Below are 60,948 nucleotides of genomic sequence, written 5' to 3'. Positions count from 1 at the left end.
GATTCTAACTCCCTGGCTTCTAAGTCCTAGCTCTGCCTGTGACCCACCAAGTCACTTAGGCAACTCACTTATCCTTTCTGAGCCTCAGTGTCCTCATCTGAGACAGTGCACACAGAGCAGTAAAGTGTTTTCCCCTCCCAGAAAGTCAGCATCACTCCTGGTGATCAAAAAACAACCTTTCTCATGATGTCCATCACAGATCAAGGTCATTGCTGTGCTCCCAGCAGATCAGAGATCCCTTTCTTCAGATGGGCCTAGGAAGGCATGAGCCAGGTCACCTTTATGATTCATTTAGCCAGTGGCTTGGAACACTCATGTCCTGATGTGTTGGGCTCTGGGGCAGAAGGTAGACAATTAGGGATGGACCAACACAGTCCCCTCCCTCGGTCCCTCCATCAGTTGGAAGGTGTCTGGTCTGACAGAACACAGTGCAGAAAAGAGTTGAGGGGTGGCCACAGGATGTAGCAGGAGCCTAGAGGTGGAATCCTTAACCTGGGGAACGGGGTTCTGGAGAAGACGGCTGAGCTGAGTTTTGGTAGCAGAAGCAGACAGACTGGGTGGACATCCTAGGCAGAAGGAATGAAAGTGGCTGCTTTGGAGGTATCACAAAGGAGAATGATGTGGCCAGCTTGGAGTGTGAGGAGCATTTTGGAAGTTGAGACCAGAGAGGCAGCCAGAAGTCAGACTGGGAAGGGATGCAGCTGCCATACTGAAGAGTTTGGACTTTACCCTGAAGAGTGTGAGACATGGAAGGATTTTAACTGGGGAGAAAGATGATGCAATTTTTGTTGGAGAAAGATCATACTGGGCAACATCCTGGCTTTCGTAGGAAAGAGCTTTTCTCCTCTGAAAAACAGGGCTAGTGGGCTCGATTGTGAAATAGGGGCTGGAGAGATGGTCTTTGGTAGCTCCCTGTCCCCCCCTAGAACTCACGCTCAGAAAGGGCATCCTTTTTCCATGTGACAGTCCCTGATAAACCAGGTCCCTGGACCACAGTGGGCTCAGCCTTCTGCTTGGTGCTGTGGGATTTAAAAGAGTGCCAGGCATTCCCTGCCCAGAAGGCACTTCCAGTGAAATCGGGAAAACCAGGCACACTTGATACCAAAATAACAAGGCCTGACTGGGTGTGATTAAATGAACTGGATAGATAAGTTAACTAAAGATGGGGGTGGGGCAGGCACTGCAGACCTCTGGGCCAGGGTGGTTAGAAAAAGCTTCCTAGAGAAAGCAGGACTCAAACCAGGCCTTGGATGCAACTTAAGCCCTGGATTCCCCCATCATGATCATTTTGGAGGGCCCTTTGGACCCACTCCTGAGCTGGAGTCACAGCTGCAGTTTTTAAGTTTATTAATTTTAAAAATTATTTATTTATTTGGCTGCACCAGGTTTTAGTTGCTGCACGCAAACTCTTAGTTGTGGCACAAGGGATCTAGTTCCCTGACCAGGGATTGAACCCAGGCCCCCTGCATTGAAAGCACCAAGTCTTAGCCCCTGAACCACCAGAGAAGTCTCTCTGCAGTTTTACTTTAGTTTGTGTGGTTGTTCAATTTGCAACCATTTCCCCCCACCCACCCCAAGACCCTGTGTTCTATGAAGACAGAACAGGTTGGGTTTTCCTCACTTTTTTATCATTTGGGCCAGCACACTATTGTTTTTTGTTCTTGTTTAACAAGTCATGTCCGATTCTTTTTCAACTCCATGGACTATTGCCCGCCAGACTCCTCTGTCCATGGGATTTCCCAGGCAAGAATACTGGAGTGGGTTGCCATTTCCTACTCCAGGGGATCTTTCCCAACTCAGGGATCCAACCCATGTCCCCTGCATTGCAGGGGGCTTCTTTACTACTGAGCCACAGGGAAGTCCAAGCCCTCAATTAATATTTGTTGGATTAATTAATGTATGACCGGATAAATGAGTGAATAGTGAGAAGTGACAAGTGCTTCAGGATGTGGAAACGCAGACAAGGGGCAGAGGCAGGAGCACATGGTATGGTGACCACTCATGTGCATAAAGCACTTTATTCCTCACAAAATGAGCTCACACGCTACTGTCTCGTTTGATCCCTACCATCAGTTGTTTTCTTTGACTCTGTGCAGTAAACAGGGCTGCTATAATTCTTGTTTTACGATGAGAAGAACAGAAGTTCAATGATTTGTCCAGTGTTTCACTGCTGCTAAGGATGAGCTTGGACTTGAACCTGTTGTTTTCATGCAAAGTCTAGTGCAGTAACTAAATTGCCTTCTTCCTTTGCCTTTCCCAAGGGGGAACATATGGTAAGACATATGGTAGAACATATGTTTGGAGGAGTGATCAGGGGCCAGGTCATAGAAAGCCTTGAGTTTCAGGCTCATCTTCAGAGTTTGGACTTTATCTCCCAGCTGGGAAGTCTTTTTTTTTCTTTTAAGCTATTTAATAAAGAATAAATATTAATGATATTTGTGAGGAATAGTATAAGGTTAATTGCATATTAATATTTATTTAAAATAAATATACGGAAAGTAAGTTTAATTTTAAGAACTGAGTCAAAGACCTAGGAGTCAAAGGAGTCATCTCTACTGGACTCGGAGGGCACCAAACAACTTAAAGTAGCTCTGTGGTCTGGGCGTCATGTTAGATGCTAAGGACAAGGGGTGACTGAGATGCAGGTCATTATCAGGATGAAGTAAGATTGTGTACGCAGTCCAAGCCAGCTGAAAGTAACTGCCATCCAAAATAACAGAGCGTATGTGTTTGAGCTGAAAAACTCCTGGATGACATCACCTCAAAACTGCAAAGACAGAGCTTCAGTTCAGAGGAAGTTCCTGGGTTGAAGCCCCTGAAGCTGCCCTTCAGCCTCCAGGATCACCCCAGAGCAGAGATGCAGCTGCTGTTGGCAGATTGGACCACAAAGATGGCTAATTAGAGCCCCCACTTGTACATCGCTAGCTCATAATACTGTAAGGCAGAATCCGGAGGGGAAAAGGATTATCTTGAAGGGATTGCCTAACAATACGCCCCTCGGAATAGCCTGATACCCTGGGGGAGGCGAAGGCATCTTATTTCTATCACTGCCGTGGTCAGTCATTGTTACTGATGGGGATGGGGGTGGGGGGCATCTGGGTATCCTTCTGACGTGACAGAAGTAGGCAAGAGATTGAGAACCACATAGTGAGGTTATCTGAAAGTTGTATAGTCCAGGAAGAGGACTGGGCCATTAGCTCTATAGAATAGGAATTAGAATTGTTTTAATATGACCCTGTGGAATAGAAGAGATGTTACCTAAGGAAAAACGGCCAAGATTGAATTTCAGAGACATCATGAAGCTGTCTGGAAAGACAGTGCATTCACCGACACTGGACTTGTCCAAGTAAAGTAAGCAGAGATGATGTGGAGGAGATTCAAACACTGAACAGGTGTTTGGACCAAATGGCCCCTTAGATCATGAGATGCAATCCTATTCATTGGGTGATGTCAGTCAGTGCTTCTGACCTCAAGAAGAAAGGTTTCAGGGACTGGAGTGATCAGAGAAAGATGTTGGGTTACTTCCTCCTTCAATCTATTGGATCCCTCGTATGCTGGACCCTGGGCCAGGCGCTGAGCACACTAGCGGTGAAGACAAGCTTCCTGCCTTGCCGCTGAAAGCAGAGGGACAGTTTAGGAAGAGGGAGGCGGAGGCAGGGTCTGAGTTAAGGACCACCTACTCATTTGAAAAGACCCTGATGCTGGGGGGAAATTGAAGGCGGGAGAAGGGGATGACAAAGAATGAGATGGTTGGATGGCATCACCGACTCAATAGACATGAGTTTGAGTAGGCTTTGGGAATTGGTGATGGACAGGGAAGCCTGGCGTGCTGCAATCCATCGGGTCACAGAGTCGGACACGACTGAGCGACTGAACTGAACTGAACTATATGTGGAGCACCCTTAGGTGCTTTTATGTATTTTCAATTCTTTCAACAAGCAGCACAGTAGCCAATATTTGCATTTCGAAAGAGCAGAGAGGCTAAGTGACTTGGCTAGGGTTGTAAGCATAGAATGAGCTCCATAGCCAATATTCATGGTAAACGGATTAACCTTTATATGTCAGCTTCTACAACTACCGAGCCTGCATACCACAGCTAGAGAATCTATGCTATGTGCCACAACAAAGGATAACACGTGCCAAAACTAAGACCCTACACAGCCAAGTAAATAAATATATCTTTTTTAAAATGTCAGTTTCTGGGAATTCCCTAGCAGTCTGTTAGAGGAAGCACACTGACTGAAACAGCCCACCCTGGCCAGGTACCATAGTAACCATTTGCGTGAGTTGTTTTACGATAGACAGTCCAGGTAAGGAACACGGAACTAATAAGCCATCATCAACTAGAAGAGTTCGGGAAAGGTCCAAAGGAGACACCACATGTCTGACCACCTCCTGGAATCCTTCTCACTGGCATCCATCTTGGCTGAACAAGGTGTCCACCACCAGGAAGGACTTCTGAGTCAGAATGATTGGCTAAAGACAGCACAATCCCATCACCATGAAACCAGAGACTGCAAGCCACGTGGCAGAGCAGTTCTCCTGGGTTCCTTTACTCTGCTGCTCTCCGGCTGGGAGCCCTTTCCCAATAAAATCTCTTGCTTTGTCACCACGTGTCTCCTCGGACAATTCATTTCCAAGTGTTAGATAAGAGCCCAGTTTCAGGCCCTGGAAGGGGTTCCCCTTCCTGCAACAAGTCCAGTGGTTAGGATTCTGCAGTTTCACTGATGAGGGTGGAGTTTAATCACTGGTCGGGGAACTAAGATCCCACAAGCTGCCCAGCCAGGCCAAAATAATTAAAAAATGGGGATGGTAATGGTATCTACCTCAAGGACTGTGAAGATTCAATGAGAATGCTTACAGAGTGCTGTTAAGACTTGGCAGTAGCCACTACCATGGCTATTGTTAACCATTGCCAGAGGCTGCACAGCTAGTGGTGGCCAATCCTGAACTTGAAGCTAGGCCCCGCCCGCCCCGGGTTTCTTCCAGCTTGGGAATGTTTTAGCGCCCAGAGCAGAATAATCCTGCGATCCCCACCTGCCCAGCACGCTAGGGAGGGGCGCCTTCCGGGTCCCGCCCCCAGTCGCCGGCCCCGCCCACCTTCAGCTGGCCGGACGTCCGGTCCACGTGCGCGCGCTCCCGAGGCCCCGCCTGTCTTCAGAGAGCCACCCAGTAAGCGCCTCTGAGATTGGGCGAGCGGCGGCGGCCAAGCCGGGTCAGAGTCCCAGGGTACGTAGCGCGCCGCATGGGCAAATGGGAGCGGCCGGACCCGGGTTAGGGGGCTGGCCGGTTTGCGGCCCCTGGGGCCGCTTTGTCTACTCTGGCGTTCAGGCTCCCGCGCTTGAAGGGCTTCGTCCAGCCTGGAGGCATTGTGTCCAGGCGCCGTATTCTCGGCGCAGTAGCGGTGCTGGGCTGGCGTAGAATACGCGCCTTTCTTTTGAGCCTCGGTTACAGTTTATTGAGCACATACTATGTAGCAGCTCTTGGTCAAACGCTTTTACCTCCGTGGCTCATTGCCTTGACAACAACCCTACTAAGTAAGGTGATGTTTTAGAGCTGTGGAGACAGGTTTACAACTAGAAAGCAGTGGAAATAGTGAATTTAAACCAAGGTTTAGGCCAAAGCCGCTTCCCTCGTAGCTCACTCGGTAAAGAATCTGCCTGCAGAGTTCAGGAGACCCGGGTTCGATCCCTGGAATGGGAAGCTCCCCTGGAGAAGGAAATGGCAACCCACTCCAGGGTTCTTGCTTGGAGAATTCCATGGACAGAGGAGTCTGGCAGCTACAGTCAATGGAGCCGCAAGAGTCGACCCGACTTAGAGACTAAATAACCACCCCCTGCACTTCAGACTTTTGTGGTCAGATCTGTTTGATTTTTGAATCCAGCCTCTGCCATTTCCAGTTGTGTGACTGTGGGTACCGCTCCGACTCTTGTTTGCTCACGTGAAACATTGATGGCGTGGAGTTCCCAACTCTTGCGTTGATGAAAAGGGCAGCCTACTTCTCTCCCCTCTCCCCGCTCCCCAAATGGAGGCGTTGGCGCCTCTGGCGCTGAGTTTGTTTACGAAATTTGCAAAAAATTTTCTGTCTCTTAGTTATGGGGAAATTTTCACCCGAATGAACCTTGAAATTGAGTCCTAGTTTTAAAGTTGAGGAAATGGAAAGCTTTGAAATGTGTTTTCTTTGGGGCCGGGAGTGCAGATTTGCCTAAGTAAATCAGATGGATTTGGCAGGGTGCAGACAAGCCTGGGGACACGGTAACATAATAGAGATAGGAAGTGGACAGGCCGGTTGGGGTAGTTTTCCCTTACGAGGGCCCTAAATTCCCCCCAAATCCTCTTCTGTCTCTTGAGCAAGGTCTGAATCTGTCCTTATGGGAAGCGTGTTCAAAGGGCTCAGAACCTCACTTGGTTCCTGTGCCTTTACGACTGAAGGCAGGCCAGCAGTAGCCATTTAGCTCAGCTTCCTTTCGAAAACTACCCACTCTTCACATTTTTTAGGTTGCTTAAATTTTTCTCTGAAAGTTTCAATAGTTGCAAAGACCGTGATTTCTGGTTAATTGTAAATATTGACATCTTAAAAATGAAACTGTCAAGGCACTTAAGTCTGCAAAGGAATCTAAATGCCATAGTGATTTGATGTTCCCTCATCCTTGCAAAAGATTACATGAACCAGCTTTTATTGAACAGTTGAAATTTTACATGTTACTTTTTCCTCCTTAAACTCCTATTTCCACTTAATTTCCTCCGCAGAATTTCTTTTTCTAGTCAAATCAGTTTTATACTTGAAAGTCTTTGGTTTGTTGTTCTGCTCTGCAACAAAAATACTTACAAAAACTAAAACATTTTTGAAAATTGTGTTGTCATACTGTTAAACATTTTCTTTTAGACTGAGTTCCAAAATTGTAAAGTACAAAACTGACCAAAACAACTAGTTTTAATCATTGTTAAACCTAACTCTTATTTGAAATGCTTCTCTTAATAAGCTGAGTGGAACGTTTTCTTTTAATTCATGTATGTATCCCTGTATATTTGCTAGAATTGATCTCATGTGACCTCAGCCTGCAGTGGCTTTGGAGTGGGGCTTGGGTTCCCAAGCAGAGGTTGAGGCTGGGTCGCGGCAGTGAAAGCACTGGATCCTAGCCACTAGACCAGTGGTAAGTGACAAGGGCCCTGGCCCTTCAGCTCTGCAGAAAAGAATTTCCACAAAGATGGAAAGTAGTGAAGCAAGTAAAGTATTTATTAGGAGGAAAGAGTACAGTACGTGTGGCTAGACACACGGGGCAGACTCAAAGGGAGGGTCCCTGAGTTGTTGAGTCTCGCCTTCGTGGTAGTTTGAATTACTTTTATGGGGTATTTCTTCCCTATTTCCTTTGGCCAGTCATTATGATTTGCCTGGTTCACGGTCCATATTCGTTATATCTTAAGATCCTTCCATGTGGGCGTACGCATCTTTTAGCCAAGATGGATCCTACCGAAAAAGCATCTGGGTAGATCATCCCTTGACATGATTCCCCTTTGGCCTCCTAGGAACCTTTTCGGCCCACGTGTGTTCAGGGAGGTCTCCTGACTTCAGGAATGAGAAATATGTGGTCTCTGCAGGGTCCAGCCTCCTCCCTTAATTGTCCTGCTATTAACATTAACGTCTTGGAGTTTTTTGGTCAATAGAGAATGAATCTCCATTTTTTTTTTTTACCCTGGGGGGTGGGGGTAGGGGCATCTGCCTCCTGCCTCAGAATGAGCAACTAACCCTAACCCTGCTTACCCATGAGCTGGACATTTAGCTGTGTGCATCATGTATTCAGGGGCTTCCCTGGTGGCTCGGATGGTAAAAAATACCCAAAACGCGGGAGACCAGAGTTCGATCCCTGGGTCGAGAAAATCCTGTGGAGAAGGGAATGGCTACCCACGTCAGTATTCTTGCCTGGAGAATTCCGTGGCCAGAGGAGCCTGGAGGGCTACAGTCTGTACGGTTGCAAACTGAACGACTAACACTTTGTGTATTCAGTAGATGCTTTTTGAGGCCCTTCTACTTATTGGGCCCTGTTTTAAGCACCTTAAATACAATAGTGCTCGGATTCTAGGGGGAGAGGCACATTACATCAAATAATCACGTAGACATATTTGAGGGGTGATAATAATAAGCACAGTGAAGAAAAGTGGAACATGAGGGAAACAGAGGGATGCTACTTTATATATTCAGGACAGTCTAATTGGGTAGCAGTGGGACAGAGAAGGGGAAAGGGGTCCTGCATGTGGAAGGAACAGCCAGCATGTCCACAGGCCCGAAGTGGGAGGTGCCCAACACAGTCAAGGGGTAGCAAGAGGCCAAGATGACTGGAGAGTCTCATTTGATGGGAGGAGTGGGAGGAGGTGCCCAGAGAGGCTGGAGCTGAGTCTCTCCGGAGACACACAGGAACTCTGAGACGGAGAGGTGATGTGATCTGACTTAGGATCACACTAGCTGCTGTGTGACCAGCAGACTGTCAGGGCGCAAAGGCGGCAGCAGATCACTCACTGCAGTGACCTGGGAGCCAGACTCGGGGCTGGGGGGAACCAGGCGTGTCTGGGAGGTAGAGCTGGCAGGGGGCAGGTGGGTTGGATGAAGATTGTGAGAAAGGAACCGGAAGGATGCTCAGGGTTTGGGGTTGAGCAGCAGAAAGGACAGAGGTGCCCTTCAGGGAAAGGAGTAGACCGCCACCACAGACGTGTCACACGTGGAGTTAGGAAAGATGAGGCGATGGTGGCATATGTACCTCGTTCAGCCCTGATGAAACCCCTGTGCGTAGTTATTATTGACTGGGCCATGCAGCATTCAGAATCCTAGCTCCCCCTCAGGGATTGAACCCAGGTCCCCTGCATTGGGAGCTTGGAGTCTTAACCGCTGGACTACCAGGAAAGTCCCAAGTAGTCATTATTAATCCCATTTTATATGTAAGGACACAGAAGCCCACAACGCTGGAGAATATTGCCCAAGGCCACGTGGCTGCCATCCCAGCCGAGGCCCTTGACTTCACAGCCCCTGGGGTTTGGCCTTCCCTGTGATCATTTTTCTGTGTGGCACTAGCATAGTTGTCCAGTCCAAACACCCTCCCTGCTGGGGCTGCTGCTGCTAAGTCACTTCAGTCGTATCCGACTCTGTGTGACCCCACAGACGGCAGCCCACCAGGCTCTGCCGTCCTGGGATTCTTCAGGCAAGAACCCTGGAGTGGGTTGCCATTTCCTTCTCCAATGCATGAAAGTGAAAAATGAAAGGGAAGTCGCTCAGCCGTGTGCGACTCTTAGCGACCCCATGGACTGCAGCCTACCCAGCTCCTCCATCTATGGGATTTTCCAGGCAAGAGTACTGGAGTGGGGTGCCATTGCCTTCTCCAACAACCTCCCTGTCCACCCATAAAACCTCCCTGGAGCAGTGGTGTGTGCCTGGAGGGGGCTGTAGAAGAAAGACCTGCCTTCCCTTGGTGGTGGCAGGGCAGAGGGAGAGGCAGGCTGAGCGCCACACCTGCTCTGGGGACTCCCTCCAGCTCCTGGCAACCCGGAGGAGGAGGTGCTGGTTTAATATAGGTCCAGCGGATGAGGAGAACTTGGACTCAGGTTTAAACAGCAGCCTCTCACCAATAATGAAAGATCAGGAGGGGGAAAGCGTAGATAAAAATAGCACTTACTAGTTAACTGGAAAACAATATATTTTTGCAACCTCTGGTTCCACAAGAAAATAATTGGGTCCCAAGGTAGGGAACAACTCGTTTTCATGAATGATTATATTGATCATTGGAGCAAAGTGGATACACCCGCTTTGGAAAGTAATTCAAAGGAAAGACTCGTGGCCGGTCAGGCCGGCCCAGGGTGAAATCCTGAGAGGCTGCAGAGGAGGAAGGAGGCTGGAAGTTAATGAGGGAGCAGTCTCCTGGCCCCAGCCGGCAGGTGTGGGGCTGTTGCTTGGGAGACGCAGAACAAGAGAACTCGCTCCCAACCAAGCCCTGAGCTCTCCTGAGGGAGCAGAGAGTGTCCATTCACATATCAGTCCCTTACTCTGCTTGAAGCCGCCGGGGGTTCTGTTTGTCTCCACTTTTCTCCAGGAGGGATTTACTAGCAGAGAGCAGTGTGTTCTCATGGATAGAGGAGCATGCTGGGAGCCTCCCCTGTGCCGATGAAGGGAGAATGTGACCCCAAGTATTTCCGGTCCCCTTCCCTGCTCATGGAGTCGTTCTGTTATTCATTCTACGATGATCAGCAAACACTATCCAAATGAAAAGGGAGCTTTGGTTGAGAGCTCCGTGGGTGCTAAGTACTGTTCTAAGCACTTTACATATATTAATTCATTTACTTTTCATGGCAACCAAGAGTAGGGCTCCTTAGCTCCATTTTACAGATGAGGGTTAAATAACTCAAAGGAAGGTTAAATAAGGTGACCAATATCACTCACCTGGTGAGTGACAGACCCTGGACTAGATGCTAGGGACAAAAGGTCCAAGCGCTGGACACAGCTTGTGGCCTTGTGGAGCTTATTTTATCTAATCATCATCATGCAAACAGAAGTACAAAGCCGGGTGGGCACAAGGGAAGAAGAGAAAAGGAAGTGGTGAGAGGTGTGAGGGGCCCAGTGTGGATTAAGAGGGGCACGAGGCTGTACTGAGAGAGGTGACCTGCTCCCTGCTGCTGTCAGGTCCTGACTCAGAGTGACCACTCTGGTCCCTCAGTTAAAGCAAGGACCCCCGTCCTTCCTGATCCCCTCCCCCACTTAGCACTGCTTCACATATTGTGACCTTTCTGTTTCTATACCTCCCCAACTACCTCCTTCAGTGGAGTGTGAGCTCCGTGGGGGCAGGCGCCCTTGTTCTGAACAGTGCCTGGTGCCTGATTGGCTGAAGGGATGACTCGAGGAGTCAGCCAGGAGGTGAGGGTGGCGGACAGGGGAACCGCAGACGTGGAGGCTCCGAGGTAGGAAAGAGCCTGCGTGTTCAGGGACAGGCAGCAGGCACACGTGACGAGCACAGGTGCGGACGAGGAGTGACGGAGGGGATGGGAGCGGGGGTAGACAGTGAGAGGTATCACAGGACCCAGAGACCTCCGAAGTCGAGGAGGAGGAGAAATACATCGAAGATTTTAGACGGGAATGACAGGAGCAGATGTTCACGTTAAGCCACGAGCCTGGCTGCCTTGAGAGAAGTGAGGCAGGGACTGGGGGGAGGGGTTGCCAGGTCACAGGCTCCTGCAGGGGTCTAGGGTGCGGTGGCTTAGGTTAGCAGGGTGGGCATGGTGGACTGAGAATTCCCCAGATGGCACGGGGCCGTCTGGAGGCCCGTGAAGCAGTCCACTCATTGTTCCCTAAGAAACCCTGCCAGGGGAGATTCCAAGGGAGATCAACCTTCCCCAAATGTATTTTCTTTGTCATCTCCAGACCATGGGGGCCCAAGAGGTTAAAACCAAGGAGCCCAGCAGTAATGGAGCACAACAGAATTCTGTCGTCACCTCACAGGGCTGAAGACCTCCCCCAATCCCAGTCCTTACCCTTTCTTTACTCCCTGCTGCCTCCCATTGATGTGGAGACAGAGGGACAAGAAAAGACTGGATGTGGCTCCCCTCACCCCCTCCGGGATCCCAGGCCCGGAATCAGTTCTGGAATCCAGCTCCCACTCACTGGCTTCTCTTTGTCGCTGTGGGCCCTGGTGTTGTCCTTCCTTCTCCAGCTCAGCCAACGCTCTGAACAGCTTTGGGTGCTGAGGAGGGAGACGGCCGGCCACCAGTGGGCCTGTCATTCCTTGGTCACCCTGGGAAGTTCGCTGGACCACAGGAGGGGAGGAAGGACACACCAGCGTGACTCACAGCCTACCCCGGGGCTGCTGCTGTTCCTGCTGGAAGTCCAGCCCCATGTTTACAGGTGTGGAGACAGAGGAGCAGACGGGGCCAGGTGTTTGGAGCTCCGCTGTTTCTCTCTTCGGAGCACTTCCCACCTTGGGCCAGGCTGCCGAGGAGGCTTCCCAAAATCACAGCTAGTTTTCTGGCAGAGTGCAGAGGCTGGGACCAGGCCTCTCAACTCCAGTCCACGGCCTTCCATTTTTACCGGGGTTCTGGTGTCTGATTGGCTGGGACGCGGGTTTGCGCCCTAGATTCAGAGAGAGGGGCCTAGGGTGGACGCTGGGTTTCTTCTACACTTTTTCTAAAGTTTCACAGGGGATTCAGATCACAGCCAGCTTTAGGATGGCAGTGCCGTGAGGGGAACTGGAGCGGATTCTACAGAGTGATGAATTTTGAGCCACACCAGGAAGAGGATGTCAGAGGTGGTCACCGCTCCTGTAGGTGCCTGGGGCAGAGCTACGGGGGAGGTCTGGGTGGGACCAGGGGCCTGACTTCCAGGCAGCTTGGAACCTAAACCTTTCCTCCTTGCTGAGCCTTGAGGGTCCGGGTGGCCCCTGGGGGCAGAACGGCACTCCCCAGCCCCAAGGTGGGTACCATGTGACAGCTTTCTGTCACCTGTCAGTGTTCTCTTCTTGGCTGGTTTCATTTGTTACTGTCTGTCTCACCAAGCTTTCCTGAGGGGCAAGACCTGGGTTTCACTTTGGTTGCTGCAAAGCCCAGAGGGGCTCAGTCAGCGGTTTGTGAGGGAGCAAGCTATGGAGGGGCTTATGGGACTGGAACAGCTGGTATTTGTCTTTAAGCCAGGGGCTCACAGCCTCCCAGGGCATGCACGCCTCCATCCCCTCGCCCCTCCCAGCGGAGGCCAAGCCACTGTGAGTCTGTTTCTACAGATTGTCAGCCAGGGCCCCAAGAAGGGGGGATCCTCACTAGGTTACCCCAGGAGCCAGGGGCAGACACTGAGCCTGCGCCCTGGTGGTCATGCCTTAGACTCGGCCCCCTGTTCTGCAGAGGGAAACCAGTGTGATCATTAAGAAATCATTTTTCTTCGGCCCCTGTAGACAGACACACCCTCCTTATTTCGTCTGAATCTAAACGTAAGTTAATTTCCCATTCTCTGAGTACATGAAGGCAGAGGTCTGGACACAGAGTTAGGAGCCCTGATTTCCATCCAGGCTCTGCTTTTAGTTGTGATCCTGGGCAAGTCCCCTCTTCTCTGGTTCTCAGTCTATACCATCATAAACAAATAGCCCGTCCCAAGCCCTGGGACACAGCAGAACTCCCTGGGTGCCTCCACCCCTCTCCCCTGAGACCTGGTGCAGTAGGTCTCCAGAAGGGTCCTGTCCTGTGTGCAGGCAGGAGGTGAGGTCTGCTCAGCCACGTGGTCTTCCAGGCTCCCTTACCCAACTCAGAAAACTCGGTTGACCAGGTGGCAGCGGCTTGCTCTCACTGATGAGGTGTCAGGCCCCTGCGGAGAAGCAGGCCCCGTCCTTTCCTTCAGCTGAGGCCAGTTCTCCGGCCCCACTCTGTGCCTCCAGGTGTGTCTTCAGCAGAAGAGCAGACCCAGGGCTTTAGGGACAATAGGAGACCATTGGGATGAAGAATGCTGCTGTTGGGTGTTCCATTTCAAAGCATCAGCTGAGTGGACCAAAAACAAATTCTTTCACAGCTGAACCCTTAACTCCTCTTTTGTAAGCTGTGGGGAAACCTACCTGAGGGCAACTCCAGTCTCAGAGATTGAGGAGCAGTCTTTGTAAACGGTTTAATAATTTAGTCAGAACTACGTTTGGATGGTGACTGGTGGATATTTTCCTGTCTCCATCCCAGGCTTCCCTGAATGAGAATGAGCCCGGGCAGATTTCAACTTCTAGGTTGGTGTCACCCCGAGCCACCCAGCCAGCCTGCCCACGTCCAAGCGGCTGCCTCCCCATCACTGCTGTGTCCTCAGGAGAGGCAGGCTCATTTCAGTATTGTTGTTCAGTAGCTCAGTCGTGTCTGACTCTTTGTGACCCCCTGGACTGCAGCATGCCAGGTCTCCCTGTCCCTCACCATCCTGGAGTTTGCCCAAGTTCATGTCTGTTGAATCAGTGATGCCATCCAACCATCTCATCCTCTGCCGCCCTCTTCTCCTTTTGCCCTCAGTCTTTCCCAGCATCAGGGTCTGTTCCAGTGAGTTAGCTGTTCGTGTCGGGTGGCCAAAGTATTGGAGCTTCAACTTCAGCATCAGTCCTTCCAATGAGTATTTTAGGGTTGATTTCCTTTAGGATTGACTGGTTTGATCTCCTTGCTGTCCAAGGGACTCACAAGAGTCTTCTCTAGCACCACAGTTTGAAAGCATCAGTTCTTTGGCACTCAGCCTTCTTTATGGTCCAACTCTCACATTTGTACATGACTACTGGAATATAAGCTCAAGCAAAGTGTAATCAGGACAGTAAGTCTGCTGTTTAACCAAAAAAAAAAAAGTCCTGTGACAGATTTCAAGGTCCTGGAAATGCTTCCTTTGACACTTCTGAAGTAAGGATGAGAGAGACCTGGCCTTTGATCTAATTTCTCCCAGCTTGGGAACAAAGTCCAGGACATGGTAACCATGTTTACTGAAAATGCAACATAGCTTAAAATCTATGGTGAGAGTCTGCAGTTGCAGGAATGGAGACCTTATTTCATGAAAGTCTTTTTTCCTTTCCGTGCCTTGCCACAAGAGCATAACCCCCAGCGTCCACCCTGCACCAGCACCCTCACCTCCATTCCTGGTTATTTACCATGTGAGTGGTAGTGCGCTAAGGGCTACAGATGCATTTTCTCAGTCAGTCTGCAGAGTTTCTGCACAACGGCCTTAGGAGGCAGGTTCTGTCGTCCCCATTTTACCCCATTTTATGGATGAGAAAACTGAGGTTCCCAGAGGCAAGTGACTTGCCCTGGATTGCATGGCATGTAAGTGGAGGAGCTGAATTTGAAGGGATACATGCTTCTAGCCTCTGGGCTGTATTGCAACTTCTCCGTCTGAGAGCCGCAAGTCGCGACGCCAGGTTTAAGGCTGTCTCCCTGCCAAGCCTGTCATCCTTTCCTCATTATTCTTGGCATGCTCCATCCTTCTCCAAACTTTGGGCTAAGTGGCCACCCAGCCTGCCTGTGGCTGGGCTCCTCACCTTGGTCACTTCTTCGATGAGGAGTTGGGATTATTCCTCTCAGTCCCGACCAGCTGCCCAGGCTGTCCCAGTTCTAGCGCTAGGGCACACGGGCAGGCCGTTTCCTCTTGTGAGCCTCTTGTCCAGACGAGGAAGCGGAGGCTGGGGTTCACCCCAGAGGGACAGCTGTCCCCTTCCTGTGGGAAGTTTGCCCTCAGTGGGGTATCGCCACCTCCAGAAAGCTCTGTCTGCTTAACAGCACTTGACCTTGCTCTTCCTGCTCAGCGTTTTGATGGCTAAATTTACATAGTGTTAGTTTGCCTTCTTTGTGAATGTTTTTAAAATACCGGAGGCCTCCCGGTAAAGAGTTTTCTGTCTCAGGTGGATCCAGAGCCCCTGAAGCTCAAGCCGTGGCACTGCCTGGCCAGGCTGTGTCTGCCTTGCTTTGCCTGCCTTTGCTTCACCTTCCCCCAGCCTCTTGGCCCCACACTGACCAGGCCTGCTCTGTCCCATGGGCAGGTCCTTCCGGCGTTCCTGTGGAGGACCCTCACCACTGGGGAGCTTGGCCCCTGTGACTCCAGACTCCTGGTTCTTGGTCTCACCGACCTCCCTCCTTCCTGGGAAGATGTTCCTGGTGGGCCTGACAGGGGGCATCGCTTCAGGCAAGAGCTCAGTGATCCAGGTGTTCCAGCAGCTGGGTTGTGCGGTGATCGATGTGGACATCATTGCCCGGCACAGTGAGTTGTGGGCACAGCTGTACCTTGCAGCTCCTCTCTGCTTCCTTCCTTCCATCAGGCCTCACCTTTTCACAGGCCTTTCCCATCAGCCTGGCCTCCTGCTCCCAGCCCCTGTGGCCCCCCCTCTTCTGCTCACTCTTCCCTCCCCCTCCCCTCACCCCATGACCAACACGAGGGATTCTGTGTACTCTGGTCCCCTCCCTAACTGCTTTCCCTCCTCTGATTTTTAAAACATTACTTATTTATTTCTGGCTACACTTGGTCTTCATTGCTGCACAGGCTTTTCTCTAGTTGCAGTGAAAGAAGGCTGCTTTCTGGTTGCGGTGCACAGGCTTCTGAGTGTGGTGCTTCTCTTGTTGTGGGGCACAGACTCTAGACACACGGGCTCAGTAGTTACGGCATGTGGGCTTAGTGGCTCCCTCAGCACATGGGATCTTCCCGAACCAAGGATCGAACCCACGTCCCCTGCATTGGCAGGTGGATCTCAACCACTGGACCATCAAGGAAGTCTCCCTCATTTTGTTTTTGCTCCAGCTGAAAGAAGCACCCCTGGGTTGCCCCATCATTTTGCCTGTAGCCCCTGGGAGTGTCCTTGTTGGCCTGGAGGCTCCAGAGAATGACCCAGGTTCCTCTTCCTGCCCCAGTTGTCCAGCCGGGATACCCGGCCCACCGGCGCATTGTGGAGGCCTTTGGCACCGAGGTCCTGCTGGAGAACGGGGACATCGATCGCAAGGTCCTGGGCGACCTGATCTTTAACCAGCCCGACCGGCGGCACCTGCTCAACAGTATCACCCATCCTGAGATCTGCAAGGAAATGATGAAAGAGACCTTCAAGTACTTCCTTCGGGGTAAGTCCTGGACCTGGGACCAGGCAGGGCAGAGCCGGTTCCTCCAGGCTCAAACCCTTCTGTGCAGAGATTGTCCATGGAGGGAGGAACCAGTTTTCATGCAGGCTGTCAAATTCACTCTGCTCATTGGCATCCCCTGTGTAGCCGGGTACCAGCCCCAGAAAGATGAAGTGATGTTCCTCAACTCTTAAGGGAGTGGACAGTTTAACGAGAAGAGGTGCTTGAGGCTTTTGAGCCCTGAACTCCAGGAAGCTGATTTTTCTCATAGGGGTGGGAGTAATAATGATGTTGTTGTCGTGGTTTAGTTGCTAAGTCTTGTGTGACTCTTGTGACCCCATGGACTGTAGCCCACGAGGCTCCTCTGTCCATGGAAACCTGTAGGCAAGAATGCTGGAGCAGGTTGCCATTTCCTTCTCCAGGGGATCTTCCTGACAAAGGGATCAAACCAGCATCTCCTACACTGCAGGTGGATTCTTTCCCGAGGAGCCACCAGGGAAGCTTCAGGGAATATAATACTTGACGAATAATGGAGTCGTAAGACCAGAGTTTAAGTCCCAGCCCTCATGGTTTCCAGCTGCATGACTGTCAGAGTGAGCCCACCCCTCTGCCTGTTTCCTCCTCCGCAAAGTGAAGCTAATAATACCATCTCGAAAGTTCTTAGGGACTAAGAGTCCACACCATGACTGTGGGTCACCAAGCAAATGTAAACCGTGGTCAGAGTTGGTGCTGGTTGAGCTGCCTGGGGGAGTAAGTTTGCAGGGTGGAAGGTAGGAGGCTCCAGCATGGCCAGGGCTGGCAGGGGTGAATTCCAGTGGAGGATAATCCTTCAGGGCTGGGCCTCAGTGGAGAGAGCTAGCCGGGCATGTGCGGGGCCAGCCAAGTGATGAGGCAGGTCTAAAGGAGGGGAGCATATTTGTAAAGCAGGGTCTGTGGCAGCCTTTTCCCAAGCCATACACTGCATTCCAAGCACTGTTCTTCAGGGCGGCATGGGGTAGGGGTGGCCTGATCATTACTGTCCAGGATGGGGTCAGCCCCCAGGAGAAGGGGGAGAGCCCAGAACCTGGCTTGGGATCAGGCGACAGGCTGGCCCAGGGCCCTGCAGAGCTGCCTGCCAGCCTCTGGGACTTGGAGCCTCCAGCCCAGGCTCTGAGTTGAAGGCCTGCCTGCTTGTCTGCCGTCAGTCACCAGTCACGAGGCTGAGACTTTGCTTCCTGGAGGCTATGAGGAGCCTTCGTGTTTTTTTCCAGGCTTTTGCACTATAATCATGGCCAAATTCTCTCATGCATCAGGTTCTCATGTACAGAGTGGGGACCTTCCCCCCTGACCCCACCGCCCTGGCCAGTACCTCCCTACAGAAGGAAAGGGATGAATTGACAGACAGCCTGGACACTGATACTCCCTTCCCTGCCCCTGAGCCCTGGCCGGGCAGGAACTGGTCTGGATGTCCTCCCTACCAGACCAGCTTTTGCTCCCCATCTCCTTGTTGCAGGCCTCTTTCCCCACCGTCTCCCTCAAGGAGAGTCTCTGGACTCTTGCTGCCTTTGTCCTGCCTCTTGTGTCTGTGCCAGGACCCCTTCTGTCCTCCCCTGCACTGCTCCTGCCCCCCACCGCCCTGCCCGTCCCTCAACCGGGAGTGGGGCCTTCTGCCTTTCATTCCTGCCCTTTCGAGATCTCTCCCAGGCCAGGTGTGAGTATGTATGTCTTCAGGGCTTCAGGGTGGCAGCAGCTCTCCCCTCATAAAATTACACATCAGATAATGTCACCTGCTCCAAAGTTCTCCCACTGTGTCATCTACCCAGCCTCCCCTCTCCCCAACCACCACCACTTAAATAAAAGCCAGGAAGCTCTTTTCAGCTCGATAAGGTGAAAAATGGGGATGACAGCTGTGGCTTCCTCAGTCCCAGTTTTCCCCTGATGAGTATAACAAATACAACTGTCAGAGTTGGTATAATCAAACGTCAGATAAGATCACCAGCTGTTGGGAGGTCTCCGCGTAGGCAGACGGATGTCTTAATAGAGTCAGGATGGTTTGCAGAGCTTATCAAGCAGGAGCGATGTGACAGCTGAATAGCCCTTTGCCAGCGAACCAAAGAGCTGGCCGCAAGCTCCCGAGAGGGGCCGAGGAGAAAGGACAGTGACGGGAGAGAAAGGGATGGGAGTGGAGCAGAAAAGGGAGATAAAAGGCCCGGGAGGATCTGGACTCGGCTCCTGCTCTGGGCTGGGGAGGAGCGGGGAGCCCGCGCTGCCGGCCTCCTTCCTCCAGGAGCACTGGTAATGGTAGTAATAGCAACCGTCATCTGTGGAGCCTCAAGTGAGGGTCTGGGTGACGGGGAGCTGAGTGGTTTACAGACTTTTGCTCTCGTAGTCCTTAACCATCTTCCTGTGAGGTGGGTCATCCTTTCAACCACCGACATAGGCGAGGCTTGGTAATGGGGCCGAAGTGAGACAGCAGGGGCCGCACACCAAGGCACGTCCCAAAGCCCGTTCCCTCAACCCTGGCTTTACCTGAAAGCGTCTCTTGGGCTTCCTGAGCATCGAGCCCTGAGGAACAGGAAACCCAGAGGCTTGGGTCACCGCGTCCCCTGTACCACCTGGAGCGCAGCTGCCCTGTGACGCCCCTGGGATGGTACCACGTGTGGTTGGAAGTGTTCGCAGTGGGGCATCGTCCAAGCCAGGCAGGCGTCTCTAGGCCAGAGCCAGCGCCCAGCCCTTTCTCACTGCTCCTGGACCCATGCCAGCTTGTTGACACTTATACAGTGGTCACTGGTGTCGAGAACTAGGAGCCCAAAGCGTTTCTGGGTGAGAAGCTCAGGGACGTGTCTGCTCAGTGGGTGAGGGTGCCGCCCCCTTGACTGGCCTTGGCTTGTATTGGGTTGGCCAGAAAGTTCATTCAGGCTTTTTCATCGGATGTTGCAGGAAAACCCAAACGAACCTTTTGGCCAACACAATAGTAGGCGGGCTAGACAGCGTCTTTTACCCTGCGGGAGTTGGTTCTATAGTATTAGTCATAACCACCCCACCACCTCCAGACCAGTACATGTACTCCCTGGCTGGAGCTCTACCTCTGATGCCACGAAGCAGCCTCTTTCCTTTGGGGCAGCTCCTGCTGCCCACGTATGAGTTTTTTGGGGAGAATCTATAGATAGCGTTGCAGGACTTTTCAGCAGGGAGCCAGGCTTGGACCTGGCTCCTGGGTGGAGAACCTCTCTTTTTAATTTAATTAATTTATTTTTGGCTGTGCTGGGTCTTCGTTGCTGCTTGTACTGGGCTTTCTCTAGTTGTGGCAAGTGGGGGTTACTCTCTAGTTGCGGTGTTCAGGCTTCCCACTGTGGTGGCTTCTCTTGCTGGAGAGCACAGCCTCTAGGGTGCGCGGGCTTCAGTAGTTGTAGCTCTTACATTCCAGAGCCTGCGGTCAGTAGTTGTGGCATACTGGCTTAGTTGCCCCTTGGCAAGTGGGATCTTCCGGGACCAGGAATCAAGCCCATGTCCCCTGCATTGGCAGGCGGGTTCTTTACCACTGAGCCACCAGGGAAGCCCCTTTTCCTCTTTTTTTGAGGAAAGGTGGGTGAAATAGGGCAGAAAGGACCCAGCTACTCCCAGAAACTCTCTCCAGTCTCCTATAATTCGGCTGTGTCATCTCCCCTGTTCAGAAATGGCAACTCTTTGGGTTTCAGATCAGGGGACTCAACCCTTTGTGACCGCTTTGTCAGCCTCGCCTCATTCTGCTCCAGGCCTCCACTTCAGCCAGAGCCGCTCCCATTCCTGGAACCCTCACCTCCGCCCACCTCATTTTCAAATCTCAGAGGTCCTACCTGCTTTTCAAGGCCACTACAAATGCCATCCTTTCTATAAGGTCTTCCTGGATCATCCACCCCAAAATGACTTTCTGCAACATTTTGTCCTGAGTGGCATTGGAACCAGCTAGCATTCAGGTTATTGGAGAAGGAAATGGCAACCCACTCCAGTATTCTTGCGTGGAGAATCCCAGGGACGGGGGAGCCTGGTGGGCTGCTGTCTATGGGGTTGCACAGAGTCAGACACGACTGAAACGACTTAGCAGGAGCATTCAGGTTATGCCTTTCCTTAGAAGGTCTCCCCACTCTGCTGGGGAGCTCCTGATGGTGGGGGACAGTGGTTTTGGCTCATTCCCACACTGAGCATGCAGTCCTGTGTGTGCTTTATAGAATTGAGTTTGTGCATTTCCTGGCCTCTTCCCAGGATACCGCTACGTGATTCTGGACATCCCCCTGCTTTTTGAGACCAAGAAACTGCTCAAGTACATGAAGCACACCGTGGTGGTATACTGGTGAGTGTGTGGCATGGCCTGGCCCCACCGAGGCTGGAAAGGAGCACCCCCTGGGTAAGGCGCGTACCTGTGAAATGGCCCATCGCATTTTACCCTTTCCCCACGTGGTGACCAGGAGGCCCAGGGGGTTTGGGTAGCAGTGCCCTGAGCCTGTAGAAACTGACCTCTATAGAGCCAGGCCCAGATATGCCTGGGGTGGATGGGGGAAGTGTTGGCCCCCAGGTGTCTCTCTAGTGCTTGGGAAGGGCTCCCCCTGCTGGTTCTTGGAGGCATTTCAGCCCAGATGCTGGGCCCTGCCCTGGGGGACCATGTTCTTATTCAGTGGTTTCCTTTTCCCTCCTGTAACGCTTCTCAACTTTCCAAACAGCTCCCACATCAATTTACCTCTCAACATAAGGTAGTCAGGACAGGAGTTGATATTTCTTGGGTATGGGAAACTCAAGGCAGGAGTTACAGAATTTGTCTAGGGTCACCCACTGGCAATATGTATGAACTGAAAGTTGCAGAGAGGGAGCTGTCAGAACTCAGCTAAAGAAGGTGCTTTGTTCTCAGAATCCCTCAGGATGTGGAGCAGACCGGCATCCAGGTTTGGCAAACAAGAGGATCAAACTGTCAGAGAAAATGAGTCATAGTCCCAGTGGGGTGTGAGTGTAGATGAGGCTTCAGGGTGTCTCTGCCTTCCAGAAACTTCCGGGATGCCACCCACAGATACAGCAGACACAGAGGTGGGCCCTTGGCTCTGCAGGTATTTTGGGCACAGGGTGTTTCTCAAGAGACTAATGCAGGGGAGGCTCCTGGAACACCGGAGGCAGGGCCTGGAGTGCTCAGCGCCCCCAGCATCACTTGCCCTCCCAGCTCCTAGCCCTGGGCTGTCATTTAAAGGCAGCCTGAATCTACTGAGCCTGGAGCAGGGACTCAGGCCTCCTCTTCTCTCCCCCGCTGGAGCAGGGACTCAGGCCTCCTCGTCTCTCCCTCGCTGGCCTGTGTCTACCCGTGTAAACCTGTAGCCTCTCTGGCTTCTTTGTTCCCTGTTTGGGAAAGACTGTCAACTGAGGCCAAGCAGACTCCATGAAAACAGTTCTCTTTGCCTTGGAGTTTTAATATAATTCCAAACTTTGTACCAAGGGATCAGAAAAAAAAAAAAAAAAAACCCACCTCGGAGTATCATGTTTAAGTGAAAGTGTTAGTCGCTCAGTCGTGTCTGACTGTGATTCCATGGACTGTACCCTGCCAGGCTCCTCTGTCCATGGAATTTTACAGGCAAGAATCCTGGAGTGGGTTTCCATTCCCTCTTCCAGGGGATCTTCCCGACTCAGGGATTGAACCCAGGTCTCCTGCTTTGCAGGCAGATTCTTTGTCCTGAGTAAACAAATTAGGACCTGGTTGCATCTGCAGTCACCAGGTGACTCAGGCCTGCGTTTCCCACCTTCCTCCTCCCATGCTTTCCTTTTGCCAAGAGACAGCTGTGGCTCCTGGCAGATAGATGGGGCTTTGTGGATTTGCCAGCTTCCCAGGAGATCCTCCAGCCCCACTCACTGGCCAGAGCCTTCCCAGCATCCCAGGTACCATACATCCCCCGCTGTTATCATATGTGGTTGTATGACTCTTGAGAGTACCCAGGAGATAAATGAAGGATTATCTGTCTTTCATAAAAGGAATCTACACTCAACAAAAATAAGTCCATCCCCACATGGACTCCTTTAACTGGCAAACTACCCCTTGGGCATTTGAGCTAATATGGGGGATTTACCAAAGTGTGATTATACCAAAATGTGATTATTCACTTTTTTGAGGAGCTTGCCAATTGTTGGGTAAATGTTTGGGCAAAAATTCACTTACCCCAAACAACATCAGTCCTTAAACTAACCACATGGGACTCCTGCTGAGCTCCAGGCAGGGCCGTTGGCGAGTTCTGCCTTCACATCCCGGGAGGCCCACTGGTCTCAGCCTCACCCTCTAAAGGATGAATGCTCACTTGTGGCCCCAAGCCGTCTCCATTCTCTCAGCCAGACTTTCCCAGCCACAGATCTGCAGAGTCCCTGACAAGGATTGCATATAGTCCTTGTTCTCAGCCTGATGGGAACTGGCCCCATGACCTTGACAGCATGCTATCCTCCTAACAAAGGAAGTCAGAAGTCCTACCAACTTTTCAAGGCCAGTACAAACACCATCTTTATACAAGTTCTTCCTTGATTGGTCAGCCAGAAATGACTCTGTCACGTTCGGTCCTCAGTGACTTTGGAATTGGCTAGTGTTCAGGTTATATCTGTCCTTTCTGTCTTGACATCCCAGGAGGTCCTCAGGTCTAGGCCACAAGTAGACTAAAGGGACTAAACTGTAGTCATCAGATCTTCCCATCCTATAACTGGAAAAACTCTGGCCTAGTGGCAAAGCAGAGATACCCCCAGACGGCAGAAAACAGCTGCTGCAGCCTTTTACCCCCTTGTTCCCATCTAGGGGCTTAGGCAGTCAGAGAGCTAGGGGGCTGGTAGAGATGACCTTGCTCCAGAGGACAGCTGGACGATGCCTGTGTAGCCAAAGCAGGACAGGGAGCTTGCTGAGGAAGGACCAGGCAGTAACATCAGAGCGGGCAAGAGAGGCAGTCTTTGTATTTTCTCTGGAACTGGGAGACTGGGTGCTGCTCGGCCTACTGTGCAGTGCTCAGTCCTGTCCCAAGGGCTAAGGGGATCCAGTTCTCAAGTCCTTGCTCCTGTTGGAAGCATGTTGGGGCATCTCTCTTCTTCCGTGCCCTCCAGCCCAGCGGCCACCGTCTCAGCACAGTCCTTGTGCTCTGAATGTGCCGGGGTGGGTGTGGGGAGAAGAGGAGAGGGCTCTTTGTGGAAGCCCAGGAAGCTGATTTTTATGCCGCAGGCCCTGGTCCCCAGGGGAACTGCAGGACACATTTAGCTTGCAGACCCAGGCCTTTCAGTAAAGGTCATCCATCCAAGGATGCAGGATGTCGCTGATTCCAGGTGACCAAATCCTCCCATCTTAAAACCAAGGAATCTCAGGCCTGGTAGCCAAGCAGAGAGACCCTAGATGGCAGAAAACAGCTGCTGCCCCTCTTTCCCCTCCCCATTTATACTAAGGGGCTTAGGTAGCCCACAGTGGTGCTAGGGTGCTCATGAAGAGTGGGGTGAGGTGGGGGGAAGCCCGAGCTTCCAGGGCTGCCCACCCCTGTAACAAGGGAGGAGGAAGTCCAGAGCCTGCAGTGCCTGAGCAGCCCTTCTGCCTGGTCCGTAGTGACCGAGACACGCAGCTGGCCCGGCTGATGCGGCGGAACAACCTGAGCCGTGAGGACGCGGAGGCCCGGATCAAGGCCCAGCTGCCCCTGAAGGACAAGGCCCGCATGGCCCGCCACGTTGTAGACAACTCGGGCGAGTGGAGCGTCACCAAACGCCAGGTGGTCCTCCTGCACGCGGAGCTGGAGCACTCCCTGGAGTACCTGCCACTGCGGCTCGGGGTCCTCACGGGGCTGGCTGGCATTGTCGGTCTGCTCTACCTGCTCACCCACTACCTCCTGCCTTCCCCCTAGCTGGACCCTCCAAGGCAGGAACTGCTGGGTCTCAATCTCCTCAGAGGCTGAAACCAGGTAACAAATGCATCGGGTTTCCTCCCAACCCCTCAACACATGCACTCTGGATCCGGGCTGGAGCCCTGCCCTGGGCCTTCCTTTCCTCTGGGCACATACGGCATGCTCTCCGAGGCAGGGAAACAGCCCTCTGTCAGCAGATGCTCCTTTCCACCTTCCCCAGAGCCCTTCCCTATGGAACCCCCCACAGAATAGTGTCCATGAGAGGCTGTGACAGTAACACTGAGAGACTATTGTTAATTTCTTGTGGGTGGGGGTGAGGAGCGCTCTCAGGGGCTGTCACCAGTGTTTAAAGCTGGGAGGATCCCTGGGCCTGAACCGTCTCCAAGCACATGCGCCATCATGGCCAAAATGTCCTCTTAGTGGACATCGGGGAATCAGTTTGGACCAAAGGCTGCCCCCTTCAAGCAGGATTCCCTCGTAGACTGAAGCCCTCAGCCAGGATACAGTAAGGATTCGCTTATGGGCGATGCTATATCCGGGCAGAGGCCAGGCCTCTTCTGAGATGACCCACCGCCCCCCGTGGTATTTCCCCGGCACTCCCTGCAGCCCACTCCCTGCCCCCTACCACTCTACCTCCCTGAGCTCTTGGTGGTCCACATGCACCTGGATTTTTCTTGCCTCTGTGCCTTTGCCTTGCTGCTCCCCAATCTAAAATAACCCTCCCCCCACCCCCCAACTGGGTACCTTCTAGCTCAGGCACCACCTGAAGCTCCAGGAGGGATTAGGTGCTCTGGGTCACCACCCTGCCACCACTACCATGTTTTACCTGAATCCACAGTATAATAATCAACTAAAAGCTGGTTGGTCTCTCCTAGACTGTAAGCCCTTTGCGGGCAGGAATTGTGTCTTATTCATCTCTGTTCCTGGTGCAGAGCCTGAGTTGCCACTGGTGCTGAATAAAGTGTGTTGATCTGAAATGCCCCATGCTGCCACTGTACCCCCAGCATCACTGACCAACTGAGATTCCCAGACTCCACTCATACCATTTGGGCTTAAGCATGGCCTCCTCCCACACTAAGACCTGGGCCCCTCACTCCCCCAGCCTTAGAAGGTACAGTCGCCCTCTTGACTTCATCCAGGAGGATTCAGCCAGGTCCTAACGTACCTGTGTGAGAGGAGTGGAGGTGCTGGGGCAGCCTCACATCCACGTACTCCATCTTCCTTCCCCAACCCAATTAGACCAGTGTGGACATCAGCTTCCTCTTGCCAGAGCCAGCAGACCTGCTGATGTGTTGATCCTGCGGCCAGCAGCCTATTAAAGCCAGAAATGAGTGTGACAAATGAGACTGCTGTGGTGGCCATATTCAGTGCCCCCTTTCCCCGAGCTGCTCATACTTTAGAGACCAGCTCATTAACTCACTGCAAACCCAGGAGGGGCCGAAGCTGCTCAAGGAGGCTGCAGAGTGGGTCCAGGGCTGGATGAGAACGGCAGAGGGTGGCGGCTGCTTCTGCGGTTTGAGACCCAGAAAGGGGGGAAAGGAGGGAAGGGTATGGACCTCTCCCAGCACCATTACCCCAGTCATGGAGAAGATGGCTCCTTGTGAAGACGTGTGACATACTGACACCACTGCATTGTGACACCCAGAGGTAACAGTGATTATTCTGATTCCCCGCCCAGAGGGATGATCTGGTTTGGGTCAGAGCCAAGGTTCAGAAGACTGCCCGCTGTGTCCCAGGGCCTACAGGGAGGGAGCAGACCTGGGATTCCTCTGGCCCATTAGGCTCTGTCTCCTACCTGTATGACCTCCTGTCTTCATGATGTTTATATCAAAGAATCTAATGGAGGACCACGGAAACCCTTTGCAAACAGTAAAGCTCGAGTTATTTTCTTCCCTGCCCCAGTATACCAAATTGGATGCAAGAATGTCAGAGGATGGCCAGTCTGGAAGGTGTGGAGAAAACGCCATCCCGGCCTCTTCCCATGCTTGGTGGCCCAAGGTGCTTTACAGGAATACTACTTCCTCTGGGGCATCACTGCGTGTCTCGGTCGCTCCGGAGCCCCTTGGATAAAGCAAGAGCTTGTCCCCCGACCCCGCAAGCCCTGGTCCCGCGACCCGGCGGCACCCTCCGCTCCGGCCGGCAGGTGGCAGCACCCGCCCGGATTGGGGTCGGGCTTCGGCGACCGGCGCCAGCCAAGCGATCACTAACTTTCTCCCGGTGGCGTTCCCGTCTCCTCCGGGGCCGCGGCCGGCGTCAGATTCCCCGGCAGCGGCGGAGGCGCGGGCGCGCGGTCGGGCCCGGGGCGCTAATTAACAAGCCGTGCGGCTCGCCGCGTCCTATTTGCTGGAGCTGCGAGACCCGGGCCCCGCGGGGCCGAGGGACGTGTCCCCATTCCATCCCTGTGACAGGGTGACCAGTCTCCCACCCTCCAGCCGCACGCTCGGACCCTGCTGCTCTCCTTTAACCCACTTCCGGCCTCACCACCCCGGCGCGGAGCAGTAAAGACGCCGGCGAGGGCTGCAGGCGTATCCGCCTCCAGGCGCGGGATGAAGGGGACAGGCAGGCCCCTAAAACCATCCCCAGGCCCAGGCCGGCCCTAGGGTGCTTAGCAGAGCCTTATTGTCCAAAGCACCTCCCTCAGCTGTCTCCTGAAATCTCCCAACTCTGAGAAAGAGTGCAGAAGGTTGAGCCCCGGAAGCCCACGTAACCAACAGGCATAATCCCACGCTCTGGACCCCTAGTTCAATGCCCCTCCCACTACCTGCAGTGCCTCGGTTATGACGCCTCGGGTCTTTAGATAGTTATCGTCAACTCTTCTTCAGATGTTCAGTCTCTCTGTCCTTGGAGAGGGTGAAGGGAGGGGCAGGGGAAGGTTTAGGATCCTCCATTTAAGGAGCCACCAGGGCTAGAAATTGGATGGGAGGGGGACAGCCAGGGCAGCTGTGATAAAGGCACTCCAGATCAAGAGGAACCTGTCCTAGAGGCAGGAGAGGGAGCTGGGTGGCAGTGATGACCCGAGGCCACATGAGGTGGACAGGAGAGACCCCAGAGATGGCGGGTGAGAAGGAGGAAAACTCAGGAGGTGCTGAGGCACTGTGGGCCGGCCCTCCAACTCCTTCCTGGAAATGGGAGACTTGGCTAGTAGCTCCTCCATCCCACTGGCAGAACTGAGGCTGCACCCAGCTGGGGCCCAAAGAGCCTCCTCCCTTTGCTCCCCACCATCCCCTCCCCATCACTCAGATTCCAATACAATTTCCAGCTAACCAGCATGTCGATAGAACAAGTCGGGCAGCCGGATTGCTGGCCAATTACAGGAAATCATTCTGCTCCACAGCTCAGCGCCCAGGGAGAGGGAGGGAGGGAGGAAGGGAAGGGATGTGAGGGAGCAGGCACCCAGCTTGCAGGCTGGGAAGGGGCTCTGGCTTCGGTTGGAGCATGCAGTTCCCAGGGAGGGACTGGGATAGGAGAGCTGGGGTGGATAGGGAGGCTTCTGGGGCTGGGGGGTGTGGGCCAGCAGGGGTTCTTCCTCATCAGAGCTCATTCCCCAAGCCACAGAGATGAGAGCCAGGAGGAAAGGTGTCTGATTGGAGTAGAAGGGAGCAGAAGGGCAGATAGTGAGATTAGTCACCTCCAGAGTCCAGTGTTTGGGAATGAGGTTGGTACCCAGGCCTCCCTGGCCCAGAGGAACTCTGAAGGATCATCCCAATACCCAGAAGTGGGGCCCACATGGGCAGGACCTGTGCTTCACATCCAGCCATGGACCAAGGGGTCCAGACCCCCCTAAGGGGATCCTGGGGGACAAGGAGAAGGGGTTTAAAGAGGAGGCACGGAGGAAAGGTGCTGCAGCCTGCAGCTGAGTGGTCCAGCAACAGTCTCACTTGGTGAAGGGCTAAGTCTGGAAGCATCCTTCAGGACTCCAGAAGGTGGGACACAGAAACATGGGAGGGGACAAAGTCTTCCCCACTTACCTTCCCAGGGCCTCTGCCTGGCCTTCAAGAAACTTTCCCTCCTCTCAAAGGGCCCCCCTCTCCCTCTCTCCATCCATTTGAATCTATCCCTACCTCCCTTGATGAGCCAGATGTGTTTGCCACCCCCCTCCCACCTCCCACCTGCATCCCTCATCACATCTTTCCCAGAACTGCCTTAACTACCTTCTGGCCTTGCCACCCAGTAGACGCTGAGGTCCCCCTGATTCCCAGCACCAATGATTAGCTCCCTTGAGTGGTGCTGGGCTCTATCCCAAAGCAGTGAAAGATCCTTGACTTATAGGAATTTCTCCAGGGACTAACTCCACCCAGCGACTGACTACTGTTGCTCTGTTTGTCTTGAACCCCAAAATGAGTTAGGGGTGACCCAGTGATCCCTTACCCTGCTCCAGGCTGTAGCCACCTCCTGGAAGCCCCCTCCCAGATTCCTCAGCATCTTTCTGCTCCTTCTCCCCCATTCTAAACTCTCTCCTTCAAACCCCCATCAAAGGTGGAGCCTGGGTTAGATTCATCCCCCTCCCGTTCCCCACCTTGGTCATCCCAAGGGTACACAGCCAGGCAGACACCCCGGAGAGAAGACAGATCTCTGTGCCCCATGCACCAGGCACGCAGCTGTGCTCAGGAAAAACGCTGAATGAATGCAGTTGACTGGCAAGGCCGGCTTCAAAGTGGTGGGTGCATCGAGAGGGAGGGTCAGGGCCCTGGGGCCACTCCTACCCCAGGATCCCTGCCCGAGCCCACAGGCTTGGACGTCCGGAATGGGGGTGTCGGGGCTGGCCCCTTTGTACAAAGCAGGCGCCCTCGGCTCTGAGAGATTGAGATCAAGCCGCGGCTCGGACCTGTAAGAGTCGCCTTTCGCGGGCCCTCCCTCGGGCGCTGCCTCTCGCGGGCCCAGGGCCCAGTGCTCGGCGATCCGGAAGAGGGCGCCCCTCCCGCCCTCCCTCCCGCCCTCGTCCTCGGTGCCCCCGGCCCGGGCGCGCAGCGCTCCGCTGCCCACAGGCTCCGCGCCATCGATCGGGCCGCGGGGACCCGGGCGCACCGCCCCTCCACCCCTCGCTTTTCGCTTTTAATTGAAGTTTGTTTGAGCAGAGTGCAGAGCGGGCAGAGGCAGAAACCAAATATTTAGTTGCTGCAAATTGGCACCTCCAGATCAATTACCCGGCCCGTGTCAAGGCCTGCGCCGCCCCTGGCGCCCCGCGGAATCTCAATGCCGGGCTGCCCCCGCCCGGGCGGCCCGCGCCGCCCGCCTCCATCCCGCTGCACGTTTCTCATCAGCTCCAGCCATACATCACCCGTGGCCGCGAGGGGAACAGATTTTCAATGGGAAAAGTTCCCCGGGAGGGTCCTCGTTGCTGATTCCCGCCGAGCCCTGTGCTGTCTGCCCTCCACCCCTCCCGTCTTCACCCGGCCTGTCAGATTAGACGGGAACAGCCCGGGAGGTAAGAGTGAGATAAAGAGGGAGGTCCAAGGCAAGGACTTTGGGTCACATGGATTGACCCAACCTTAGTAAGTCCTCTTATCCTCTGAGTGGCTCAGGAGATGTTCCTTATGCTCCTTGAACCTCAGTTTCACCACCTATAATATGGGGCTCAGGCTTCATATTGTGGGGGGGCCAACACTGCAGAGAGACCTTGCCTGGCTCTGGGCTGGTACATCGTGGCTCTACTTCTTAGCTCTGCTAGGGGGTGAACATTCTTCTAGAATGAAATGAGGGACCTTGGGTTTGTAAGCCCTTCAACCAAACTACTGGAGAATACCCAAGGGAGAGCAGGGGGTGGCCAGCCCTCTAGAGTCTCTGGCAGAAGCTGGGCAGGCCAGGGCACGTGGGGGCAGGCTCCATCAGGAAAAGCTTTGATCAACAGCCCGGGTCCATCAGGGCACAGTCGGAAGAGGAAGTGCTTCTCCAGTACCAAAGACAGAGAGTTAGCTGGGCCTGAAGGAGGGCCGTGGCCTCAGAGGTGGGCCAGGGGAGTGAAACAGGAGGGAAGGGGACAGGGCACAACTTTGGAAAAACTGACATAGCCCAAGGACACAACATAAACTGATAAGAATTAAATGGGTCCAAGATGGCAGACAAGCCAACTTCAACTAGCCCTTGATCCTCAATCAGCAAGCTAAATGACACACCCAGAGGCACCATGACAGTTCCAAGGCACCATCAAAAGGCCAAAAATTGGGCAGTGGCCCAGTTCCTGGAAATCTCCATCCTTTCCCCAAATTGTTAAAGTAATCCTCCCACTCATTAGCCTATGAAGTAATCCAGCCCATAAAAGCTAACCACGCCATATTTCACAGGGCTGCACTTGCCCTCTGCGATGGCCCACACTCTGTCTATGGAGTGTGCTTCTCTGTGAATCAATCCACTTCTTACCTATCCCTTTGTCTCTCACTGAATTCTTTCTGCAATGAGACATCAAGAACCTGCGCTTCATTACTGTGGGTTGTGGCTGGGGGTTCGAGTCCTAGCCTTGTGGGTTAGAGTCCCAATCTGAGGTAAATGGTTTCAGAAGGAGGCTGGAGGGATCTGAAGGAAGGGCACCAAAAACTGAGTCCCAGGAGGCCGCGCCCATGGTGGGGGCATGGGGGCGAGCCCTACAGAGGAATCGGAAAACTGGGCTGCAGTTGAGGCTTGCCTTTTCCTGCTGTGTGACCCTGTGTCAGTTACTTAACCTCAGTTTTCCCAGGGCTTCCCTGGTGGCTCAGAGGTTAAAGAGTCTGCCCGCAATGCGGGAGACCTGGGTTCAATCCCTGGGTCAGGAAGATCCCTTGGAGAAGGAAATAGCAACCCACTCCAGTATTCTTGCCTGGAGAATCCCATGGATGAAGGAGCCTGGTGGGCTACAGTCCACGGGGTCGCAAAGAGTCAGACACGACTGAAGGACTTCACTTCCCATGTGTAAAATGGGGTTGACACCCTCTCACTCCCAGAGCCTTTGTGAAGAATGAAGGAGATGATATCTGGGAGAGGGAGAGACAAGGAAACTCCCAGACAGACTTCGAGGGAATGGTGCTGAGTCTGTGCGAGTTCCCATGCTTAGCCTCACTTCCATTCCAACAGCTTCCTTGAGGGAACTGGAGTTAAACGGTTTGGCATTTTTAAATGGCTGACCCGTCAAACAAAGTGACAGGCGCTCTAAGTGGAAGCAGAGGTGTTGGGGGAGGCGGTGACTGCCAGGTTTCTTGCTCTGAGAGCCCTTCCTTCACCCATCTCACCTTAAAGAATCTCCGGGCTGTCTGTCCCTTCTTCCCACCTCCACCTCCCCTCAGCCAAGAGACCTGTGTCCCCACTGAAGGGCAGGAGTCATCCATGCCTGGAGGAAAATTTTCTCCTATCAAGTCCTGATGGAAGTCAAGGCTAAAGCCCCCATGGTAAGTAGACTCACTCCTCAACTTCTTGATTTTCCCAACTGTGAAATGGGACCACAGATGGTGAGCCATTAATTACAAGGTGGCTTTTGGACTGGTGGGCAACCTCTAAAAGCTTCTGAATCCATTGCCCCACCCTCCACACACCTCCTACCCACCCCTTTCCCATACCTGCAACAAGATTATCTCCGCTGGCAAAAACCCCACCAGCCTCTTTGGGGATGGCCACCACCATTTGTCAAGTCAGGAAGTCCATCTGATGGTCTACCTTAAATGTCTCACTGTTTCCTTCAGGGAAAAGTTAAAGAACGAACAACAAAAGATAAATGTTCACGGCGAGGAGATGCCACACTATTTTTTAAAAAATACCTCCAAAGAGGGTGTGGGGTGGGAATTACCTTCGGACACAATGCTCTTTACACTAAACATCTTGGCGATAAATATAGCTGTGTAATTCTTTTTTCTCCTTGGCAGAGAGAAAGGCTGAGGCTGGGCAGCAAGGCAGAGGGACCCGAAAATATAAATCAATATGTGACTTTAATATATGTGCTCTCGGTGTCTGTGTGTGCTGGGGGATTATTAGTAACCTTGATTCCAGCTCAGTGTCCATGTGAGGCGGGGAGACACACGGCCCCCAGGGAGGAGAAGAGAAATTAGGAAGCCAAATTCTTCTCCTGATTGACACCTGGGTAAACATTATCCCCGGCAGAAGGAGAAGAAAAAAAGATCAATGCTGGGTATTTTTATCACGTTCCAGGACGGACAGGGAGGGAAATTAAAGAAACAGTCCCCTAGCCTCATTGAATGTGCTCATCTTCAAGGAGGAAGCAAAAAGGGTGGAAGCCATGTGGGGAGGGCGAGGGGAACTGACAGTGGGTGCATCCCAGGGGGCGTGGCCATTGCTTCTCTCACCCTGGGGCACTTACGTGAGTGGCAGCAGGTACAAAGGAGTCAGCCCGTTAATGCCAGGGCAAAGGCACCAGCTTTGATGGGGAAATCATAGGCCATGGAGTCTAACATGAGATCAGATTCTGGCTTCAACGGAGGGCCAAGAGGCATTAGTCTTAATGGGGTTGTTGGGGATATTTCTAGTAGGAGCTTTCCAGAGCATGGAGGGGGAGAGTGGCTTCAGTGGGGGCTGGGGGGAGTGAGTGGCCCAGGAGTGGTCAGCACCAACAGGGAGAGAAAGAGGCATCTCTCTGGTTGTTGTTCAGTTGCTCAGTCCTGTCCAACTCTTTGCGACCCCACGGACTGCAGCACACTAGGCTTCCCTGCCGTTCATCATCTCCTGGAGTTTGCTCAAACTCATGTCCATTGAGTTGGTGATGCCATCCAACCAACTCAACCTTTGTCATCCCCTTCTCCTCCTGCCTTCAGTCTTTCCCAGCATCAGAGTCTTTTCCAATGAGTCCAATCTGGATTGTCTTGGAAAGTGGGTCTCTGTTCTACAGACAAGAAAACCTGGCCTCCATCCCTTTGTTTCTGGCCTCCACCCCTTTGTTTCTGGCCTTCACCTCCTCCTGGTTATATGACCTTGACTAAGTCATTTGACCTCACAGAGACCCACCTGTCTTATCAGTAAAATAACGCAGGTAGGCTCTGCTCTTCTCATTTCACAGAATTTTTAATGGGATTATACAAAACCCTGAAGTGGTAAGGAGTTATTACTACCTAGAGCAACTCCGTGCAATAGAAATACAATGTAAGGCATGCACATGATTGGAAAGATTCTAGTAGCCGAATTAAAAGTGTACAAAGATGGACATCCCTGGTGGTCCCATGGTTAAGAATCTGCCTTGCAATGCAGGGGACATGGGTTTGATCCCTGGTCAGGGAATTAAGATTCCAGTTGCCATGGAGCAACTAAAGGATTCCTCATAATGCAAGACCTGATGCAGCCAAATAAATAAATATTTTTTAAAGTAAAAAGAAATGGGTGAAATTAATTTAAACCATATTTTAAAAATTCAATCCAGGCTATCTAAAACATTAGTGTTTCAACAAGTGATACTAGTTACGTTACAAGTGCTCAGTGGCCACAGGTGTCGGGTGGCCACATATTGTTCAGTTGCTAACTCGTGTCCAACTCTTTGTGACCCCTATGGACTTCTTGGGATTCCCTGGTGGCTTAGAGGGTAAAGAGTCTGCCTGCGATGTGGGAGACCTGAGTTCGATCCCTGGGTTAGGAAGATTCCCTGGAGAAGAAAATGGCAACCCACTCCAGTATTCTTGCCATGGGAAATTCCATGGATGGAAGAGCCTGGTGGGCTACAGTCCATAGGGTCGAAAAGAGTCAGACATGACTGAGCGACTTCTTTTTGGACTTCTTAGGTGGTGCTAGTGGTAAAGAACTCACCTGCCAATACAGGTAGACATAAGAGACACAGGTTCAATCCCTAGGTTGGGAAGATTCCCTGGAGGAGGGGACAGCAACTCACTCCAGTATTCTTTCCTGGAGAATCCCATGGACAGAAGAGCCTGATGGGCTATGGTCCATAGTGTTGCAGAGAGTCAGTCACAATGGAAGTGAATTAGCACACATGCACAGATTACAGCACGCCAGGCTTCCCTGTCCTTCACTGGCAACACACTGGACCAGCATAGATCTAGAACAAAAAACCCCACAGGCAAGGGGCTTCTGTCGCCTTAACAGTGGGGAGCGGCCCCTGTGAAGTGCAAGGTAGAGCACCCCTTTTTAGAAAGGCAATTTTGTGGCTGCAAATGGGCCCCCACAGGAGGCTTCCTGGGGGAGGCAGAGTGACAGCAGTGGTCCTCCCATCAGTAAGCCCACTGCAGGTCCCCAGACCTGGATAAGACCTGGGGCTGGGGTGGACACTGAGCTCCCCATCTGGCCACCCACCCCCCATCCCCAGCCCTCGGAGCAGCCTGAGGTGGAGAGAAGAACCTGCCAGCTGGTCTTGGAAACTCTTCAATCCTGGTGCTTCTGCTTCCTGGCTGTGAGATCGAAGGCAAAGGGATGGTCTTGATCAACGCCATTTCAGCATGGGTGGAAAGGTTTCTTACACAATGCTTCCGAAGCTGTGAGCATGGGGTGTGGGAAAGAGAATGTGAGGCGGGAGGACAGGGGAGTCCCTTTCAAGGGCACCCCATCCTGAGTGGCTTTTGCTGGGCATGTTCGCAGAGTCTACAGGGCCCACCCTAACTCCTGGGGGAGGCCAACTTCCAGAAAAGGTGTGATTCCCCAGGAGTCACCCAGCAAACCCAGAAAAAGCTTTGCTGGGAGCTCCCTGCTTTGGGGCCAGGCCACTTGGGTCTCGCTTCTCAGCTGCTCTCTCGCTTCTCAGCTGCTCTCAGCACCAGGATTTGTGGAGAGGAATGAACATGCCATTCCACATGTTTCAGGGCATGTTTCAGGGCAACTTGAGCGCTGGCAGGGAGGCAGCCTTCCTGAGTCTGCTGATGCTGGGAGCCAAGGAAGGAGGCAGCCTGGAACTCTCACCAGAGCCCGTGCCCAAGTGCCCCCAGCCCCTATTACCCACCGATTCCTGAAGTCCTGGCTGCAGAATTATCCTGCCAGGGGAGGGATGTGGGGAGAGGCGCCAGGCTCCCCGGGACCAAGTGCTGCAGTGAGCCTTCAGTGACAGCTTTTGCAGACTCTGCAACCAAACGGGAGAGATGGGATTTCAGAAGATCTGAATCCTAGGAGGTCCAGCAAACGAGCTTCAGGAGATGCATGGACATATCTCCTGTCCCCATCACTGAAGGCAAAACTTTGAGTCTGTGCTTTTTTTCTAAGTTAAGGGTCTAAGCTTTTGTCAAGGCTTAGAGGCATCTGTGACTCCTGAAAGAATAAGAACCACTGCTCTAGACACACACACTCACAAATACACACACTCACAAATATACTCACAAATACACAATGCACTCACAAATACACACATACACTCACAAAGACACACAAATATATACGTATATGCATAACCACATGTACAGGCTTCCCTGGTGGCTCAGATGGTAAAGAATCCACCAGCAATGCAAGAGACCTGGGTTTGATCCCTGGGTTGGGAAGATCCCCTGGAGGAGGGCATGGCAACCCACTCCAGTATTCTTGCCTAGAGAATCCCCATGGACAGATAAGCCTGGTAGGCTACAGTCCATGGGGTTGCAAAGAGTCAGACATGACTAAGCACACACACAACTACATATACACACATGCACACATATACCCACATACACCCACATACACACACACTCCCTCTCGTTTCAGGTCTCTTCCACCTTGGCTCCACCCCGCGCAGTTCTGCCTCCATGGACATCCTCTCTCCAAAAGTGCGATAGTGACTTCTCTGGTGATCCAGTGCCTGGGACTCTGCGCTGTCAATGCAGGGGGTGTGGGTTCTATCCCTGGTCAGGGAACTAAGATCCTGCATGCTATGCAGTGTGGCCGAAAAAAAAAAACAAAAAAAACAAACCCAACTGCTATTAGCCCATTCTTCCCAGTTAGAGACTGGCGATGATGCCCAGTGCCTACCAAATTCAACTGTGGACTCCTGGCTTTGGCATTCAAAGAGCCCCCCTACCATCTCGACCTCTCTTCCTGCCACAAAGAGGAATCTGTTTCCAGCCCAGCTTGTGGCTCCAAGTAACCTGCCATATATGGTCGACTCTCCCTGTCTCTGCCCTGGCCATTTCTCCTCCTGGGACATCCTTCCTTTCCACCTCCCCTCCCACTTAACTGGAATCTCAAGGCCTGCAGGACCTGGCTCATGTTGCCGCCTCCTCCATGAAACCTTCCTCAGCCTCATTAGAGTGTCTGCATTCCTCTAGTCCATCTCCCATGGTTCTTTGTGTGTCCCAGGTCCTGGATCCTCATCACTCACAATCTCAGACTCTGGGTCACCAGACTGCACTTAGCTTGTCACCCAGTGAAAACTGTAAACCCCTGGAGGGCGGGGCCTACAGGGTGGTGTCCGTGAATCCTCTCTGAATCCATCTCCAACCATCATACTTCCCGTCCCACTCACCTCCCCCCCAGCCCCCAAGGTAATACCAAGGTCGGGTGAGAGAGAAAAACAGATGAAGCCACATTTTGCAAATCACGATGTATACCCCGCTCAAGTGCTCCCCTCCTCCTAAGACTCTTCCTGGACTCCCGCCCGCCCTTGGCTTTGATCTGTCTGGTCCCTCCCCATCCCCCCAGGTCCAGATGTCGAGAGCCTGAGTGGCTCGATGGGAGAGACATGTGTCTCTCTGTCTCTGAGTCTGGATCTCGTCTGTGTTCCCGATAGACATCTAGCCTCCCCCATCAGACTGAGAATGGGAGGACCTACCTTTTCTGTTTTTTCTTTTTTTTCCTTTCTTTCCTCTCCCCATTCCATCAAATAAGGATTTCAAATAGCTCTCAGAGACACACGTGACAAGATACAAAATGAGAGAGGAAGTGGGGATGGAAGAGTCTTGCTTTCTCCTTCCCCAGGCACGGTCTCTGGCACCCAGCAAAGGGAAGCTTTCAAAGCCGCCCATCCTGAGCCCATTCATCCTCCTTCCCTGCGACCTCAAGTGCAGATGTGGCCAGCGCCCTCCTCCCTTGCCAACCCACCAGGCTCCATCCGCTGCCAACCCTGGCCCTACCATCCCGGCTCACCCGACCCGGCCCTTCATGCTCTGGCTCCTTCTCCCTCCTGCTCCCATCTGCAACCACAGCACATCTCAGCTGTCTGATTAACTCAATTGATTAATTAAGCTCTAATGAGCGCTATGACTCACCCCTGCAGCTGCTGACCAGGAGGCCAGTGGTGCCAGGAAAGGCACCAGGGCCACAGGCAGGGGCTTAAGAGGACCCAGGGGACAGGAAGCTCAGTGTTTGGTGCCCCTGGTAAGGGAAGCACAAACCTTGCCCTGGGCTAGGTCTTTTCCAGAGCCCTGGTGGATGAGGGATGTCCCGGGGGCTCTCTGGGCCAGGGGGTCAGTTCCAGAATGACACAGTTAGCATCTACCTGCTGAAGGTGGGGGCAGGGGGCAGGAGGTATTGATTGGCTGAGAGGTGCAGGAAGGGGACTAGACCCCCTCAGAGTCTCACCCTGACTCCCAGACCTTCACCTGCTGAGACCCAGCAGGCTGTGTGGAAGCCAGACCTGACCATAGGAGCCAGGCTTAGCCTTCCCAGCAGCGCCAATTCTGAGGTTTCTCCCACCCACAGAACTCCTTCCTAGCCAGGCATGTGGTCCAGGCACTTCCCCTGGACCTGGTTGCTGGCTGTCAATCCCAAATAACCACAGGGCTCCGCAGAATTCCAGCTCCCTATATTGCCAGCCTCCTCCACCACCCCTGACCACTGACTCACCCCTCCTCCAGACTCTATCCCCTTGTCTGGGTTCAGGAACAAATGCCCTCCATTAACAACGATAATCAGTGGAATGGAATCTTCCACCTCATAAAGTACATCTGTATCCATATTCTCCAGAATCTTGAAAGCTAGAGCCAGGGCTCATTTCTAGAAATGAGGAAACGGAGACTTCAGCTTGCCCTACCTAGATGACAACTGGGTTTTTTTCCTTGCTTCTCAGCCACTGAATTCATCTTGGGAAAACACTTCCTCTTGGACTTTGAGGCCTCCGCTTAGAAGTCCCTTGCCTCCCCAGCTCTAGGGAAGGGCCCTCCTATCATGTCACTGATGTTAAGTCATTCATACTTGCCGTTGGGCCATGAGGGCAGCGCCACCCGATCCATCGCGGCTCATCCCTGCGTCCTGCTCAGGGCTTCACACCCAGCAAGGACATAATGAGCATGCGCAGAAGGAAGGCAAGAAGAAAAAAAGGAATGAATCACCACAAGTGGGAGGTATTCTGGTGCCCATTCTAGGGCTGGGAGAAAGGACAGAGCAAGGCGACCAGTGCGGGTGTTCTAGCCATGAGTTAAGCAGGCAATCCACCGTGTGCGTGGTCCATTGGACTGGGGAGCAAAGGGGTAAGCCCCTCCCCCTTCCCTCTGCAGGGAGAATATGGCGGGACTGGCCCAGTGAATCATGGGAGATGGGGTGGGCAGGGCAGGAGAGGGTGGGGAGGATGTAGCTCTGGGGTACTGAGGCTCCTTCAGGGGAGACAGGAGACCCAGCGGGGAGACAGAGCGCTGGCGGGAGAGTAAGACCTGGTTGGAGTCCTAGCTTTGCTTAACCGCTTGGTAGATTTTGGCCACGTGGCCTCCACAGTTAGGCCTGTGAACTGAGAAAGTCTGATGACGTGGCCTCTGGACCTGCTGTCCTCTTGTTGAGGGCTGGGAGCCCTGGGGCCTCAAGAGACATCGGTGGCCAGAGGAAGTGAGTGCGATGGCGGGGGACAACAGGAGCGGGGTTTGTGACACCCCTGCTGCTGCGGTGGGAGGGGCAGTCGCCATCAGGAGCCTTTGATCCCCAGGAAGAGCGCCCCCTCCCCTCCACTGCCCTCAGCCTCTCTGCTATTGCCGCTCCTCAGGTTCAGTTACCAGCTCACCTTTCAAATCGGTCTCCAGCCCGTAACTTTACTGGAGAAAATGATTATGTGACTATTTCAACCTTGCTCCAAACACTGTTTTAATTGGTTCTGGGAAAAGGCGATTTGGGCACCGGAGGGGCTATGTGGGGGCAGGCGAGGACACAACGGCAGACTGGGGGGTGTCAGGCAGCAAGCCCACCTGCCCCTGCGCCTTGAGTGGCCATAGAAGCTTCTCAGCCACTGCCCAGACCCCCACCCTCTCCCTGATGCTCACCTTGCATCCTGGGTTAGCCTCAGCGGGAAAGAGGCCATGGTGCTAGTGCTAGTGGGGGGCTTCCCAGGCAAGCATGCTGGGGGAGCAGACAGGATCCCTCCCCATTTCCTGCCCAAAGCACCCCTTGAGTCTCCTAGAAAACTGTTTTTCTGCCAACCTTCCTTCTCTGCCTCCAGCTCCAGCCCACCTGGGGATAAACTTTTGCTCCAGTACTAGCCCTGAGGAAGCAGAATTGGAAAGAACACCTGATTCTTCAGAAGCCCTGCAGAGCCTTCTAGTGGGATTTGGGATTATCTGCTCCAGGGATCACTCAGTCAGTTTTCCACCTATTAAATAGTTGAGATTTGACTACCGGCTAATCTTTCTGAGCCTCAATTTCCCCAGCTTGTCAAAGAGACAGTTGGTCCCAGCTGACCCCAAAGGTCCCTCCCAGCTCTGAAGCTTGAAGTTGTGTGCTGTGCTAAGTCGCTTCAGTTATGTCTAACTCTTTGCAACCCCATGGACTGTAGCCCACCAGGCTCCTCTGTCCATGAGATTCTGCAAGCAGAAGTACTGGAATGGGCTGCCATGCCCTTCTCTAGGGGATCTTCCTGATCCAGGGATTGAACTGGCATCTCTTAGATCTACCAGCATTGGCAAGTGGGTTCTTTACCACTAGCGCCATGTGGGAAGCCCTTTCAACTAATTCTCTCTGTGTCATCCTGAGGCTGGACAAGTCCCACCCTAGATTCTCGGTGGCCAATTCCAAGGGGACCTGTGCGCTCCTCTAAGCCTTGCAGAGCCCTGCTTCCCCAGCAGCTGTAGGGTCCCTCCCCATCCCTGGGCCGGAGCTCAGCCAGTTGCTAGGTAAGAGATGGAACCTGGGGTTGGAGCAGGGGGGCAAGGGCGGGTGTGCCCACAGTTGAAGGGTCTGGAGGAGAGACATGGGAAGGTCCACCATGTTAAGAAGATTATCTACTTATTATTTAGTTTTGACTGTGCTGGGTCTTTTGCTGTGTGCAGGCTTTCTCTGGTTGCATTGAGCAGGGGCCACACTCTAGTTTTGGTGTGAGGCTTCTCATTGTGGTGGCTCCTCTTGTTGTGGAGCACAGGCTCCAGGGCTTGTGGGCTTCAGTAGTTGCGGCATGTGGGCTCAGTAGTTATGGCTCACGGGCTCTAGAGCTCTGGCTCAGTAGTTGTGGTGCACGGGCTTTGTTGCCCTGTGGCCTGTGGGATCTTCCCAGACCAGGGATGAAACCCATTCTCCTGCATTGGTAGGCTGATTCTTTATTAGTGAGCCACCAGAGAGGCCTGGCAGGTAAATTCTCAGCCACTGGACCAGCAGGAAAGTCTGAAGGTCTGCCTTTGACTCCATCTCCGTGTGTCTCAAGGAGGAACTTTTACCCATTGCCTTAACAAACAACAGGTTGGCACTTAAAAAAAAAAACTGCTTCCAAGCTGCCATTTTGGAGACTGTGCTATGGGGAGCTACTCACAGCACGACTGAATGTGCCCCTCTGCACGTCACCCCCAAGACGTGGGCACCTGGGATGCAGTGAGGACTGGCCAGGCCATGGTGGACCCCAACACCTGCCAGTCATCAATAAGCATTCTCCAGGCACTTGGTGGGCACAGGCGGAGGAACGGTGAGGCAGGTGCAGAGGGTATAGAAACTGTCCATTAAATTCATTCACCAGTTATTAATCACCTACTGGCTATTAGGTGCGGGACCAGTTCCTCCTGGGAGAAGCTGACAAGCTTCCGAGAGACAGGACATCCCTTCCCAGAATAACCTGGAGCTTTGAGACTTCACAGAAAAGATGGTGGGGGAAAAAAAAGCCTCAAGGTCTCAGGAGCCGTCAGTCTCAAATGATGAAACCAAGTGGACTTCCTGCAGGAAGTGTGTCTGGGCCTGGTTTGGCCATGGGGAGATTGGTGGGCTTTCTGAGGGACCTCCCAGCTGAGACGCACTGGGAGAAGGGGCAGGGAGAGAAAAAAGGTAAGCGTCATGTTCATGTTCGCATCTTGGGCCTCACAACTCCCTACCCCAGGGGAGGGGATGAATTTTATGGTCTCCATTTTACAAATTAGGGTCCTGAGCTGAAAAACAGGTTCAAACATTTCCGGGGTCATGCAAAGCTATGAGGGACAGGAAGCAAGGTCTGCCTGTGCCCCTCAACCTGTCTTTCTGGGGTCCCCTGGGCTGGCCTCACAAGAGCATCAGCAGGCAGAAGCCCAGCGCTCTGTTGGAAATCAGGAACCTGGTTTCCGGGAGCTTCTGGGATCTAGGAGGCTGAAGGAATGAGATCTGAGACAAACAGGTCCCCACCCTCCTGCTCAGGAATGGAGTTTCAAAGGCGCAGATCACAGGGGAAAATTATATTGTCAAAGAGGAAAACCGGCGCTGCCATCCCTCCTTCACTCATTAATTTCTGGGGAAGTATGAGCTGTCAGCAAGCAGCGGCCTCCAATTCAAATTACAGAATTTGAATTCTTAATTTCTCCTAATCCATCAGTGAGCTGCCTTCCCGGGCTAATATTAGCAGCGCTAGCGAGGCTTGTCGTGGAGTCATTGATGTCTCCCCTCCTCTGAAGAAATCCCTAATCGATAAGGCTGGCCGTGGGGTGGGCCCTTCAGAGGCAGGCACCCCTCCTCCCCACTCCCTAGCTGTGTCCAGTCCCAGAACGAGAGTGCGGAGTTTAGGGAGGACCCTGGAGAGCAGAGGAGAGGTAGAGAAGATGGAAAAGACTTGGCACAAGGGAGGGAGGGTGAGATGGGAGGAAAGACAAAATTAGTGAGACTCAGAGACGGAGGGGCAGAGAGTGATGGAGAGACCAAGCCAGAGGCCCCAAGAGATGGATGGAGACTGAGGTGGAGAGGAGGGAGGGAGCCCTCTGGAACCCAGGGCCAAAGCACACACTTTGACTTTCCTCTGGGAGAAAACACAGCAAATCCAATGCAAAGCCCCATAAGATTCTCACGGTGCCACGGAGAGCATTATGTCCCAAGGAAAACGGGGGCCCCAGAACGCTAAGCCCACTTGTCCAAGGAGTGTTGTGAGACACAGATGTGAACAATAATGTGCCGGTCCCCTTCTTTCTCTCTCTGCCTCTCCTCCCTGTGCATCTCAGCTGTGTGACCCTTCAGAAAGACCACCAACCTCCCCACGGCCAGACCAGTTCAGACCCCCTTCCCGCCAGAAGTCCACCTGGCTTTGTCCTCTTGAGACAGATGGCTCCTGAATGCTTGAGGCCTTATTTCTTCACCATCTTTTCTGCGAAGTCTCAAGGTTCCACTTTGCCCAGAGGAGTTCTGGAGTCAGATGCTTTGAATCAAATCACAGTGTGAAGGCCTCCTCTGCCAGGAAGCCCTCTTGGTTTCTGTCCAGCAGCATCATCTCTTTCCAGATCCCCTGGAGAAGGGAAAGACTACCCACTCCAGTATTCTGGCCTGGAGAATTCCATGGACTGTATATAGTCCATGGGGTCACAAAGAGTCACACACATGACGGACTTTCACCATCACTTTACCTTTGGGTAATAGCGCCCTCCCCTGGTCAGCTACCTGGGTGCTGGAGACACTCTACCACTACCCTGGACACGTGGGGAAAGCATGGGAGATGACCACCATTTGTACATTTCTTCTTTTTTAAAAAAATATTTTTTATTTATTTGTTTGTTTTCTTTTTGGCTGCACTGGGTCTTTGTTGCTGTGCTGGCTTTCTCTAGTTGTAGCAAATAGGGGCTCCTCTCTAGTTGTGATGCATGGGCTTCTCATTACAGTGGCTTCTCTTGTGGAGTATGGGCTCTATAGCTCAGGCTCAGTCGTGGTGGGCCACAGGCTTAGTTGCTCCGCGGCATGTGGAATCTTCAGGGATTGAACCTATGTTCCCTGCATTGGCAGGCGGATTCCATACCACTGAGCCACCAGGGAAGTCCCATCTGTGCATCTCTGATTTATCTCTTCAACAAGGCCAGGAGGTAAGTCCTATTATTACCCTTGTTGCTGGTGAAAAAGCAAGCACATTTATGCCATTTGCCCAGGGTCATGGGGCAGTGAAGTCGCTGTGTCAGGATTTGAATGCAACCAGGCTGACTCCAAAGCAAAGTGGTTAATACCATGTGACAGGATGTTGGGCGAAAATCTCAAGGAATTGTACCTGGTGTGGTCCCTGTCCTTGCTGAACTACGGAAGGGTGAAGGACACGCCAGGCTGGCCTTGTGATGTCCTCACAAGACCCTGGTTCCATCAGCCAATCCTTTTATTAACATCCAGACAGCCTCATACCTTCCGCCCCCTCATCCAGCTCACACTGCTGCCTTCTGCCTTCCTGTCTCCCCGAATCTGATCCTTCATCCAGGAGGCCTGATTCACATCAGCCTCTCAGCCAGTCACCTTCCTGTAGCCCCTGTCCCTGATCCTGGTGGCCTGTCCCTCCCTGACCTGTCCTTGTTCTTTCTGTGAATGTCCTGCCTGTTCAGCAAGTTGTGAGCCTGCCTGTGTACCCTCTGATGTCCTAGGGCCCAGCCTTGCCGGCTTGAGGACTCAGTAAATATTTGTGGACTTATCAACTGATTGATTGGTGCGGTCAGACAGGAGGCCTGGGACAAAGATGCCTGAGAACTAAGAAGTGTCCCTCTCACCCTGGGCCCAGTGTCAGGGAGCTGGAGACACACAGGTGGAGACTCCAGGGCCCAGCAGGTATGAATGGCCTCATGTGGACAGTGAAGCTCTCTGCTGGCCCTCAGGGGACCTTGTCTCCCCAGGTTGGAGGATTTGGGGATGCGACAGGGGAAGGGAGAAGAGGGGCCCCTCACCTTGGGAAGTGAAACTTACAGGCATCCCTTGAAGCTCCCTGCTCTCTCCAGGAGGTTCTGCCCAGGGTGGGAGGCAGACTCCAGACTCTTCCTCGGGGTCATTGTCTCCACCCCTTCCTTAGCTCTTGCTACTCCTCCTCTCCTATCCAAGAGGCTGAACCTGAATTGAACTATTTTGAGCCAAACCTCTGAATTATAGATGGTCTGGCCAGTAAGCCCGCCACTCCAGATCAGTGGCAAGGGGAGCTGGGAGGAGGCGGTCACTGCCTTCCCTCCTAGTGCGAGTGAGTCTGTGCAGGTGCCAAGTGGAATTCCAAGGGGTGGCATGCCCTGGTGGGTATAGATTTGGTAACTAAGGAGTTGTGGGTGTGCATGAACAATTATGGATAGGAGTTGTGGGTTCTCAGACATTTTCCCACTCTCTGAAGTTCCAAGATGGTGGACCCCTGGGCTCTGAACCTTGTGGACCCCAAAACTTGTATCTCGCCAACAACCAGGATGGATGGAGGCCCAGCTCCACGTGGGATGATGACACAAGTCATCCTGCCCTCATCCCGCCCCTGCCTTGGGGTCCTCAGGAGTCAGGTGGACATAAAAGAGATGACGCTATCAGGGCCGGATCCATGAGGGTGAAGGAGTGGCCATCGACTGCCTGAGGACAGCAGCAGAAGGAGCATCAGGACCGCCTCTGGGTTCCAGCACCGCACACACCGGAACTCAGTTATATGTCACACACTTGTGTTGTTGCTGCTGTCCAGTCACTCAGTCACGTCCGACTCTTTTCGACCCCTTGAACTCCCTGTCCTTCAGCATCCCCTGTGGTTTGCTCAAGTTCATGCCCATTGAATCAGTGATGCCAGTTCAACACTTCTGTACTCTACTCCTATTATCCCCATTTTACTGATGTCGAAACTGAGGGTCAGAAAAGACTGTTCCTTGCTCAAGACTGCACACATAGAAATAGCAGAATCAAGATATAGACAGCTAAGAAAATAATAAGGCAAGTTACAGCCGAGGAGAAAATATTTACAATACATATATCTGACAAAGGTATAAAAAAATACATGTACATGTGACAATACATGTATAGCCAACGAACGTTCATGACTCAGTAACAAGAATACAATCTAATTTTTTTTCCTTTTTGATCACACCAAGTAGCTTGCAGGATCTTAGTTCCCCGACCAGGGATGGAACCCGGGCTGCATGAGTGAAACCACCAAGTCCTGACCACTGAACTGCCGGGGAATTCCCCACAAACAGTCTAATTTTTAAATGGCCCAAAGAACATACAGAATGGCCAATATGCATGAAAGAGATATTTGACATCACTCATTATCATGGAAATGCAAATTAAAACCACAACAACTACCACCACACATCCATCAGAAGACTAACCGTGCTAAGTGTTGGTGAGGTTGTAGAACAACTGGAACTCTCATAGGCCAAGAATAGAAATGTTCGATGGTACAACTACTCTAGAAAAGGTGATCCGTTTCTTTCAAAGTCAAACATACAATTACCATAGGACCCAGTCATTCCACACCCCCAAGAAACATCTTCACATGCAGACTTGCCCACCCATGTTTGCAGCAGCTTAATTCACAGCAGTCCAAACCTGGAAACAACGCAAATGTCCATCAACAGGTGGCCAAACTGTCATACATTCCAACAGTGGGATCATACGCAGCAATAAAAAGGTATAAACTACTGGCAAAACAACAACGTGGATGAATCTCATAAACATCATGAAAAGTGAAAAGCAGCCAGATGCCAAGAGTACATATTACATAATTCCATTTATATGAAACTCTAGAAAAGGCAAATCTAATCTGTAATGACAGAAAGCAGATCAGTAGTTGCCTGGGGCTGGGGGGAGGGTGGGGATCGACTGGGAAGGGGCACGAGGGAGCTTTTGGGGATGATGAAAGTGTTCTATATCCTGATGGTAGTGGTGCACATAAATTTGTCAGAACATCTGATTAAACACTTCAAATGTGTACATTTTATCGTATGTAAATGATGCTTCAATAAAGTTGAAAAAAGAAACCCAGGTAAGCTGAACTAAAATCCACACCTGTAACTATTATACCCTGTGTCTCTCGAGGTCATCGTGGTTCAGTAGCAGGCCCCCTGGGCTTCCCAGGTGGCACTAGCGGTAAAGAACCCACCTGCCAATGCAGGAGATGCAAGAGACGCGGGTTCCATCCCTGGGTTGGGAAGATCCCCTGGAGGAGAAAATGGCAACCCACTCCCGTATTCTTGCCTGGAGAATCCCATGGACAGAGGAGCCTGGCAGGCTATAGTCCATGGGGTTGCAAAGAATCGGACACAACTGAAGTGACTTAGCACGCAGCATGCAGTGGTCACCTCAGGCCCCTTTGAGCAAGAGAAGGGCCCTGGTTCTACAATTGATTACCTGCCCCCACAAAAAGGAAGCATCCAGCTTTCATTGGCCTTACTGTCCCTCCCCCTCCCACCACCACCCCAGGTGCCTTATGGCTTTCTCTGTAACCTTGGGAACTGACCACCTGGGAGTCTCTAGTTTCCCCTGGGGCCCCTCCTTGACCCATCCCAAAGGAAGCATCTCTGTAGCTTCCTGAAGTAGCATCCTGATGGGTGGACTGGAAACCCTCAGGGAGACAAAGTTTTTTTCCTTCCATACCAAGAGGTCCAGTCCACCCCTGTATATTCCCTCTCCCGTCCACCACCCAGGGACTGGTAATGAGCCTTCAGTGTAGTGGGAGGGGGCATGGGCATTCTGCTCTGGGGCAGGTACCAGGCTTACCCACTCAGCAACCCCCAAGGAAGGCCAGTCTACTGGTGCTCAGAGCCCTCAGACTTGCTTGCTATGGTCATCAATCATTTATTGAATGCCTATTAAGTACTAGGCTTTGAATTAAGCCCTGTGCCTGCATTTTCCCTGTTAATCCTCTGGATAAGCCTCAGAGGCTGGAGCTACTGTTGCCCTCATTTTACAGATGGGGAGGCTGAGACATCGAGAAGGTCAGTGAGACCACACAGCTAGCAGGTGGAAAGGAGGCTGACAATGGCCAATACTGTTAATTTCCCAGCAATACCTGTACCAGCCCCATCTGAATCCCTCGGGGGGCAGTTTAAAAATACAGATTCCAGGGCTTTCCTGGTGGCTCAGTGGTGAAGTCCGCCTGCCAGTTCAGAAGACACGGGTTTGATCCCTGATCTGGGAAGATCCCACCTGCCACGGAGCAACTAAGCCAATGCCACAACCATTGGGCCTGTGTTCTAGAGCCCATGAGCCGTAACTACTGAGCCCATGTGCCACAACTCCTGAAGCCCGAGTGCCCTAGAGCCAGAGCTCCACAGCAAGAGAAGCTGCGACAATGAGAAGTCCGCACACCTCAACTAGAGTAGCCCCTGCTCACTGCAACTAGAGAAAAGTCTGCACAGCAATGAAGACCCAGCCAGTCAAATATAAATAAATAAGATTAGTTTAAAAATACAAATCCCAGGATCCAGTGGCTAAGACTCTGTGCTCCCAATGCAGAGGGCCCAGGTTTGATCCCTGGTCAGGGAACTACAGTCCACAATCTGTAGCTAAGAGTTCACATGAAGATCACTAAAGATCCCGCTTGTCACAACTAAGACCCGGCCCAGCCAAATAAGCAAAATTAAAAAAAAAAAAAAAAAACAACAGATTCCTGGGCCAGTCAGTCCTTTGCTGTGTCCTTATTTCCTCTAGATTCTCAGGGGTTTACGCAGGGAGAGAATCTGCTCTGCCTGCCACAGCAGCCTCCAGACTGATCCATTCCCACCCCTACCCCATCCCCACCCCCAGGTACCAGGTGCCAAGTCGCACGTGGCTGGGCGCATTGCCATTTCATCTGACTGAAAAGGGAGGCAGGGCCGAACCTGGTCAGGACTGGCTGGGGTCGAGGGCCGGCAGAGAAAGGAGATCTACAAATAGCAGCAAATTGCTCATTGATTTCTGTCCTGTTGGGGGGAGCCCTGGGACCAGCAGGAACGGGATTGGGTTTTAACTAGAGAAGTGGAAAGGGCAGCTCGGCCGAAGGCAGGCTGGTAAAGCCAGGAGGCAGGCCCCCGAGCCTCAGAGGTGCCAGGGCCTTGACTGTGTGCCTGGGAGAGTCACACTCCCACTTCTGTCTGCCCCTGGGGATGAGGTTTCCTGGAAGACAGGCCCCAGAATCTAACTGGTGTGACCTGCCACAGGGAAAAGAGGAAAAAGACACAAGAAATAAACATTGCACAGCCAAAAGTGCCTGCTTTTCCAAGATGACCCATATTTCAAACATCTGGCCCCATCAGGCCCTGAAGCACACTTGACCAATCACACCAATGCTCTGATTTGGGGATTAGGAAGTAGTGTTCAGGGACTTTCCTAGAGGCCTAGTGATTAGGATTCCGAGCTTTCACTGCCGTGGCTGGGGTTCTATCCTTGGTTGGGCCGCAGGCTGCATGCCGCGGCCAGAAGAAAGAAAATAACGTTCATGCCGTGAAAGAGTGTTCAAGACGTCCCCTACCCACTTCCTTCAGTTTCGCCTGCACGCTAGGCTTCTTAGAACTGGTTCCATGTTCCCCCTCAGGGCTTCCCAGCTTTCCCTCCTTGTCTGCAAGGCTGTTTCCTCTTCCTGGAGGGTCTTTTCCATCAACTCTCCAGAAATCCATGTCTTATGCAGTCCTGAAGACCCAGACTCAACTAACTCTTGCCTCCAGCTGATACCTCCTGGCTGTTGGCAGCCTCCTTCTTTTCTTGACCTCCTATGGTCAGACCCACACAGGACCCACACTTCACTCCTGCCATCTCCCTTGAGTGTGTGTGAATGTGAAATATTCACACGCAGAGGTCCATAGAAGGCTGAACTCCTGTGCTTTCTTCGTCAAGAGTGTGGAAAAGCAGGGACCTGGCCGTCAGGAGCCAACACCTTTTTTTTTTTTTGACTATGCTGAGGGGTTTGTGGGATCTCAGTTCACCGACCAGGGGTCAATCGAACCCGGGCCCTCAGCAGTGAAAGCGCAAAGTCCTAACTGCTGGACCACCGGGGAATTACCAGGGGCCATGTTTTAACCATCTCTGTCATCCTCACCCCCACAGCAGACAGTACAGCAGATGTTTGCTCCGTGGTCAGTCTTAGGCCTCAGAGAGTCATGAAGCTAGAAGGCACCACAGCAGCAGGGCTTCCCTGCTGGCTTCCTTCCCTGCTAGCAGTAAAGACCCCACCTGTCAATGCAGGAGATGCAGGTTCGATCCCTGGGTCAGGAAGATCCCCTGGAGAAGGAAATAGCAACCCAGTCCAGTATTCTTGTTTGGAAAATTCCACAAACATAGAAGCCTGGCAGGCTACAGTCCATGGAGTCACAAGAGTCAGACATGACTTAGCGACTAAACTTGCTCAGAAAGTTCTAGTGATGGAAGCAGTCCTGGCATCACCCTCGGAGTTTCTATCCCACCGTCTGGGGGTGACAGGTATCTTGACTCCTGTTTGGTCTTCCTTTTCCTCCAGTTCCAATTCCTTCAGCTCAGAAAGATCCCCATGTTTTCCCTGATTTGCCCTCTGTTCCGAGCCAGCAGACCCTGGGCAGCTTTCCACCCCTGAGAGCCCACCCTCCTTTTAAGCCAAGTCCCGATCCCCTCCATCCCCACCCCTCCAACCACCTGGGCAGACAGTGACTCTCCTTGGGTCCCCAAGATGGGGCTAGAGAGTAGAAAAAGGGTCCAGAATACAGGAGACTTTACCAGGCTCAGCCTTGGGGCCGTGCCCAGGAAGGGAAGGGAGGAGCCCGGACATCACCCCTCAGGGCGCCTGGGGCAGCAAAGTTCCTTGAGGGAGGAACTGAGCCTCCTCATTGGAATGATGGGGGAAGTGAAGGACATGGACTTCCCTGGTGGTTCAGTGGTTAAGAACCCTGCCTGCCAATGTAGGGGACATGGGTTCGATCACTGGTCCGGACAGATCCCACATACCGAGGAGCACCTGAGCCCATGCACCACGACTGCTGAGCACTCGCTCTACAGTCCCGTACTCTGCAACAAGAGAAGCCGCTGCGATGAGTAGCCTGCGTATCACGACTAGAGAGTAGTCCCTGCTTGCCACAACTAGAGGAAGACGGCGGGCAGCAACGAAGACCCAAACAGCCATAGATAAATTTTAAAAAATTTTAAATAAAGAGAGAAACTGAAGGATGTGACTTCACCGTGGATACAATAGTCTATCAGAATCAAATCCAGGATTTGGTTTCCCATCTGGGATATGGATTCTCCTGGGCCCCGCTACCAAGGATGGCAATAGGCAGGGATTGCAGTTGGCTCACGCAGGTCCCTGGATGGGCCCTGCAGAGGATGAAGATGGACAGACAGCTGCCTAACCCTGAGGCCAGGGCTGGACCAGAACTTCTAGGGACAGAGTGATTTCCTGTCACTTGGCCCCAGAGCAGCTGCTCCCTCAATTAATTAATGGCCCCCATTCTGAGGATTTGATGAAGGGGGATCCCACACAGTGGCCTGTTGGAGTCTCCACGGAGCCTTTCATTAAGTAAGGGCAGCAGGACAGACGGCAGGGGCTGGGCAGCACACATGCCACATGCTGACAACCATGCCCGCTGCCCCCTCTCATCTTCCTTCCTGTCCTCACCGTTTCTTAGCTCCTTGCTTGCTCCTCCCCTTGCCCAGGTCAGCGCCCATCCCCTGCCCTTACAGGCCCCCTCTGCATCTATCCTCCACCCCTTCTCAGAGCCTCCCCTGACTCGTTCTCCTTGAAGTCTGGGTCTAGGAGGAAGTGGGCACAGAAGGTGCCCCCTTCCACCTACAGGTCACATCAAGGGTGGCAATCTTTTTTTCTGAGTATTTGTTTATTTATTGTTTATTTTTACTTGGCTGTTTTGAGTTTGTTTCAGCACAGGGGATCTCCGATTTTCATTCTGGCAGTCCTGATTTTTAGTTGTTGTACGTGGAATCTAGCTCCCTGACTAGGGATCTGTCATGGGGGTGTATGTTCCTCGGTTCTTTGTCTCATCACAACAAAGATTTGGAGCGACGGACATTAAAGTCCTCGGCGCGTCACAGCTCTCGGGTCTTGGACAAACCGTACTACAGCTCTTAGGCAAATCAGTGTTACAGCTCCATTTTATTTAGAAGATAGCAGGAGAATCCAAGACTTGAAGAGAAGAGAGTGGAGGAGTGTGTGGGGAGGGGTGGGGGGAGAGAGAGAAAGAGAGAGAGAGAGAGAAAGAAAAGAGCGCACGCACACGGGAGAGAGAGTCCGAGAGAAAGTGCTTTGGCTCCTCCTTTTATATGTTTTTTCTTCCACCTGGGCCTGCCCTATGCAAATTGGGCTTAGCCAGGAGTGCTGTTTGTTCTGCCTGAAGTTTTCACTCTGGTCCTCGGACCTTCCTTTGACCTTCCTTGTCTTTTAGCCACCACCATTTTGGACTCCTTTTCCCTATTCTACCTACCTAACAGATCGAACCTGGGGCCCTGCATTGGGAGGGCAGAGTCTTAGTCACTGGACCACCAGGGAGGTCCCCAGGGAAGCAATCTTGGGACTTTTCAGCCCAGCCTCGAGCCATGACCTGCCATAGATGGTCACTTCTGGCAACTAACATCCTAACCTGGGAGTTGGGAGGGTGATGGAGGTGTCCAGCAAGCAGCAGCCAGACTTCTCTGAGGACAGCTCAGGGACAGTGAGAAAAGCCCTTCCTAATCACGCTCTGCAGTGCTGGCTTAGACGAGTTGTCGGGCTGGTCAGATGGAGAGGAACAGGACAAGAGACCCAAAGGCGCCACTGCAGGCTGACCGGATGGGTCCCAGGAGCTGGTGGAAGTTCAGATTAGTGCTGGTCAGGGTTAGGGCAGTCTAACTGTGACCAGCAGACATCTGAAGAGCTGCAAAAGCACAGAGTCCAGCAGAAAGCAAGCAACAGCAAGTAGTCAGTGATGGGAGTGGGGACCTTGTTAGGTAGCATCTTACATGGTCAGTGAAGAGGGGTCAACCTAGGTGGTTAGTTTGAGAGATCTGTACAGAGGGTCATTCCTGGATGTTGAGGTAAACACGTTGGTGATGTGCAGCCAGTGGTAAAAGAGCATATTAGCCTGCTTATTTAACTTATATAAGGAATACATCATGCAAAATGCCGGGCTGGATGAAGCACAAGCTGGAATCAAGATTGCTGGGAGAAACATCAGTAATCTCAGATATGCAGATAACACTACCTTTATGGCAGAAAGTAAAAAGGAAGTAAAGAGCCTCTTGATGAAGGTGAAAGAGGAGAGTGAAAAGCCTGGCTTAAAATTCAACATTCAGAAAACTAAGATTATGGCATCTGGTCCCATTACTTCATGCAAATAGATGGGGAAAAAATGAAAACAGTGATAAACTTTATTTTCTTGGGCTCCAAAATCACTGCAGATGGTGACTGTAGCCATGAAATCAAAAGACACTTGCTCCTTGGAAGAAAAGCTATGACAAACCTAGATAGCTTATTAAAATGCAGAGACATTACTTCACCTACTAAGGTCTGAATAGTTGAAGCTATAGTTTTTCCAGTAGTCATATACGGATGTGAGAGCTGGACAATAAAAATGGCTGAGCGCCGAAGAACTGATGCCTTCAAACTGTGGTGCTGGAGAAGACTCTTGAGAATCCCTTGCACTGCAAGGAGATCAAACCAATCAATCCTAATGGAAATCAACTCTGAATATTCATTGGAAGTACTGATGCTAAAGCTGAAGCTCCAATACTTTGGCCACCTGATGCAAAGAGGAAAAGACCCTGATGCGGGGAAAGATTGAAGGCAGGAGGAGAAGGGGATGACAGAGGATGAGATGGTTGGATGGCATCACCGACTCAATGGACATGAGTTTGAGCAAGCTCTGGGAGATGGTGAAGGACAGGGAAGTCTGGGGCACTGCAGTCCATGGGATCGCAAAAAGTCGGACATGACTGAGCAATTGAATAGCAAAGCACATTGATGTCAGGCCAGTAGGAGTGGCAGATATTGGACAGTTCATTGGGTCATCAGTGTTGGGAGCCTGGGCTGGGTTGACAGATGGTCAGTACTGCTGGGTCAGTATGGTCACTTGATTAATCAGTGTTAAGAGGTAGATGTTGGGATTTCCTTGGTGGTCCAGTGGTTAAGAATCTGCCTGCCAGTGCAGGGGACACAAGTTCGATCCCTGGTCCGGGAAGATCTCATATACCTCAGAGCAACTAAGCCTAGGTGTCACAACTACTGAGCCCATGCACCGCAACATGAGAAACCACTGTGATGAGAAGCCTGTACACCACAACCAGAAAAAGCCCGAACTCAGCAATGAAGACCTAGTGCAGCTAAAACTAAAATAAATTAAATTTAAAAATAAAGAGTAGATGTTGAAAAGTCAATATGTGAAGTGAAAGTGAAAGTAAAGTTACTCAGTAGTGTTCGACTCTTTGCGACCCCATGGACTGTAGCCTACCAGGTTCCTCCGTCCATGGGATTTTCCAGGCCAGAATACTGGAGTGGGTTTCCATTTCCTTCTCCAGGAGATCTTCCCAACCCAGGGATTGAACCCCGGTCTCCTGCTTTGTACGCAGACGCTTTACAGTCTGAGCCACCAGGACAAAGCGGTCAGTTTCCAGTCTGAGGGCATGGCAGGCTCTGTGTGACTTTGCATGGTAACTGATAAAGCAGCTGAAGCTCAGCTCCTGGTTCCCTGCCCCAGGGTCTCCTCCAGCCCCAGGCTACACTCCTGGCTTAGTCATAGCAAAGCTGTCCTGGGGCTGAGGTGGGGGGCTTAGTCTCTTGGGACTGTGGCCAACCTAGAAGCAATGCCTGGGGCATGGGGGATAGAGCAGGTTGGGAGCTGGAGTGCTTAGGGACGCAGCAAAGCTCCACAGGGGCTGTAGGCCTCAAGGCCAGGATGCTCATTGATGATTCGATTCCCATTATTGATGCTGGGAGAAGTTTCAAAAGATGGAATTGGAGGAGAGGATGGGGTTCTCATGGAGAAAGCGATGGCATAGCCTGGCCACTCAGAATACAAATGAGACCATCTGCTCACCTGGCCCTTCACAGCTGCCCCTTTACAGTGCTGAGGGGAGAGGGGAGGACATGCTCCTGGGCATGCAATGAGCTGCAGATGTGGTTGTTGGGGGACCCCCGGTAGGCAGTGAGATGCCATTCTTGAATGGAGCACCCCAGCTTTGGAAAAGCCACAGATTTGAAGGCAGACGTGAAGGGAACACTAAGTTCGCATGGGGCGGTCACAAGGAGATGGATTTTGGTTTCCATTGGGGACAATTTGTCCAGAAAACCAGGCTGTCTCCATAAGAGAAAGCTTCCCTACTTCCAGAGGCACTGAATGCCATGGACTGGAGGTGTCCAAGTAGAATTTGGAAGACCCTCCTCGCAAAAAAGATGGTCTCTGAGGCACCCTCCTCCCACCAGCCCTGCCCCTATATGGTCATCAGGGTCCCCTGAGTGATGTGAATGGTGGGAAATGACCATAACCAGCCAGGGGCATTTGGCTGGTTCCCATGAAGAGCAAGGCGTGGTGGCTCTGTTGACCATCCTGGATAAGGGGCCAGGCTGAAGGAAGAGTGACAGCTTGGGAGAGCTGCTCCCATGGGGAGCAGGTACCTACAAGGAAAAACCAGTCGGCCCTTGGGCAGAAGCCAGGAAAGGACAGGATAACTCACTGCTAGGAGGTGGGGCTGGGGGTGGGGTTCAGGATGGAGCCAAAGCTAGAGCTGCTGCGACCCTCAGATCACAGGGGCAGAGGCTGGGGGCGGGGAGGAATCTGATGGGGGAAGCACGATCTCTGCCTTAGGTGAAGGTTGGTTTAATGGGGAAGACTCAGTTCTTGCCCTGGGAGCCTGATTTGATAAGAGAGATATAGTCTCTGCCTTGCGGAGCCCTCAAGTCTAAAGGGGGAGACAGTGCCTACCCACAGAGTATCCATCCCTGGGGCAGAAAACAAGAGGAAAGTTGTCCTGATTGGAGCAGATAGGCAGTGCCCCAAACCTGAGAGCGGAGGCAGGAAGGTGGAGGCCAGCACGGCCCCAGGTCTGCAGCTGAGAGGGCTCAGGCTGAGGACCAGGCATGCTGACTTCTAGTCTCCGCCTTTCCAGTGCTGGCCTAAATTCAGCACTGCTGGCTGTGCCACTCCACACCCCATCCTCTGCTCACAGCTCTGTCCCTGGTGAATTATTGAAGATGCTCAAACCGGCAGGCCAGGGCTGCCACTCCCTGGCCAAGAGGTGGCATTCTCCAGGTGTGCCTCCTTTACGGAGCACACGTGTGCACGCTACGCCTGCTTGGGGTCCATGCCCTCTTCCCAGGGAGGCCCGTAGGTCTCCCTCATCCCCCGTCGCCTGAGCATCCCAGCCACAGGAAATCTCCAGGGGGGATAGGCTTAAATGGGGAGACACGCGCTCTGCATCAGACTCAAATCCTCAACAGCTGAGGTGAAAACTTGCTCTGGGACTCTGGGCAAGTCCCTTTCCCTCTGTCCCTCTGGATGATGGGTGGATTGGACCCAAAGGCCCCCTGGGTCCCAGTAAGTGCTGACCCTCTCTGAGCAGAAGGAATGATACAGAGCAGTATCTTGAGGCTCTGCCACTAAGCGACATGTGACCTTAGGCATCAATTTTACCTCCTGGAGCCTCAGTTTTCTGTAAAATGGGCACAAGAGGATAAAAGGACACAAGAGCTAAACTGCCTTCTGGGGTTGTTATGAAGACCAAGGAGATAAAGCCAGTAAAGTGCCTGGCACGCAGGAAGTGCTTGGGAAACATGACTCGTGACTCCTGCTTTTTGTTTCTCTGTCTGTTTATTTTAATACTTATTTTTATTTATGTATGTATTTGACTGCATCAGGTTTTAGTTGCAGCAAGTGGGATCTAGTTCCCAGACCAGAGATCAAACCCTGGGCACCCTGCATTGGGAGCTCGGACTCTTAGCTGCTGGACCACCAGGGAAGTCCTCAGGACTCTTGTTATTGTTGCTATTATTTCCTGCCCAGGGGCAGCAAGGTCTCTGGCCTCTTCTCTGGATCCATTCCCCCTTCTCCAGGCAGCTCTGCCACTGCTGGGCCTTCTGCCCAATCCTTGCCCCATGTGATCAGCTCCCTTAGAGCCCACCATTCCGTTCTCACAAGTGCCACCTGCCCACAGGCCCCCCTTCCCGGGGACAAGGCTGCATAGCCCCCTCTCTCTATACCCGCTACCACTCAGAGGGTCCAGTCCCCCTCCCAGTCCCCTTCTCCTGCAATTATGTAGAGCAAACAAGAGCAGCTGATGGGAAAGGAGCTGCTATTAGCTTAACCTTTCGGGACTGGAGCTGCTGGGAGGAGATGGGGAGGCCCATGGGAGGGGGCTTTTGAAGCAGGTGGGGCTGGGGAAGGGAAGGCAGGCAAAGGCGGGGGCACTAGCTCTGAGCTCCTAAAGGGTAGGATGCAGGCCCTGAAAAAGTAAAAAAAAAAAAAAAAAAAAGGCGGGGCGCTACAGAGAAGGAAAGGAAGATGTAGAAGTGGAATTAAGGAGATGAACGAAGAAATAGTAGAAGAGGAGGGAAGCAGAGGAAAGGCGAGGAGACAAAGCCCAGCCCAGAGAGCTGTGGCGATGGTCCCTGCAGGCTCACCACAGTCCCAGGGTCTCAGAGGCTGCAGACAGGGTTACTCCATCTGACACCACGGAGAATTGTAGAATGAGGATTGTTGGAGCTGCCAGAAACCTCAGACACAGCACAGTCCCACTCTCCCATTTTACAGATAGAGAAACTGAGGCTCAGAGAGGGCTTCTGCACTTCCCAAAGTCACAGTGAATGTTCAGCGAAACCAGGTGAGCATTCAGGCCCCTGACTCATGACCCTGAGCTCCTCCCTTCACGTCACCTCCCATCTGTCCATCCTTCCAAGCGGGCAAGGCCTACTTCACAGCCTGAAAGGGCTTAAATAGGGTGAGTGTGACCCACAGAAATGAGGAAACAAAACATAGAGAAGACAGAGTCCCATAGAGAGACAAAGTTCCCACTGGGAAAGACACGCAATGGCCTCTTCTCAGTATGTTTAATATTATGAAAGTGTGTACAGCATGTCCTTCCACGTGAATCAGGAAGACTTCAAAGAGGAGGTGACTGTGGTCTGAGGCTTGAAGAATGAATTGGAGAATGTTGTGACAATTGCAGTTTGCCCAGCAGGGTTGGCTCAGGTGCAAGTAGAAGCTGGGGTTTCAGAGGAGTTCCTTCCTCCTTTCTCCTCTGGGAAGGAGTCCTGGGAAGCAGAGTGAGGCAGGAGTGCAGGGAGGTGGAGAAGGGGCCTCAGCTAAGTGCAGGCCTCTCCCTCAGAGGTGGGAGAGGTGATGAAGGGGGTTCCTGTGAAATTGGTCTGGAGCTAGGGAGGTGGTCAGGTACCAGAGGGCACTCCTGCCTGTCTTCCCACCCATGTCTCCCCTGCCTCTTCCTGCCCAGTTCCAGTGGCCTAGCTAGGAGGGGGAGGAGCAGTAGGGAGTCAGAGATTTGGGGAGGCTTCAGAGTCTGACACAACTGACGTGACTTAGCAGCAGCAGCAGCAGCTGGGGTGGATGAGAGTTCTGCCTGACCTTGGCTTGACCAGGCCCTGAGGTCGCCCTTGACCTTTCACCCTGAAGCCCACCCAGGGGATCAGGGGAGGGGTTGGAGGGGGGCAGGGGGTAGGGAGGCTTGACTCACACTTAGCCCACAGCCTTGGTGGCGGTGGCGAGACAGCAAGGAATATTTTTAGGAGCTCATTAAACAGGGAAGAAAGAAAGGGAAGGGAAGGGAAGGAAGGAAGACGAGGATTATGCATTATTTGTCATCCAAGTGACAGCTCTGAGCATCTCCACTGGAACTGTCATGCAAAAGAAATGGCATGTCTAATATTATTACGGAACGGGAGTGAGCGTGCATGTGTGTGTGTGCGTGTGTAAGCACGTGTGCCTCCGGTGTGGGGCAGGGGGCCAGCAGGTGAGCCTGAGAGTGATGACCACGTGTGTGCAAGCGTCGGGTCGGTGGGGGGGCGGTGGGCAGTGTGTGGATTCAGGACGTGGCGTGTGTCACTGCGGGAGACAAAGCTGAGGCTGAAACTGTGGGAGAAACTCTGTGAAACTGTGTGTAATGGGGTGTGCAGACTGTGTACAACTCTGTGTAATTGGCTGTGTGTAACTCTGGGTGCGTGAGACGTCGCCGGAAAGCTTGTACCCCTGAAACAGTGGGGGGTAGGAGTGGGGATCAAGGGGACTCGGTCATCTCAGGTGAGGCTGCACAGATGGGAGGGGGGAGTGGGCGTGACTCAGAGTCAACCCCCCAGAGAGTGATGGGAAATGGGAGGGTGAGGGCAGCCCTGGGACCCCCACCAGCCCCCCACCCTCTCACTGTCCCCTCTCTGATCCACCTGACTGCCCAACCACACCTGCCCTGTGGGTGTGAGTGCAAAGTTCTCTCTGAGCTTCAACTCTGCTAGGTGCTTCAGAGGGTCTCTTAGAATTTTCACCCCTTCTGGTGAGGCAAGTACTGTTATTACTCCCATTTCATGAGTAAAGTGCTCCCCAGGGTAACTGAGGCTCAGCAGGGTCAAGAAATTTCCCTGAAGTTGCTGGAGCTAGCAGGAAGCAAAGCTGAGATTTGAACTGGCCTCTGCTGAGTCTCCACTTGGCTTCACGGGACTGAAGAGCTGAGCACAGGGAGTCGAGGTTAGAGGGAAGGGGGTCAGCCTGGGGGGCTGTGACTGTGAGCTTGGGGTTCCAGGAGCCTTCCCAGGACTTCCATGGGGCTCTTGGGGGGTCTGTCTCACCATGGGTATTCAGTTTGGGAAGGGGACCCCGGAGAGCTGTTGGGATGCTCTGGAGCGGCTGGTCAGGCGGGGAGTAAGGAGATTCGCTTCCCTCAGTTGCTGAGCAGTGGCGCAGGCCATGCCGACTCGGTAACTAAAGCCAACCTCGTAAGTGGCTAATTGATTTCTGTTCTCTGATTAAATGTGCAGCACTTTACATGGCAGCAGAAGGAGGTCAGTGCTCCCCCCACTTCTCCAGCGCCGCGTGCGGAGAGACAAAGAAATTGATTTTCCAATCGATGCTTTGAGCAATGATTAAATGTTCTCTGCACAGCGGGCCTAATGAGTCCCCGAGGGGCGTGCCGGTCCTTTAATTAGAGACTCCCATAGGGGCCAGGGGTAGGAGCTGCCCTAGAGAGAAGGATCGGGCCAGGGGGGCGGCCTCACCACCCCAGGATAGGTGGGCTGTGCCTCTGGGGGACCATCCTCACCTAAGAGATGCTCTCTAGAGGTCCCTGAACATAGACTCTCTGTGGAGGGGTCCCTGGGTGCTCAGGCCCGTGCCAAGGCCTTCCTGCCTCCGCCTACCCCCAGCATCCTGGTAGCCAGGGTTCTTATTTCAGTCAGTTCAGCTCTTGTGTCCTGGCAGAGACCGGACTGGACAGGAAATGCACACCCCTAAGTGGCTGCGTTTTCATTGCCCAGCCGCCCTATTGGAGGAGCCGGCTAAAGACTTTAGAAATTCAAATGAGGCTCTCGGGGGAGAGCGGGGCTTAAACATTCCCCTGCGCAGGCGGCTTTATTGAAGGAATAAACTATATTTGCAAAGTAAGATATTGAGGCTGTCAGTTTCTCTTAGGGATATAATGAGATCCTGGGAGGGAGAGAGGCCAGCAGGATGGAGCTCCCGAGGGCGGGAGCTGAAGCCAGGAGCTGGGGTGAGCCGCCTTCCGTGGACCAGGCAGAGCCCCTCACCCTCCCCATGTGACTGCTCTTTGGTGAAACTCAGCCCCTCTCCTACCCCATGATCCTCACCTTCCCCGTCAGGGCTCCTGAGAGATGTTAAGGCAAGAAAATAGAATGGCCCTGCTGGCCATGGACAGAGAAGGCAATGGCACCCCACTCCAGTACTCTTGCCTGGAAAATCCCATGGACAGAGGAGCCTGGTGAACTGCAGTCCATGGGGTCCCACAGAGTCAGACACAACTGAGCGACTTCACTTTCACTTTTCACTTTAATGCATTGGAGAAGGAAATGGCAACCCACTCCAGTGTTCTTGCCTGGAGAATCCCAGGGATGGGGAAGCCTGGTGGGCTACCGTCTATGGGGTCGCACAGAGTCGGACATGACTGAAGTGACTTAGCAGCAGCAGCAGCTGGCCATGGAAGCCCCAAGACAGCAGAGCCCCCCAAAGTCCCAGACATGCACACAAACTTATCCACCAGCTCTCCTCCCCTGTGTAGAGCTCTGTCCTCCGAAAGCAGAAGTAGAGGGCAGGAGTCAAGTCTCTGGTAGGGCCAGTCAAAATGGCCATCATCAACAAATCCACAAAGAATAAACGCTGTAGAGGGTGTGGAAAGAAGGGAACCCTCCCATACCATTGTTGGGAATGTAAATTGGTACAGCCCCTATGGAGAACAGTATGGGGGGGCGGTCCTTAAAAACTAAAAATAGAACTGCCATATGGTCCTGCATTCCCATTCCTGGGCATGTATCTGAAGAAAATCATGATCCAAAAGGATACATGCACCCCGGTGTTCATTGCAGCACTGTTTACAATAGCCAAGACATGGAAGCAGCCTAATGTCCATCGACAAAAGAATGGATAAAGAAGATGTGGTACGTATATACAATGGAATATTACTCAGCCGTTTAAAAAGAATGAAACAATGCCATTTGCAGCATGCATGCATGGACCTAGAGATTGTC

At 52.6% G+C, this 60,948-nt stretch overlaps 1 protein-coding gene and 2 long non-coding RNA genes across 3 annotated transcripts; 2 read left to right on the top strand and 1 right to left on the bottom strand.

The window, feature by feature from the left end:
• The first annotated feature begins 5,167 nt into the window (after window positions 1–5,167).
• Window positions 5,168–25,381, top strand: DCAKD (dephospho-CoA kinase domain containing). Its single transcript, NM_001434735.1, has 5 exons — window positions 5,168–5,229; window positions 15,498–15,715; window positions 16,360–16,563; window positions 20,782–20,869; window positions 24,113–25,381. The coding sequence occupies exons 2-5, from the start codon at window positions 15,604–15,606 to the stop codon at window positions 24,402–24,404; spliced, it is 696 nt and encodes a 231-aa protein (NP_001421664.1). The 5' UTR covers window positions 5,168–5,229; window positions 15,498–15,603; the 3' UTR covers window positions 24,405–25,381.
• A 7,980-nt stretch (window positions 25,382–33,361) lies between these two features.
• Window positions 33,362–37,416, bottom strand: LOC132343086 (uncharacterized). The gene is made up of 2 exons (XR_009491762.1): window positions 35,257–37,416; window positions 33,362–34,795 (listed from the first exon to the last, which is right to left on the bottom strand). It is a non-coding gene; the product is annotated as an uncharacterized lncRNA (long non-coding RNA).
• Window positions 37,417–38,763: 1,347 nt separating this feature from the next.
• On the top strand, window positions 38,764–39,808 carry LOC132342988 (uncharacterized). The gene is made up of 2 exons (XR_009491618.1): window positions 38,764–39,032; window positions 39,637–39,808. It is a non-coding gene; the product is annotated as an uncharacterized lncRNA (long non-coding RNA).
• The last annotated feature ends 21,140 nt before the right edge of the window (window positions 39,809–60,948 follow it).

The sequence above is a fragment of the Bos taurus genome, chromosome 19 (assembly GCF_002263795.3).
Source record: "Bos taurus isolate L1 Dominette 01449 registration number 42190680 breed Hereford chromosome 19, ARS-UCD2.0, whole genome shotgun sequence".
Lineage (NCBI taxonomy): Eukaryota > Metazoa > Chordata > Mammalia > Artiodactyla > Bovidae > Bos > Bos taurus.
This window is presented reverse-complemented; position numbering and strand designations above follow the sequence as displayed.

What these genes read in the sequence shown, in the direction of transcription:
- DCAKD (NM_001434735.1), top strand. Translation starts at nt 15,604, where the DNA reads ATGTTCCTGGTGGGCCTGACAGGGGGCATCGCTTCAGGCAAGAGCTCA. An exon ending in GGACATCATTGCCCGGCACA is followed by an intron (nt 15,716 to 16,359) that starts GTGAGTTGTGGG and finishes TTCCTGCCCCAG; the next exon opens with TTGTCCAGCCGGGATACCCG. An exon ending in CACACCGTGGTGGTATACTG is followed by an intron (nt 20,870 to 24,112) that starts GTGAGTGTGTGG and finishes CCTGGTCCGTAG; the next exon opens with TGACCGAGACACGCAGCTGG.